Source organism: Centroberyx affinis, unplaced genomic scaffold (assembly GCF_046629955.1).
Source record: "Centroberyx affinis isolate AG114_WGS23_722 - 3 ecotype Tasmania unplaced genomic scaffold, CSIRO-AGI_Caff_v1 ptg002969l_1, whole genome shotgun sequence".
Classification (NCBI taxonomy): domain Eukaryota; kingdom Metazoa; phylum Chordata; class Actinopteri; order Beryciformes; family Berycidae; genus Centroberyx; species Centroberyx affinis.
The window spans coordinates 8882-70258 of NW_027281078.1; the positions used below are offsets into that span (position 1 = coordinate 8882).

At 43.9% G+C, this 61377-nt stretch overlaps 1 protein-coding gene across 1 annotated transcript; it reads left to right on the forward strand.

The window, feature by feature from the left end:
- Positions 1-1836: 1836 nt before the first annotated feature.
- LOC139658802 (thyroid hormone receptor alpha-like) lies at positions 1837-60263 on the forward strand. Its single transcript, XM_071536972.1, is given in 10 exon segments — positions 1837-2056; positions 31818-32046; positions 46313-46356; positions 46359-46373; positions 49456-49577; positions 51701-51848; positions 52929-53134; positions 55890-56036; positions 58682-58940; positions 60013-60263. Coding segments are annotated over 9 exon segments (1248 nt in total). The 5' UTR covers positions 1837-2056; positions 31818-31990.
- Positions 60264-61377: the final 1114 nt, after the last annotated feature.

A 61377-nucleotide genomic window follows, 5' to 3' on the forward strand; every position in this document is an offset into this window, starting at 1 on the left:
GCACGACTCCAGACAGTACTTGGCTAAACCTCTATACACCTATTGCATCACTGCCGTACCCATAATTCCAGTAAAGAGCAGCCTTCCTAGTGGTGCTATTATGCGAATGTGTTCAGCTAAACTACAAAAGTTAATGAAGATAAAAACAGCTCCCTCATGAGGCCAAACACGAGAAATTGAAGGATTTAGTTACTCTGTATTCTTTTTCTTTCTTTGTGTTTTTCATCCCGGCTTATTTTAGTGTGCATGATGCAGTGAGCGTACGATGTGTCATCTAATGGACTGAAGGATCATGACGTTGCTAATGGACTGATGAAGGACATGATGTTTCTGCCCCATGTTTTTGTCCGATCTTGCTTAAAACCATGTGGTGATATCGCAGTGCTGGGATATAATGTTCTTACCGGTCTTTGTGCCTTGTCTTTTCCATAGGTGGACCCACTGAAGAGCCCCACCTGTGCCCGTGAAGAGGCAGAGGCACATTGTACCTGAACACTGGGAGAGTTCCAGCAACGTTTTTTTTTTCCACATAGAAGTAGAAGATAGAAGAATATAGAGGAGAAGAAGATAGGTCCACCGTCCTCTTTTTCTTTGTCCTTTTTTTTTTTTTTTTTTTTTTTCCCCCGTTACATTTGGTCTCCAATCACCCGATCTTGGGAGAGCTTATTCTGCTCTCTACCTCCAGGAGAAACAGACAGAAAAGGAAAAAAAAAACAGCAATTTATCTCGTTATCTGCCTCTTACCCTCCCCTCTTTTTCATTTCCCGGCTCGACATTTCTCCGTTTTACCTCAGGGATCGTTCTCCCACTGCCTACCTCCTCCGCCGTGCGGCCGACCCAGTGACTGGAACGCAGCAAAAGCAACACACACCTGTAACCTCTCGCCGCCATGACAACCTGTATTGCCTCTCGACCTCTCCTCACTGCAGCCGTGGCGACCAGCAATGACCTTTGACCTCATACCTACTGCCAGCTCAGGCCCGTTCACTGCCTATGTTATATAGATCCAATAAACCACGCCTGTAGCCCGGTCGACAGGTTAGCCATTACTGGGACGACAATAGTTATAAACCAGGCAGGCGGCTACATACACTAGCCCCGCCTTTTCCGTAATATACCTGGCAGGCAACAATATACCTCAGCACACAAAGCTTCTTGAGACTCAGTTAGCGACAGAAGAGAACATCATTCACTAGCCTGGTGCTTCAACCTACCTGGGAGGCAACACTGTTCACTAGCCTGGTGCTTCAACCTGCCTGGCAGGCAACACCGTTCACCAGCCTGGTGCTTCAATCTGCCTGGCAAGCAACACTGTTCACTAAGCCTGGTGCTTCAATCTACCTGGCAGGCAACACCGTTCACTAGCCTGGTGCTTCAATCTACCTGGCAAGCAACACCGTTCACTAGCCTGGTGCTTCAATCTGCCTGGCAAGCAACACTGTTCACTAGCCTGGTGCTTCACTCTACCTGGCAAGCAACACTGTTCACTAGCCTGGTGCTTCAATCTGCCTTGCAGGCAACTCAGTTCAGCATCTTCCATTTGCCTTAGCGGCAGCAATACAGCAGCGGGTTCCAGAGAAGCATCCAGAGAACCAAGAAGAGACTCAGGAGTACCACCTGGCACGCAAGATCATACGATAGCCTGGCTCTTTAATCTGCTCGGCAAGTAACATCATACACTAGCACTTCCATCTGCCTCAGAGGCAGTAGCATAAATCAGCAATTGCCCAAGAGGCATTCAAAAGACTCAAGAGAAGTGCTGCCTAGCAGGCAACATTGTTCACTTGCCTTGGGCTTCCATTCACCCCAAGAAGCCTCCAGAGAAGTAAAGGTAACCACGGGGCAGGGGAGGTTTCTGGGAGCCTCATAAGTTTCCCTTACCCGGAGGCAGCCAGAAGTACAAAGAACAGCTTCCTGTCAGATATAACATAAAGAATGGTTGTTGTACACCTTGTCAAATAAGAACAGATAACACTGGGAAGAAACAGACTGTGTGACTACGAAAGGAAAAGGAGGGAAGAGAAGCGGAAAGAACAGTGAACAGAAGAATACAGTGGTGAGTTCCTTTTTCATTTCTTTCCTCCTTGTATGTTTTTTCCCCTCTCTTCTTGTTTTCCTTTCCTCTTTCCTCTTTATGAAGGGTAACAGACTGTGGCTCTGTCTCAAACGGCTAAAATGCCACCTAATCAGGCAGCCTTGGAGGCAGGGAGGCATCAAATCATGTCTCAATCGAATATTTACAAAAAATGCTGCCTGCTGAGGTGCCTCCAACTGGGCAGGTTTTGAAGGCAGCATAGATCGAGATATCCCACAGTCCTGTGCGTCAGCTCCACTGCGCCGACAGAAAAAAAACAAATGGCGAGCAACAGCCTGGAGTTCATGTACAAATGTAAGTTTTAACCTCAGATTTTTTTTCTACCGAGAAATAGACAGTTTAGTCACTGAATATCTTACCATTCTCTTTTGATGTATAATGCTTATTTAAGAAATTTGTTCCGACTTTCAGATTCACTGAAAACAGACTTTTTGAGGGTTAGCCTATCCGTTATGTTAGCTTACTAAGCAGACCATTGAATTATAGCCTAAAAGCCCGTAAATTATAGCCTAAACTGTTATTTATTTAAAATGCAATGTTTGATCTTATGTTTGAAGCAGGCAAAAAAATATTGCAGCCCAAGCAATGAAATGGTTATGAAAAGCAAACCTAGTAGTTGCTGAAGGTTTGTCATTTGAATTGCATGTTAAATATTTAATTGTAGTTCTTGGGTATTACTTAAGTTTGTAAATGTTCTGTAATACTTTACACTATTGTGGTTGTTATAGTATTAACATTAGCTATTTTGTTAAATCTATATAACTGAATACTATCACAAAAAAAAAATATAAGCAGTTATTCCAAATGACCAACAGGTGGCAGTATAACCGCTGCAGTTGCCGGGGTTATGCCGAATTCTGCATCCCCACCTCGCAACTTTATTTCTCTATGAACCAAATGGTTTTATCAGCATATATTTTTGTGCCATTTTGGCTCGACAGTGGGAATATCAGGTCAATAATGACCCAAGCTGAAATAACAGGGGATGCATTACTTGGCAGCCACAATCAGTTCTGGGAATAATGCATTCAGCCCTTAACACTCAGTAAGGACACTTCAAATCAAACTGTGATAGGAATAATGGTGTTATCCGCACATGCTTTATTTGATCAAGTTTGCCAGAGTTTGGCATTTTTCTGCATTTAAAAACACCAACGAGTTCGCCCTCAGAAATATTGACAGATACATTTCAGACCAATCGTATCAAGGACATGCTACTTCTACTGAGTCTAATAAAACATTGATGACTCTAAACGTTCATCAGCTATAGACGTCAGATCATTTCTCATGATTGATGAACACCCGCAAAGAAGATTATAGCATTTTTAAACGGTACGTTGCCGTAGAAATCAGGTGGGGATGCAATTCTCTTGGTGATGTCATGACGTTGCGACGCATTGATGCCTTGGAAGTCCGTCTTAATCCAGATACCCGTACAGGTACCTTCATACAAAAACACTGCCTCCAAAGGACACTGCCTCACTAGACAGCAAGGCAGCAGGCAGCTGCCTTCCGTTTGAGACACAGCCTGTGATGTCTTGGCTCCACATGCTAAGGCGTACTTGCAGTGTAGTGGGGTTAAATCTGATGCACAAGTTTGTTGCTTGTCATCAGATTTCTCCCATCTTCTATGTCTCTGGACTGCCACTGTATACTAATGAGTAAAAGCTAGAGATGGGACGATATATATGGAGCCTCAATATATGGGAATACAAAAATGTGACAATACGTATTGTGGGACCCATCACAATCTCACAAACTCTCCATCCAAATGATATTATTTGCATTACATTACATTCTAGCAAGCCAGTGCCATTGCTAGAAAGATCTGTGGCTCAGAAATAAACAGAATTCTGCACAGTCATACAGCACGTTGTCACTGAACTTTTATTGATTACGTCGTATCGTGGTTGTACCAAATCGTGAACCCCATATCGCGTATCGAATTGTATCCTGAGACAAGCATATCGTCCCATCCCTAATAAAAGCTGAATTACCAGCCTTGGGTTTGTAGTTTGGAGGTGCGTAAGTAAGCGTGCAAGGGTCCATGATATGTGAATTTATAGGTGAGTATTTATGATTTTCACCATTCAGTTGGTGCATGTTCGTGATCATCATGGTCTGGTATGACTACTGACTCCAAAGACAAACCTACCAGAGCATATGAGAATATCAGTAGACTGAGGAGATCCATCTTCATATACCTGTGTAAAGTTCAGACCTAGTTTGTGTCCCTAACTAGCTTTCCTCAAGTTGTCATATGAAAACCTCGTAACTTGGAATTTGGTGATTCTCATGTTACAACTTCAGTGAAAGGATCGCGAGGTCCTCTATAGATTTTGAAAATTCCACGACCCTCCAGCTTATGCGAACCTTTCAAAACCCATTGGATGAACTCAAAAATACATGGTCATCTAGCAAAAGTTTTCTTAAATTACATTTGTGAGATACAAGGTTTTCAACCGACGGGGACGGAATCTTGCCCCTTGCGCTCTTCGACCTCGGGGGCACCACTGAAAAGATACTCTGTAACAAGGAGGAGAAATATTAGAACTGAACATGGCCTAGTTTTTCAAAATTATTTTTAGCTTTACAATCTTTGTTCATTGACTTTAAATGGGGAATAGATCTACTTAGTCCTAAGAAGATTTTTGAGAAACCCGTTCCAGAGATACCGCACAGCAGTGCCGTTCCACATTAGCTCTGTTCCTCATTGAAATGCACTGATATAATACATGTCTCTATTAATATGCATCGAGCGCATGGCCACACGCTGTTCCCTTTTTTGACAAAGTGAGGAGACAAGGGAGAAGAGAAACTGGGGGGGGGGGGGGGGGGGGGGGGGGGAGGAAAAGTAGATGAAGGAATGGCAAGATGAGAGAGTGAAAGAAGCAGGGAGGGCGGGAGGTAGAGAAGGGACAGAGAATGATTGGAGAGAGAGATAGAGAGAGAGAGAGAGAAAGTTGGATTCTGCAAAACGTCCAAGCCTCACCTCAGAAACCCCCGTCTGTCCCCTCCCTCCTCCCCCCCCCCCCTCCATCCCTCCTTTCTAATCTTTTCTCTCCACATATTCTTCTCCCGAGTGAGTCACACATGTATCTCCCACAATTGCTAGTCTGCTCACATCATAGCGCTATGGCTCGTCCCCGCCTTCTGCTTCGTGTTGCTACGGCAACGTACAGCCTTCCCCCACCACCTGTGGCTCGGATACCGGGTGATGTATAGAACGCACAGCCTGGATCCACCAATCAGATCATCGCCTCGCACATGTGTGTGTGTGTGCGTGTGTGCGTGTCTGTAGCTAAGCGGCCCATTCGCCCAGCCATGTTTAGAAACAGCACAAACTATTCTGACCAATCAAAGGGCTTGGGATAGTGTGTGTATGTGTGTGTGTGGTCAGGTATACGGCTAAGTTGCCCAATTGCTCTGCTGCCGCATTAAAGGGCATGCCAGGTCGAATGCTAGCCGAATGTGATGTCATTATCTGGTACTGTGTGTGTGTGTGTGTGTGTGTGCATGTGTGTGTGTTTGTGGGTGTGTGTGCACGAGTGTGTATATTCAGGTACTGTACATGAAATTGGAACATTGGATGAGTCATCTGTGGGCTCTGGGACTATTGCCGCAATCATGGTGTGTGTGTGTGTGTGTGTGCGCATACGTGTTGGTGTGTGTTTATGTCACTGAGTGCATGCGGAGTTCAGTGAGGATAGCTCCACCAGACAAGTAACTGTGATGTAAACCAGAGATGGGACTCTCTCTTTATATTATATTATTGTATACAGGAGAATGTTGTTTACCCAAACCCTTCAGGAATGGAGGTCACTGTGGAAGATGAAAAACATTCAAATTTACAATGTTTTTTTTTTTTTTTTTTTTTTTTTAGATCTATGAAACATGCGAGCCCACAACTTTCTGTTTAGATTCAGTTGAAATCTTTTCAAGTCTGAAGTCTGTTTTCATCTTAGGTTTAGGTTAGTTTAGTCTGGTTTAGTTTGCTGTCTTCAAGTTTAGTTAGAGTGTGTGTGTGTGTGTGTGTGTGTGTGTGCACAGGTATGTCAAAAATTTAAACACAGAACGGTTTGTCTGTGTCCTATTCCACATCTTCGTGGCAGTTAATTGACACGGAATGCATGCATCTTCAAATTTAAAGGCACCTTTGAATTTCTTGATCTAGACAGTGGAAGCAAACTAAACTGACCTATAGACTTGAAGTGAACATTTTTTTTGATTATGGACAGTCTAACATTTTTGAACATGAACATGACTCTTTCTTGTTTCAGTGACTGAGAAAACAACTTTGTGAATAGTGTGCTATGGAGCTTTTCCTGGGATATGGGTGCATTTCTGTTTCACAACCATTAGCACTAAAACTCATTTTAGGTGTAAAAAGCTGAGAACCATTTTATGGATTAACAAAATCCGTCTCTAATTTGCTGTCAGTGGAGGAGTTCCTGATAGCATGGCACTCAAGTTTCCATTGTCTAGTCTGGGAAACGATTCACATTGATAGATATTGCTGTAACTATCCAAGATCATACGAGTATATAATGCAGATTCTGTTTGAGGCTGGATTTTTGCCATTCAGTACATCAGCACGACGACAGCTGACCCTCACATGATCGAAGGAAGCTTCAAGTTGCCTCCAGACGTTGAGCCGGGATGAGTTGGAGTTTTGCCATTGTAATGCTGATGGATGGGAAACATGGGAGAAGCTGATCCCTACTGTATACTGTGCCTTCGCCACAAAAGCAAACTGCAGTATGTTTTTGTGTTATGGTTTTGGCACACAGTTTGACTCATTCGTTCAGCACCACAACTGCTCAGCATTCCAATGGAAAGCCGATGCGCTGTGATATCGCACCATAGACTTACTAGGAGGGCTCTTACATAGGTCTAGAAAGTCTGGAAAAGTATGGAAAATGTGATAATTTACATTAAGTTTTAAGAGTTTTGGAGTGGGAACAAAACCGTGCTTTATATGTAGTTGTAGACACACTGTCATTTCATATATTGTGACATTCCTTGTTTAAGTTTTAAGTTATTAGAGAGTGATATAGCCTTGCTGACACATATTACGCTACTGCTATCGGCATGCATTATATTGAACACAGCCCAAAATGTTTCGGTGGAATTAAGAAAATCAAGAATTCTAAAATACTAAAAAACTCTACTTGTTAACGCTCAAGGGCAACTTCACCACAAAGCATAATAATCTTTATTTCCACGACAACATAATCAGTGTTCTCCCCCCCCCCCCCCCCCCAGGCGATCCATCAACAACATTCCGGATCGATAAATGCAGCCGTGAAAATGACTGGCAAGGAAAGAAATTAATGTTAACAATGCATCCCATCGTATGGATTTAGTAAATGTTGCAGTCGACTACAACTTGATCAATGAGGCTTAGCCGCGCCGGAGTCCCAGCAGACTCCAGCTAGCCTCTGCTGGAAATCAATAGGCCCACGAAGTTCATGATATGAACTTGACCTCAATGCAGAGATATTCTAATGCAGCAGGTGGTTCTGGACAAGCAATCATATTATTATTTTAGGATATTAACGGACCGATGCCCGAATTGACGGGATGTAGTAATTGATGGGTGTCACTTGATGCTTGTATGGCGCCCTGCAGGAGGCAGATTTGAAGCATCAGCAGCACTCAAACCTGATTTACCGCACCATAATGGATAATGTTACTGTATCATTTTCTTTCCCATGGCTTGTTCTCTTGTCTGATTTATTTAGAGATCAGCTCGAATCGTTTACATGTTTTCCCCCATACATCTGTGGGCTGCGAGCTAAATGACCCGCTGAATTTGCAGTTCCTGTAGCCTACTTCTCGACAACAACACCCTTGTTAAAAACATGAATGATATTTTGTCTCAAAATAGGTCAGTTTTCACAGTGGGTCCAGAATCCTCATGAAAAAGACTTTTTGCCCTGTTGTTGCTGGGAAATTAAAGCAGGGTGGTTTAATCAATGCTTCTAGTGCGGGTTAGATCATTGAAAACAGTTGTTGTGTTTGATGCTTCCAGTGTGTCTCTGCCATAAACACGTAGCTGTGGTTAATGAAAAAAAAAAAAATCTAACCACAGTACTCGTGTCTGCCATCATATTAGCCCACACATCCTGTCTGGCTCAGTAGTGAGGCCATGACACCAGCTCTGCCAGGGTTAAAAGTGTATGCACTCATATGCCATTGTATGCACTCACTGTAAGCTGCTTTGGATAAAAGCATCCACCAAATGTATGCAGGATAATCCCCACCAAAACAAACAAACAAACATATAAACACAATGACTATTTCAACAGATTGTTGCAATACAGTACAGCTGGTTTTAATGTGTTGGGGAAACATAGGTGATGGAAAGAGAGCATCCTAGCAAGTACTGTTTCTTTTGCTTTTAGCTATCCAGCTAGAAGGCTAGCAACAACCAAGCAAACTCAAACCAATAATTCTGTAGCTGGATGAATGGCTTTTTGGCTAATGTTAACTACTAATAGGGATAAATTTGAAGAAACAAGATGGTGTACATAACAAAACACTACACAAAAGACCATCCTAATTTTGTGCATTATCAAATGACTACCCCCTCACAGTACTACAACAACTAGACAAACAACCATTTACATAAGCCCAGAGCTCAATCTGCACATGTTGCTCCAGAGCAGTGCAGTTCACAGTGAGAGTATTCCTGTCCCTCTGGACACAATACCGATCAATAAGTCCATAAAGAGCTCCACGTTAATTGACAAGAGCTGAACTGATGAGGGCTTGTCAATATTGATGATATACTGTAGGTCAAATATGTGACTAGCAGCTGGAAATTGTACAGATGATCAAACTGCAAAGATGGATAGATGGAGACTTTATTAATCCCACACAATTTTCACTTTACAGTGTCATTGGACTGTGCGTTTAAAGGTGTAACATCACTTTTTTTCTGTACAGTTTTAACACATGGAAGAATACTTTTCTGGAAATGAGCTATATATGTATAAAGATAAAGGCTCCAGTATGTGCAGAACTCAGCTGCTAGGGTTCTTACCCGCACCAAGCCCTGGCAGCACATCACCCCCACCCTCATCCTCCTTCACATCCATGCCCTCGCCCCCCAGTACCTATCTGACCTCCTCCACCCCTATACCCCGTCCCGGAATCTGCGGTCCTCAGACATGGGTCTGCTCTCCACCCCCCACACCAGCCTGTGATTTTTTTTGGGGACAGAGCTTTCAGTGTGGCAGCCCCCACCCTCTGGAACTCTCTCCCGGCAGAGATCCGCAATGCCCCATCTTTGGACACTTAAAAAAATCCTGAAAACCCACTTGTTAACCAAGGCCTATGGCCTCTAGTTAACTCTCTCATCCCCGGCAATTATTGCTATTATTTTCTCTGTTCTTGTTTTATTTCTTTTGTCTGCCTCACTGTGTAAAGCGTCCTTGAAAGGCGCTATATAAATCTAAGTTATTATTATTATCATTATTAAAGAGATACTGTGTCAGTGCAAAAAGCAATAAAAATATATAACTGACAAAGTACTAACGAGATATTTGGAGATTCCCTGATGTATTGGTTTTATACAGACACTGCTCAGCCCCTACTGACTGGCTAAGGCTATAAAGGGTACATGGAGAGAGAGTTGGGTCATGTGTACATTGCTAAGCAGTTCTCAACAGCCTCCCAGTCGACTAACTAACAGCTGAAGTGCTGCTTAGCGCAACTCGACGGAATGAACCGCTGATTGAAGGTGGCCCTGATGGCACGCCATGAAGAGAGCGGAGGCCCTCGCCCATAATCGCATATGATTTCACGAACATCCTTTTGTCGAACACCACCTCTAAGGGCAGAGTAACCACTGGTCACGGAATTTCCCGGAATATCTTGGCGTTTTGAGAGGCGCATTCCAGACAAGGAAAGGCAGGGAATTTGATAAAGTCTTTGGGGACGTCAGGGAAAATCGGGGAATTTTACAAAGGAGTCACTTTTACAGGAATATATCACAATGTTTTTTCCAACATTTGATGGTTTTCAGCTGTTTTTCTCCACAGCAAAACCCAACTGTAGTGGAATCCAGATTGTCCACCCCTTTTTAGAACTTTTTCTCAGCTGTAAAACAACATTAACAAACCGGGAAGGTACAAAATGTCTAGGTCATGGAAGCGCTCTGACTTGGCTATGGGAAGTTCTGGGAAAGTCATGGAATATTACCCAAGGGCACGGTGCGAACCATGAGTAAAGGCTCAGCCCAATACCAGAGCATGACTGTCTCATTAACTTGTTTCACCCCCTCTGTTGATGTTTTCCCCCCAGCACACAACAGTCTGAGGCATCGTCTCATATACATGCAGAGACGTTCGGCGCAAACGTCCAAAGGAATTGATCCAAAACGTGCCCGAGGGACATCTTTTTTTAACTTTGTCAGTAAGAGACCCATAAGAGGATTTTATATTCACCACGGGACCCATAGCCCGTGAAACCATATTGCGGCTTTCATTCGGTGACCTATTTTGGGTCCCAATCCATAGTTTATGAACCAGGAACTAGCCTGGTTACTGTCTGTCCTCATTTTATAGCATCGGGCGGCAGAAAAAGTGATGTTGATTTAAAGAGAGCGGTGTGTTTGTAAAATTGGCCAGGTTCACGGGGGGGATTCGCGTTGAAGCAACTCTCAGCGAGTCGTAATTTGTGGGAACTTCTTGGCCTCTATCATCTCCTTGGACTAACAGATGGTTAGATATATCACTCAGGAACTCAAAACAAGCCATTTTTGACTTCATGGAGTCTTAGAGAGACGGCGGCGTTTTTTGTGCGCGCAGGAAAATTGTCAGCCAAGTTCAGGGCGAGTGAAGGGAAAAAAAAAAAAATCCCTCCTTCCTCTCTCTCCCTGACTCTCATTTCTTCGCTTTGCATAGCATTTCTCATCTGACGTGATCATTCTACGCTCACACTACAACCCATAGTGCCAAAATGACAGCTGAGCTGACGTCCATAGCTGCTACCTATAGCTTTCTGATATCAGGTCAAATGGTTTCCAAAGCTCTTTTATTGTGATTTTTTTTACCGTGCCATGGGTATTCCACCCTTGCACTCCTATTACACTCCTATGCCGAACCTAGAATTGAAGCGTATTCTACTTTTGGACTCACTCAAGTTTCTCTGGATAAGCCTAAAATTTGTAGTAGTTCTAGTAGTTTTTTCCCCCCCCACTGAATATGGCAGCAAAGTTCAGTGAGGGCATTGGTGGCCATTTGTGGCATCGGACTCCACCCGCAGTGTCCCTGGAAGGCCAAGCAGTGTTATTTTCCATACATTCAGCCATTTATATAATTCATGCTTTGGAAGTGAGCCTGAACCGGGTCCTGCTGTACACAAGGAGGGCATTCGAGGCCAAGGAATGTGTTGTTGACCTTTTCCTGCCCTGCTTTCTGTCTCCCATCTGTCAACCGGTGATGCCCGGTAGAACGAACCAACACAGCGCAAACTAAACGGGGCACATCTGCGCACACACACACACACACACACACACGCTTCTCCTGGTTAAACACTCAAAACACACGCACACAGACAGATACACGGTCACATGCACACACACCTGGATGCACTCGTCACGACAGCAACATCCTCGCGCTGACCTTCAGAAATCAATGTGGCAACACGTTTTCTCCCGCCTTTTCTCGCCACCTCTCTCCCTCCCCTCCCTGTCTTTGCCATCCTCCTCTCTCTCTCTCTCTCCCATTCCTTTCTCTTTCCTCTTGTTTCCTCCCTCCGCTCTCTCTATTTCCGTCTCTCTCATTCTCACCTTTCTCTTGTTTCCTCCTTCTACACTGTCTCCTTTTCTTGCCCTCGGTCTTCATTGCCCGTGTCTTCCTTCTCTTTCCCATACTCTCGTCTTTCTCCTTCTCTCCCGTACTCTTTTTCTCATCCCTCAGCGTCTGCTTCATCCTCACTTTTCCTCTCTTGTCTGTCTCCTTCAGCCATTCTTTCTCTCGTTCTGTCTGTCTACCATCCTCTCCTATCCTCCCTGCCTTTGGCCTGCCTGCTGGCGCGTTGAGAGAAACTTGGATGGACATCCAGTCCTTGGCAGGCTCCTTTCCAGCATGTCAGCATGATATGAGGCCATACTGTCCAGCTCTTCTCCTATAGAGACACTGATATAAATACATCAAGCCTATCAGACAGCTGCAGTACACAGCCAGGACAGCCTTTTCCCTCCTGGCTTCAGATTGTGTTTTCTGTGGCCAAACTCCATAATGAGCGCAGGAGAATGTGAGATGGTTCAGGGAGTTCCTTCACTGTCAACCTCAGGCTTTTTGTTACTGGAACCTCAATTGTTTAATCTAAACGGGCATTAACCTTGTTTTCCTTAAAGCTTTTTGGCCATAAGCTCTTTGATAAACGACTGCGGTGTGACGATAAGGTTTTGCTTCTGTTTACTTAGTATTTGGTGCACTACGGTGCTTTTGAGGTGACGCAAAGCTAGCTCATACCGTCCACTAAACGTGTCCAGTGTGCCTAAGCATTAGCCTACACCGTATAGTGAACTAACTAAATAGTGGGTATAGAGAGATTAAATTGAACGAGAGCCACAGGTCATTTTATTCCTATAAATTAAAGATGTTTTGGAGATTTACAGCAAGGATATTCATAGACGTGATGGGGATATGCAAACGAGAAGCGATCTTTCCTCCCTCAACAGCTAGCTAGCTGTCTATATGTTTATCTAGCTAGCTAGCAAGCTAGCTTATTTATTAGTTTAATAGTTACCTCCGCCAAGGAGGTTATGTTTTTGGTGCCGTTTGTTTGTTTGTCTGTTTGTTTGTCTGTTAGCAGGATTACAGAAAAACTACTGGCCTGATTTTCATGAAACTTCGTGGAAAGGTGTAGCATGGGCCAAGGAAGAACCCATTAAATTTTGGAGCGGATCCGGATCTGACTCACGAACAAGCAATAATAGCACGAACCTTGGCGGAGGTCTGCGTTCTCCGAGTGCCCTTCTAGTTTAGTTAATAGTTTATCTAGCTAGCTAAAACAGTAACACAGCAAATTAACAGCTAGCTAGCTGTTAATTTGCTGTGTTATTGTTTTATGATTGAAATGGTGATACCTGGGCTAGGTAGGCTATATTTTTGGTATATTTGCTATGTATCTATCTGCCTCCCTGTCTATCTGTCTATCTCTCGGTCTATCAGTCCATCTCTGTGTTGATTAATGTGTCTTTTGAGACGCCCCTATGTCCCCATCCAGCTATTTAGGGTTGAATATCGGATCTGTCTGGAACGTTCTCCAGTCTGCTGATTCCTGCAGCGTCACGTGTCGCTCCGTCGCTCATCTGGTGTCCTGATGTATGTCACATATGTCTCCCAAAGCCTCCAGCCTGCTGCTCTCAATCAAAGCAATTTATAGGCATATAAAGCCGTACGTGCGGCAACACTCGCACACATGCACAGCACGCGCACCAGTGGCCGCTCGCACATACCGTACCACACACAGCTCGTGCACACACATATACTGATACACACATAAAGACACAAACGCGTACACACAAATTTACACACCTATACACACCCTCACAAACCACTTTACATGCGCTCTTGTCCCATATATTCATATTCCATCGGCAAAGGGCAGGGAACAGACTTTAATGTCACCTGCAGTTTACCTCCAGCACATATTTCACACATAATGCACTGTGTAGTCATCCATCTCAATATCCAAAGGGCAACTTTATGGTAAAATATAGCCCCTGACTCATCTATCAAATAACACACTCAATTGTGAATAATTCTTAGCTGTTGTTTTAACCTTCTTGGAGTACAGATGGACGGTTTGCCTTATCAGAGTCACAGCAGCGCTATTGAATGTCAGTTCAGCATGTTTCTGAATGACAAACTTAACCTGACAATATCTGAGTAATCCTAACGCAGAAACCCCACCCATCTGGTACGCCTAGAGCTGTAAACCAAATGCTTAGAATTACTGCAAATCCCCGGCCAGATCTGATCTGCATGCCATTAAGTTACAAGTTGAGTTTAACCTGCATGGTATGATGAAGCTATTTAGATATGTTCTTGTTTGTCACCATGCTACATGGTATGTGGGACATTATGTCCTCATGGTGGCATATGTCTGTATGTAGACACATTCCTGTGAACGCAGTAACTCAAGAACAACATGTGATAGATACTTCATACTCACACCACAGGTTCCCTGTATACAGTGGATGATCTGATTAGATTTTGGCACACCTTGCTGCATAAATTTGCATATTAATGAGGAAACACTGATTTTCTATAAACTACTATAACTCCTTAATGCTTACAGATACAGAGTTCATATTAATACCGCCCATGTCTTATGTGAAGACAAGTATGTTGACATAGAAATATTTGCTAATTCATGTATTAATTGGCCTAATTAATGACCTCATGGTCATCATCATGGTGGTTATGGCAGGGTTAACATTTGGCCCTCCACAAATTCTTTTTGGTCTTCCAAAGGAATCCACTGTGATTTAAAAATAAATAAATAAAAATAGGCCATTTGATCTATTTTGATGCAATTTAATAGTCATTTTGAGGTGCGTTGGCTTACAAGGCACATTTACAAACACTATAATGACATAAGAAAAACTAAAATATTCTTACCTTTTATGGGGTGTTTCTTTGAAACGGCGCTTTTTTCTGTTGTTTTTTCCAGCAAAACTTTTTTTTTACATGCACTCATTGACACAAATTGAGACAAAAAATAGAGCTACGCAGTACGACATGGGTGGTATTAATATGAACTCTGTATCTGTAAGCATTACGGAGTTATAGTAGTTTAAAGAAAATCAGTGTTTCCTCATTAATATGCAAATTTATGCAGCAAGGTGCGCCAAAATCTAATCAGATCATCTACTGTATGCAGGGAACCTGCGGTGTGAGTATGAAGTATCTATCACATGTTGTTCTTGAGTTACTGTGTTCACAGTCTTCTACTGTTTTACACAGAGCAGCTCTACTGGAGCGGTTTGGAGTTAAGTGCTTTCTTCCTGGGCTTGTTGAGGAAGAGGAGGCTGTTAACCCATTCACTTTCCCCACCCAGATTTTCACACTTGGCCTAGTGATTTGCACCAGTTTGAATCACCCATACTTCAACTGTTGTTTCTCCATATTAGAAAGTTTTGCCACTCCTGGTTTAGACTGTGAAAAAAAAGCCTATAAAGGATCATTCTGGGGTGTTTGTTTTTTTTATGTTTATGCTAATCGTCTAGGTTGCCTCTCTCCTTTCCATTCTTCCTGCTGGTGTCTGCACACAGTCAGCATAGTTGGAGATATCAGCGCTTGTTTTCTACCTTCAGAAGTAGCAATTTGTTGCCAGTCATTCTTGTACAGCATCAGAACTAACTTGGTCAAACTTTCTGTTTTCTCCTCATTTCATTGTGCTGAGTCGAGTGTTTTCATATCAGCGCCGCGTTACGTAAGGCTCTGCTTCCTGCCAGTCACCTGACACCCACAGGAAGAAATGGAAGTCTGCCAGGATTTAATCCCTCACAAACATGGCGCCTTACGAACATTAATGTCATCCATCTCTTTTTATTTAGGGCGTCTTTGTTACCCAGGACAGCAGTTCATTTCAAGCTAGGTTTAACACTGTAATGTTTATATTTTAAAAACGACAATAAACAAGTAAATGTTAAAAAAATGTAATTACTTATGACAAGCGTTGCAGAATGCTTGGGGGAAATGTCAACTAGACATAGACAAAATTAAACGGGCTCACATTCGAAATGACATCGGTGTTCTCCTTTAACCAGCATCCTGTCCTGCCATGGCTGCACACTTTGATTTTAGAAAGGTGTTCCATTAAGGAAAAAAGGCCCTATAAAAGACCAGACACTGTCCCGACTTTGAAGCTTTGCGCACACGCCACCGTACGGGATTATGCTCATAGTAAAAGGGATAAGAGAGGGCCTGCGCCACACACACACACACACACACACACACACACACACACGCCCACCTCTAGGTAAAGCCGAAGTGCACAGAGCGAGCCTTGTGCCTGAACTGGCATCCGCCCCAGTATACGGTTAGCAGAGTTGGGGAAAGTTGCGTTTAAACGTGTATTTAATTACAGATTGCTGCTTCTCTGATAACGCAATTGAAGAAAATGAAAAGATTCATTGAGCTAATAAAACTCAGTAATGTAATACAATCACGTTTAGGTACTTTGGGGATTAATTAATCTTGAAAATGCAGTTTCGCAGGGCCACCAGATCAAAAGCACCAGGGCCGCTTTATTTATCAAGTACAGTGAACGTGCATTATGGGAGTTTTGACCAGTCCCTCTCACCCTCTGTTATATGTATATGTATATATATATATATGGGGTATATGTTATATGGCATATCTCTGGAACAACTGGGGATGAAAGAAAGACAGTAAAAAGGAATGGAAGCTGGACATAAAGAGAGAAAGACGGGAGTGTTTGCATCTTTTATAGAGTGCTGATGAGATGTGACAGCGGTTTTACTACCCATAACCCCCTATTGGCAAGTATGTATGCATGTGCGTGCGCTCCACGTGTGTGTGTGTGTGTGTGTGTGTGTGTGTGTCTTTTGGCTGGGGGGTCTGGAAGGAGGCCCCCCCTCCACCCCACCCCATCGAGCCTGTCATCTTCCCTCATCGTCCACCCCACTTTAATCTTTTCCTCACCGTCTTTTCACTCCTCCTTCTCCACGTTCACCTCTTCATTTGCGATTCCCTCTCATGTTACCACCTCCTCCTCCTCCTCCTCCTCCTTTCCGCGCTCTCGGCTCCCTCGTCTGCTTATCTGCTCTCCTTCTTCTTCCCCCCCCGCTCCTCCGCTCGTCCCTCCGTAGTGTGTACCTCCTTTGATTCGCGAGTGTTATTTGAGTATTGCGTCAGGTGAACCTTGATATCGCTCGGGAGACGCGCCGGGTGTAGCTGTTCAGTTCTAAGATGAGACGAGGTGATGAGATGAAAGTTTCCGGTGGGAAATTGGGTAATTGAAGCAGCAAAAGAACAAGATATAGATAAGAATACAACAAATATAACCTATTGGAGATAATACAGCAGAGAGAACGTATATATCGAAGACAATACAACAAATAAAGTATTGAAGATAAAGCTACATCGTTACACCGAAGAAAGCTCCTATCAGCTCCAAAGAATTCCCGCCACGTTGGCTATTGACAGATTTACGGGCTAACAGATGTTCGCAGTTTACGATCTCTCTCTCGAATTCGCAGCTCGCCGCGAGACCATATATGCAGGATGTGCAAATGCGGAGTGAGATTAAATAGAAATGACTTACAGTAGTCGGGGGTCTGATCCAGCTTTAGTGTCAAGTTTAAGAGGAGAAAAATGGAGATCCAGATCGTAAATTATCCGCCGCAAATGATAAGCGAAATACTCTAGATGAAGAAGAAGAAGAAGTACATTTCATCAGAGGAAGAATGTCCGACCCACAAGTGCCAAAAAAGGTGCTGTTGAATGTGTTGTCACGTGAAAACCTTGTAACTCCAGTTTTGGTGTTTTTCCACTTCAATTGAATGGTTCTCTACGGCAGTGATTCTCAACCTTTTTCATATCAAGGACCCCAAATTTAGTCCACATTTGGGCCACGGACCCCCATTTGATGAGATTTTGTCTCTCAGACCCAAATATGAGAATATTTTTATTGTTAGATATGATTTTGTCCAGAATCCCATGACTATCTGTATTGTAGGTAGAGAGATAACAGAGAAACTATGATCAAAACAGTCATTCTTCTACATTCTCTGATTGTGTTAACGTCTTGTAAATGAAATAATGCTGAAGTTTAACAATTTATCAGTTTGCTGGGGGACCCCCGGGAACACCCTCAAGGACCTCTGGTGGTCCCCGGACCCCACGTTGAGAACCACTGCTCTATGGGTTGAGAATTCTGACCTCTCGGGCTTCTGACACCCTTTCAAACACCCATTGGATAAACTCAAAAATGGATGATGAGTCAAGTTAAAACCAAGGCTGCTCTTCTTAGTTCTTGAAAAGTTGAAGCAGCGAATGATATGTCTTCTGTCTATAGAATCCTAGCAAGCATTTCATGGACGGAAACAATGCAGGAGGTGGCCAAGTTCAACGTAAACCCAAACGAGCACAACAAATCTTTATAATAAGATATTAAGGCACAGTAACAATTTGTAATAAAACAGCTTTGGAAACTGTTTTGTATCGAAAGATAAGTAGGTGTTTTTGAACTAAAAAGCTCACCTATAGACGTGCGCGAGTTCAAGTCGGGGACAACGGGAGGAAGATTTTGAAACTCAAGCGAGCGCAAGAGAAAAAGAGAGTGATTAAAGGAGGGAAGGCTGTGTATCACATACAGAGGAAAAGATCCAAAAAGCGAGGCGCAGATAAACAGAATCGGGGAAAAGAGAGAAGGCGTGGGTAGAGAAGAGAGAATATAGGCTAACACACAAACAAAGAAACGCCAAACATGAGGATTTTTCATAACAGGGGGGGGGGGGGTAGGCATGCGCTTCCAGTACCTGTTGCAGCTTCAAAAATGGCTTAAACCGATAATATCAAATATTAGATTATAGGGGGGGGGGCGGGGGGAGCCGAGGGGGGGAGAGATTAAAACGAGGCAGGGCTGCAATCACATATGAGGAAAGGATTAGGAGGAAGACAGAGGAAGGCAGGTCAGCCGGGTCGACAGCCCCGCTACAGCCAGTGTGTCCCTCGACAGTTTATCAGGCTCCCGTAAGCGTATTTATATGTATCTGCAAGCAGCAAAATGCCTCAAATGTAAATATGAAAAGGCAAAAGGAGATAACTGGCAGGGAAGCAGTAGGGGGGGAATGTACTGTAACACGTACTGGAACAACAGCGGGAAGGTTTTGTATCATGGAGGCAGGCGTTGGAACCGTTTCAGGCTTTATTACATTTGTTACAGTAGATGTTGTAGTTTGAAAATGGCTCTCAATCTTGTAGCTACAGTATGAAACACTGGCTTTGTTTACATAGTGATTTATTAGATTTAAGCCATTTTTTTTCCACCCTGATTTTTCTTTTCTTTTTTGTTTTACAGTACAGCTAAGCATCAATTAAGAAACGTTGGATTGAATTTGTAATATTTGCATTTGTAATATTTAACACTGGAGTAAAGCAGACCTAGTTTAAAGGTGCTATGTGCAGCATTTCAACCTTTTATAAATCACAGCCACATTCATGTTGAGACATTACTATAATTACCTTAAACAAATGAGACCATCACTGAGAAGACTCAGTCAGCCTCTACCAACCTCTAACGCTGCATTTTACACCGTGTGACACCGGGTCGGATTTCTGCTGGATTGCTTTACAGCACAAAGGGAGATTGTTTTACGGCACAAAAGAGGATGAGGGGAGCTGAAGCTTCTCACACTGGCAACAGGTTTTATGGGAAATGTAGCCTTCATTTTGGAGAAACGCCAGCACTGACAATAGCACTCATTTGTTTATGGTAATTGTTCCCATCTACAAGTCAATACCCTCATGTTAAAATGAAATAAAACGATGCCGTTACATCCCATAATATCACGGTTTACGCGACCCCCTTCCGTAGCCGCGGCCCCGTATTTGTTTGTTTTCGCTCGAGCTGCAAGACTAGGCATCGAGTTCTCATTGTTCCTACATTTTTCCAGCCGCGGGGGCAATTATGCAGCTGCATGGGGGCCGCCGCTTCTGCTTCTGCTCCTGCTTCTGCTTCTGCTGAATGAATAATATCAACAGTGGACAGAGACATGAACAGAGACGCGAGGGGGGAGCGGAGTCATTCTCACACACGGACGGACAGACGGGCGGGGGAGGGAGGGGAAGGGAGGCGAAAGGAAGGTCAACCGTGGCAGACTCGCATTCTTGCCAACCCTCACACTGGCTGAGATTGATAATGAGAGACAGAGAGCGAGAGAGAGGGAGAGAGAAAGAGAAATGATGGAGGTACAGAGGTGTGAGAGAGAGAGAGAGAGAGGTGGAGGAGTGCAAGAATAGATATCCAGACAGAGGGGAGAGAAAGCTATAGAGCTTTGATTTCTGAAGGTCAGTGTTTGCTTTTATGTTGTTCGAGTGTGTGTGTGTGTGTGTGTGTGTGTGTCAAAGATAGCAAGATGTAGAGAGGGGGCAGCTTGTATGTTGTCTATTCAAGAAGGTTTGTTTGATGGATAGAGCGAGGATGAAAAAGGAACGAGTAGAAGATAAAACGGAAAGGATAACGTAATCTGTAAACTCTATTGTGTGTGTGTGTGTCTTAGTGGTTGTATGTGTGAATGTGTCTCTCTGTTCCTTTACCTAAGCTTACCTCCCTCTGTCCACAGCACAGTCATAAATGCGTGCATTAGAGTGGGGCCTTGTACTTTGCTCAAAGATCATGTTAGGGCTTTGCCTGCCGATTTTAAACCTCCGCTTAACCACTTCTTCTTACCACCAAACAGGAAAAGTGAGACATGCAACATGTGTTTTGCAGCATTTCAATACACATGGCTTCTGGAAGGGATTTCATGAAACCGCCCTACCCTTGCCTTAGGCATCAGTGGGAATAAATCGGTCTTTGCATGTAAAGCAGAATCAAAATCACTTAATTTCTAGGGGTGCAACTAATGTTTTTTTTATTGTTTTCTATCAAATCTTACAAAAAAACCCACTTTTTTTCAGTGTTTCAGTGTTAAAAAATGGCCACAAAAATATAAAATTAGATTTTTGCTGCAATGCACATACTGTGTAATGTAAATGAGAGCCCAAAGAAGAAGAAGAAGTATTACACTTTTCAAAAATGTGGAAAAAATAATTAAAAACAAATAGACATATATCTTGAATCAGTTGAACTGTACTTAGTAATCCCACTACACAAATATGCCGTTGTGCTTCAGAGACATTGTGCCAAGACAAGTTTCATTTAGGAAAAAAAATAGGAACTTGAGAGAAGTGGATGAACATGAACACATCGTTATACGTTCATTGCGCTGTGTAGACTAAGCTACCATTGTCATTTTTTTTTTTTGAAGATGTCCAAGTACATTAAATGTGCCAAATTCTGTCTTGGTGGCATTGGTGCGGGGAAGTAAACAATTTCACAGGACATACTGACACACAACGCATTCCCACAACCCCGCGTTAAACCCAACTTAGCCTCTTTAGAAAACTGGGGAAACACCCACAACATCAACGGACGGAGCGAGACGCAGGGTCAGTGACTCTCCAATAATTCTTTGCGTTCTTTTTAATCTGCGTAGATTACCAGATGGGTGAGGTTTACTCCATCGGGACGGCTCAGATTTGTGACCCGATGCAGCAGGGCGGCGAGACCGTCATGTAACTGAAAGGTCACGGAGTCCGAGAACGTATGTCCATCAACAGCCGTGTGTGCTAAAGCAAGACGCTGAACCCAGACCTGCTCACACATAAGAGTGTCAGCTAAGGAATCCTGAAATGAACCAGGAAGTATCTAAACAATGACAGACATGAAATCTTTCTTTTTAGGTTTTTGATAAAGACAGAGCCTACAGTGTTACATTCCGTCTTTCCGAGTCGTGTTTACCACTTTGTTCTACTGTTATTCCATGTTATTTCCGACATGACTTGTTGTCAGGATGAAATGAGGGGAATCTTTCGATAGATTTTAAGGCAATAAAAAGATAACATACACTTTTTTTTTTTTTTTTTTTTTTAGGTCAAAGGCAGTTTTTTTCTCAGATTTCTGCCTTTATATCTTGGAATTCAAACTTTTTTTTTCTCTTGCAAAACAAACGAAAATTCTGAGATACTAAATCAGAATTCTGAGGGGAAAAAAGGCAGAATCCTAAGGAAAAAAAGTCAGAATTGTGAGGAAAAAGTCAGAATTGTGAGGAAAAAGTCAGAATTGTGAGGAAAAAGTCAGAATTGTGTGAACAGAACATCTCATATGTACGTCGCTTTGGATAAAAGTGTCTACCAAATGGGAAATTGTAAATTGTAAAAGTCAGAATTGTGAGATATAAAGTCAGAATTGTGAGAAAAAAAGTTAGAATTGTGCGAACAAAAGTCAGAATTCTGAGATATAAAGTCAGAATTGAGTTGTTTTTTATTTTATTGAGTGGCGGGAATGGGCTTCCATACTAAAGAATGTAACATAACTAACAACTTATCTTAGATCAGTTAGATCAGTAACTGTAATGTGATTTATGAAGTACTGTAGTTACTGATTACTGAATGTTTTTTTACATGTAGGAAGCCAATTTATTCGCTTCAACCCAGCTGATGAAAGCACACCTGATTCACATTTTATTTTTTGCGACATTTCAAAAGTTTGCACAAAAACACACACACCAGACTGATGGACAGAAAGATACAGTAAGAAACAATCAGAGAAACATTTGCCACACGTCTGGATAGAACAGAGGGGAGGGGGAAAAGTTACAGAGTTACAGTTTGAGAGAGAGAGAGAGAGAGACAGAGAGAGAGAAAATGGATGTTGTTATGCAAAAGAGGGAAAAGAAACAAATTTATTGCGCCGAAGAGATAAACAGCTAGACAGCTGTCCGCTATCTCAGCGGTGCCGCCAAGCTCCCTCAGCACACACACACACTCTCTCTCACACACACACACACACACACACTCTCTCTCACACACACACACACACACACACAAATGAAGACACAAATGCACACACAAAGAAGTCTTATTCAAATGCACTTGCGCATGTTTGCTCATAAATGCTCACACAAACGTGCACCTGCAGACACCATCACACACACACACACACACACACACACACACACACACACAAATGCAGAACCTCATGCATGCTTACTCATTAATGCATACAGGATTGTTTGCAGGCACACACCCACAGACACAGACACACAGACATGCTCACACAATTGGGTGAAGTGCACTCATACATGCATACTTGCTAAAAAATGCACATGCGAGCACCCACCCATCCCCACACACACGCACACACACACACACACACACACACACACACACGGCTTGGTAATTACAGTAGCTGGCAGAGAAATGACAGCCATACATAGTCAATGAGAGCAGGGAAAACAATGAACACAGGGACGAAATGAATAGAGCCGAGCAGGAGATTGCTGTAAATAAAAGAATGAAAGTGGAGCGAGGGAGGAGTGGAGGAGGAGATGATGCCGCTGGCACCGAGCGAGACGGTGATTGGGAAGAATGAGGGCGAAAATGAAGACGCAGCGGAGTGAGGAAGAGGAGAAGAGAGCTGAAAAAGACACGGCGGGGGGGGGGGGGGGGGGGAGGCGAAGGCACGGATTTGGAATTAACAGTTCCAAAACACTTTAGCATTTCTGAGAGGTTTTGAGATGCTGGGTGTTAAAGTTTGCACATGCTCTATAGGAAGAGACATTTAGAACTCAGCGTTTAGCGGGAGGAGATGAAAGGAAAGAAAGGAGTGTGTGAGAGGTGTGAAGGGAGCAGAGGTGGGGACGGGAGTCACAGTTTTAATTGCTTGACTTGATGCATGAAGAGCAGACTTGAGACTTGACTTGACTTGGGTTCTGGTGACTTGGGACTTGACTCTGACTTGTACTCTGGTGACTTGAAAAGGTTTCTAAAGTCTTGACTTGAGATCTTGTGTTTGTGTAAATGACTCAGATTGAAAGTGATGAGATTTGTTCCAGCAGACGACTGAATTTAAATTCAGTTTTCTGAATTTGTATGGAACGATTGAATTTTATTGAAGTTGAAACTGATTCTAGAAATCAAACTCATGATGCTCTTACCAAGTTTTTATCCTATTAAAACCATATTGCATTGAAAAGTCCTAGATATTTAGTTTTCTTTAAGATATTAAATTGATACTGGACTCTTGATTTGTTCTGACTTGACTTGCTGTTCTACATTTAGACTTGGGACTTGACTTGAGACTTGTGCCTCAAGACTTGAGACTGACTTGGGACTGGAGCAAAATGGACTTGGTCACACCTCTGGAAATGAGAGACAAGGGTCAAATACCTTCTGTAAATTGTTCTGAGTATTTGTTTTGTCCTGCGTGGAGTACCAGGTAGGTGGGGTTTGCTATATCGGGACAGTTCAGTGTCAGATTTTCAATCATAGAAAAGTATTCTCAATTGACCTTCACTTTTCTGTGATCTTCTGTCTACACTTTCTGGTACATTCAGTTACTACTGACCAGCTGCTGAGATTTCTGGCTTTCAAAACTCACTTTAGTAGCTTCAGCTACTTTTTCTACGTAAATCTAGTCAGTAATCTATACTCACCAGCCACTACATCAGGTACACCTGCTCATTAATGCAAATGATGTTTTGTTTGTTCCCCCAAACAGCGACTCATGTGGCAGCAACTCGGTATATAAAGCATGCAGACATGGTGAAGTGGTTTCATTTTTTGTTAGAACAAACATTAGAATGGGTAAGATGCGTGATCGAAGTCTCAACATGGGGGACCACCAGGGGTCCTTTAGTGAGTACCAGGGGGTCCTCAGCAAATTGAAGTGTTAAACTTCACCATTATTTCATTAAACAGGAAGTTAACACAATTAGAGAATGTAGAAGAATGACTGTTTTGATCATATTTTCACTGTTATCTCTCTACCTACAATACAGATAGTCATGGAATTCTGGACAAAATCGTATCTGACAATAAAACTATTCTCAGATTTAGGTTTGAGAGACAAAATCTCATGGCCTCTGGGTCCATGGCCCAAATGTGTACTAAATTCGGGGTCCTTGATATGAAAAAGGTTGAGAATCACTACTAAGTGACTTTGACCGTGGGCTGATTGTTGGTTCAGCAGCTCAGAAACAGCAGCTGCCCTCCTGGGATTTTCACACTACAGTCTCTAGAGTTTACAGAGAACGGCGCGATGAACAAAAAAACATCCAGCAAGCGAAAACGGCTTGTTAATAAGCGAGGTCAGAGGAGAATGGGCAGAAAGACCACAAACGCTCAAATATCAGCTCAGCGGTGTGCAGAAGGGCATCTCAGAACACCGCACCCAGGTAGGCTAAAACAACCCATGCAGAGTATCCGTAGGTACTGCTTGACCCAGGTCTGCTTAATGACATATTGCGACTCCTTAATGGTCATTAACTCTTCAACTCCGATAAAATCATCTTAGCCCCGGAATGGCCTAATGGGCTTTAACCTGGCTTGGCCCGCTAAGTCCGGGTTTTAGCCTGGTGTGGCCTCCTAGTCTGTCTGACTTTAGCTTCATTTATCATGCAGCAACTGATGAAGTCACAGCTGACACACATAGAGAGGCAAAACCAGATGCACATCTCATGTCATCAAGTCATCATATACTGGGTCATTTACAGGCCAACCCGTGTTAAACAAGCAGGCACTCATGTAAGCTGCCCAAATGTCACACGATACATCACTTACACACTTCTAAACACATTTGGAGACATGCGTGATATTCTATTACGCTAACCACCAGTTAACAGCTCATTTCCAGTCTATTTTCCTTTGTGGAAGACAGAGGCAAAAGGGAAAACCTCTTTTCTGAGCAATGAAGTTGTCTGCAGTCGTGATGAGTTCTCCCCTAGGAACCGTATTATTTTTTCCAGGCAAATTGACCAAGAACGCAGTCTTATTTACGGCAACCCCCCCCCCCCCCCCCCCCGGGAAACTCACATTCACAGCGAGTCGTGAAAATTGTGCGAAATGAGGAAAAAAAAATGTTCAGCCCTCATTATTTTTTACCTTGCCTTTTAGGCCAGTTAGCTACACTTATGCTTTTTTTTTTTTTTTTTTTTTTTTTCCTGTCCACGCTAACCGTTTTTTTTTCTGCTGATTCCGCTCTGCCCCGTCGGTGACTCCGCCGAGAGAGAGAGAGAGAGAGAGAGAGAGAGAGAGAGAGAGAGAGAGAGAGGGAGGAAGAGAGAGAGTGAGGACAGAGCGAGACGGAAAGAGCGAGAGGAGGAGGAAACAGAGATAGGGAAAGAGATGGAGAGAGAGAGAGGGGGAAAGAGGGAGACAGTCATCTTTGATCACACTGTGCTGCTTCTCTCCATTTAATCAGCTTGGACGCCATCCAAGGTCTCCCTCTTCTTCTGAGGCAGACTGGAGGTGTGCGCGTGTGTGTGTGTGTGCGTGTGTGCGTGTGTGTGTGTGTGCGGGTACCATTGTACTTGTATATGAGTCAATGTGTGTGTGTGTGTGTACAGTTGCATAAGTGTACATCTGTGCATTTAGATAATGAGAGAGGCAGGGACAGACATTGCGTGCGTAGAAATGCACATATATATTTTTTTCCATGGCTTTGAATGTGTGTGTGTGCATATCAAAGCCTGTGAGGTGTGTGTGTGTGTGTGTGTGTGTGTGTGTGTGTTGTGACAGTTAAACAGACAGCAAGTTTGTGTGAGCGAGTGTTTTGTAACACTGATATATAATCTCTTAATTGCCAAATTGTTTTTCCAGACAGATCGGTATGTACAGTATTATGTGCATTGATCGTTCTATAGCCTCTGTCTCTGGGCCACACCTAGTGCGTGTGTGTGTGTGTGTGTGTGTGTGTGTGCGTGTGTGTTTGTGTGGCGGTGTCAAAGAGCACGTCGGTTCATTTTCAATTCAATCTTCCCTCCACTTTGACTTCCTTCCCCCCCCCCCTCCCCTGAAAATCCTTCTCCATTTCACGGTTCTTCCAGCATCCCCCCCCCCTCCCCTTGCCGCTCACAGAATTCCTGGAATATCTTGGAATTTCCCAGACTGGGCAACCCGGGGAATTTGAGGATTTCTCTAGGGAACTCTGAGAATATTAGGGAATTTTTACAAACGGGCCACTTTGCAGGAATGTGACCAGAATGTGATTTTTTTTTAACTGGTTTCATACGTTCATTGCATTCAGCTGGTGCTTTTCAGCTGTTTTTTTTCAGGCCTAAGTGAAGTTCTATAATCTATAAAGACAATTTTGACGATGAGAGCTTCCACTTGTGTGTGTTTGTGCAACTATTTGAATCGTCACTTGTTACTGAAGCACGTCATTGAGCACAAGGTCCCGTCTGATCCGTCACACTCACGCCATCTACTGTCAGAACCGGAGAAGTGGAGCTTATCAAGCCAGATTTACCTTTTTTATAGGTAGTCTGAAAAAGTCTTAGAACAAATTATCTAAATCTAAGGCCGTAAAATGAATTCAAATGTGTTGAATACAGTTATTAGAGGTCTTTCAAAACAGTCCAGTTGCAGAACATGCTTTTTCTTCTTCTTTTTTCTTCATATAGCCTATGCTTTACTAAACAAAATTGGACTCCATCTCCCTTAACAATGAAATTCCTGCTGTCTGTTTTCTTATAAAAAAAAAAAAAAAAAAAAGTATTACATTTTGCTTTAGAATGAGGCGTAGCAACGAAGTCATTTCACACAATCCCATCCAGAATTCTGAATAATCGGCTGGTAAATAATTTAATCAAAAGGCAGCTGCTGCCAGACCTTGGTCACACTGTATTTGCATATTATTTTTAGCTTTCGCTTTAACCTACTTGAAGCACCAGATGGGTCGGGTTTTTGCCAGAGTGGAAGGTTTAGACTATTTAAAAGTAAATTTAATGTACTTTTTTTATGATTGACAAGTTACCTGACGTTATGGTAATATGTCGTGGCATGGTAAACCCTCCTATCCGGCGCATTATGTGCAAATATGATTATTGAGCCAGGTCGGTCTATCATTTCACCCAATTATGTTCACTCTAAACGGTAGCAGTGTGACTAATTGGTTGGCAAATACTGTCATTTCAATTCTAACAATGGCAGAGATGACTGGTCAAGGTGCAGTGTTCAGAATGCTGCTGCTCTCTAACATTTTACCTTGAACACACATCAGTGTTATGTTATTTATCTATATATTTTTTTTGTTATTCTGGTTCCAAGTCAAAACTTATGCTGCCAGACTGCAACATTTATCAGAAATAGATTTTTTTTTTCTATAAGAGATCATTGCAGTTTTCTTCAAGTCCTTCATACTTATCTTTTGATTTGTTCTCATTACAGAGTGGAATATTTATAATGTTATTTAAACGTCTCACATTACAGAAAACAGGTTTTGCCTCATCGCGGTGTGGATTTAGCCGTCTGAAGTGTTACTAGTGTGCTAAAATATGTGGAGAAACCAGTCAGAATTGGCTCTAGTACTGATGGAGTAGTGGGGGAGAGTCACAGAATAGATGCAGAATGTTGAATGTTTGATTGTGTGTGTAAAAACTGAGCTTTTCTCTCCCAGTGTATTTGAGCAAGGCACTTTAGTTTCTGTTAGTTTCTTGCATTACATGACAGTTACCACCTTCGCATGCACGTACGCCCTCATGTATATTCGGTGCACCAGCCATACTGAAATAACAACCATATTATCATACCCAGTGGCCATTTCGTGTTGCTCCCAGTCAGCATGTAAATAGCAGATGGTGTGAGCGAAAGCCTCCTCTCGCTATACGTTGCCCAGGAACCAGGGGGTCAGCTCAGGTCGCTTTCATATGCAGACCACCGGTGTTGCGGTGACTCTGGTGCCCTCATCTGGCGCCTTGTGCACTTCACATGGTAATGAGCACTCAGCAGCGGTGGGGCCAGAAAAACGTGATATAGTGTTGTGGAGCAGTGGTTCTCAACGTGGGGTCCGGGGACCACCAGGGGTCCTTGAGGGGGTTCCAGGGGGTCCCCAGCAAACTGATGAATTGTTAAACTTCAGCGTTATTTCATTTACAAGAAGTGAACAGAGAAGTAGAGAATGTAGAAGAATGACTGTTTTGATCATAGTTTCACTGTTATCTCTCTACCTACAATACAGATAGTCATGGGATTCTTGACAAAATCATATCTAACATTAAATATATTCTCAGATTTGGGTCTGAGAGACAAAATCTCATCAAATGTGGGTCGGTGGCCCTAATGTGGACTAAATTAGGGGTCCTTGATATGAAAAAGGTTGAGAATCACTGCTGTAGAGTACTGCTTGGTTGAAAATATGATAGTTTTCTTTGACTCATCTGCTAAGTAAACACACTAGATTAATTTAATCCAGTGTGTTGGGTTGATTACTTCACCCAAATGCTGGTTCATATTGACTAGGACAGTGATTCTCAACCTTTTTCATATCAAGGACCCCTAGTAGAACAATAGATCAATTTGTTGAACCCCCTCAAGGACCCCTGGTGGTCCCCGGACCCCACGTTGAGAACCACTGGACTTAGAATGCTGGGTCAAAAAAAAAAAAATGCAGAAGACAAGTAATCTTAAAAATAGGTTAATTCAACTCTCACATCCATACATACACAAGCATAAATTTGCAAAGAAGTCCGTTTAATTTATACGACCCCGCATAATTCATCGAACACAGCTGTGCCTAAAAGCATTGTGTTAAAAAAAATCAACACAGTGGGGAAGGAAGTGGAAGAGAAGCATTTAGCGGCATGTTATGTGGTTAGTGGTCACTGTCACGTGAAACCTTGTATCTCCAAGATGTCACCTTTTCAGGAACTAAGAAAAACAGCCTTGTGTTTTTTAGCTTGATGACAATGTATTTTTGACATAATCCAATGGGAATTTTGTCCACCCATATAGGAGCGTGTAATCCTTCAACTGAAGTGAAGACGTGAAAATCCCCAAAGTTGGGAGTTTCACGATTTTCACACAGCAACAGTGTTATTCCAATTAACTTGACTCCAGGAACTGCAGCTTCCATCCTATCGCCTTCAGCCACAATTGTTACCCCCAGATGGGTTTTATGGACTTTTATAGCACAGTAGGCACCCTTCCGAGTTGTCTGGTGCAAGTTTAGTGTTTGAGTGTTACCAGCCTTTCTTAAGTGAACATGAAAACGTGCCAGTTTGTCCCGTCCCCCCGCTCTGCCCGAGGTTCACACGCCAGCGCCCCCTGTTTTCTGCACCACTTCCCACAAACTGAGCCAGCGGCAGGGTTGAAGTAACCCAGCGGCTGGGAAGGGAGTGTGTGTGTGTGTCGGGAGGAGGAGGAGGAGGGGGGACTATCTGTCTGCGTTGAAGGGCTGACCCAGACACAAACCCAGTGGCTTGAGTCGCACAAAACTCCCCAACATAATGGAACTACCCCCAAAACCTTAAGGCCCCAACAGGCTTAACAAAAGAATTTGAGGTAGATAAAATAGCTACGGTGTGGTTTGTGCACCAGGAAACTTCTTAAAAGCATAATATGGAATATGGAGTTTCTTTAGACAAATCCACACTGTCAAGAAGTGTCAAGGGAGTCGGCTGGCTCATTAAATAAACAAGTGCTTTTTGATTTCCCTTTTTTGGAAGTATATAAATTCCTCGGCTATTTCTGGTAGTGAGTTGTCAGGTAACTTGTGTGTGTTTTAGAAAGAATTCAATAGCGAGAGAAGCTATTTTTAACACACACACACATGAAAACAAAAGGAATTTCATCATGTCGAACGTTGAAGGTACGTCTGACCCCTTGACCCGCCTCACCCCCTTAATTCCCCCTCGGACCACAGACTTTCACAGAGCCTGGTCTATTCTGTGTTTTCGTTCGCAATCCCTTTACCACAACAGTCCCTGCGCTTAACAGGAGAAACAGGCTACAGCCAGACTTAATGTACTATAAGCTACTTACAGGACCTCTGAGGGGGATTTAGGTAAATTGCGCTGCTGAATTTTCATGTGTGCTTTTTCAACTTGGCAGCGCCGTTTGCCCCCTTGGGACAAAAGCTCACTTGAACCCTGCAAGTCTACAGTACAGGATAGTGTCTACAGGTAGTACATTTTATAAAGAGTAAATATGAAATGAGGATATGTAGGATAGGTGATATGTTTACAGAAAATAAGAAGCTGTCATCAACACCTCTTAAATCAACAATATCATAAAAGAGATCCTGCCAAAAGTCTCTTTAAAAAAAAAAAACAACAAGGCGCCATAAATGTTTGTGAAATACCAGACGGAACAGAGCGACAGTTGTTTTGTTTTTTTAAAGCAATCCTCTTAAGCTGTTTATGTCTTTTAATGGATCAATAAAGTAAAACGTGAAACCGCAATAAAAGCCAGGCTTTTGAGTGACAAAAGGATGAAAGCGGAACCGCGATGATTGGCGTTCGGAGGTGTCGGAAAAGTTTGGGAGCCGCGCAGAGACGTTTGGGAAAAGTATGAAAGAATATTGTTGTTGTACACATATGATATCAGTTCGTATCTTGTGATTCTGTGTTGTTGTTGTGAAGGATTGTCTTCCTTTATCTCCAAAATTGAAGCTTTTCAGGCTTGATGAAAAACTGTCTTGTTTTCTTTTGCCTGAAGAATATATATATATATATTTTGGAGTTTATCCAATGGGTTTTGAAAGGGTTTCATAAACTGAAGGGAAGCAGAATTCTTCCAATCTATAGAAAATCCTTCCACTGAAGTTAAAATCAAAATTTTGGAGTTAACGCAGTTTTCATATGACAACAGCATTAGAGTATGTCCTAGTTTAAAAACATGCCCAGCCATTATGTCAGCACACACTGTACTGAACAGTGTAGTGTCTTCAAATCCAATTTAGAAAGTAAAGTATGGAGAAACTATGGAATTCTGAATGGAAAATGTGTATATTTATGTGGCACAGCCTATTTTCAGTGCTGCGACCCATTTTTAGGAAAAAAAGCCCAGGAGGAAAACCAGAGGGTCTAATACATTATGTAATATGTTATATAATAGTATGAATTTTCAATCTAGTGTAACATTTAACCGCACGATTGTTAATCGTCTGCCTCTCTCTGCCCCTCCAGCTTTCCCCAGCTTCCACCGATGTCCCGCCCGCCATGTTCCTCCCAGCCAATCACTGTCCCGACCGAAAGATGGCCATCGACTGACGGGGCTGCCGGCGAATGCTGAGCAGACTGGCGAGGTCGTGGCCCGCCTCACTGTCCTGTGATTGGCTGCTGGATGGGACTGAGGCTGAATGGAGCCAATGTCCAACGAGCAGGACACCAACTCATCAGAGGGAGATGAGAAACGGTGAGAGAGAGAGAGAGAGAGAGAGAGAGAGAGAGAGAGTGTGTGTGTGTGTGGGGATGTGATGACATGTGCGTGCGCCTGTGGGTGGGTGTGTGTGTGTGTGTGAGTGTTTGTGTGTGTGCACGCATGTGTGTTTCCATCTTTGATGTAAACATGAAAGGAAAGCAGGGATTAACAGCGGATTTGACAGAATTGACAGATGAAAGGGTGGCTGCAGGCATGGATGGATGGATGGATGGATTGACGGATGGATGGATGGATGAATGAATGCACTCATGGATGGATGGTGGATGGAGGGATGTATGGAGGGCCGTCTGGACGGGCCGATAGAGGGAGGGATGCGGAGGAATGGCTGGTTACTGTATTTTTTTGGGGGAAAGGCGAAACGCTTGGTTACGCTGCCATCTGTGTTCTCTCCGTTCCTCTGGTGCATGAGCTCACGTGCACACACACACACACACACACACACACACACACACACACACATACCCCTTCATTAAATTCCCAAAGGCCGGGTTCAGCAGACACACGAATGAACACAAACACTGAGCAAGGCAATCCCATTTTCTCCGTCCTAGATGTTGGAGAGAGAGATTGTGTGTGTGTGTGTACATGAATGTGTGTATGTGTGTGTGTACTTCTGCATATTCCTTTGACTGTGTTGGTTTTGAAGTACCATCAACACACACTGTATATGGAGATCATAATATACACACCTCTGCAGCAGCACCTTCCTCTTCCTCCACTACCAGTACACCACTGGATGTTAGTGAATCAGACTTCATCGTTCCCAAACGAATGAATGCTCTTCCAAAATGATTTCTAGCGCAAAATCAAAACAAATTGTGCTAGGACAGTAGGTGATTTACAACACTTTTAGAGACCAGATCCTGTATATCATAGCAAAAATGGAAAAATTGGCGGAATCCAAGAGCAAAGTATCAAAATTCTGTAATCCAAAGATGATATAGGCAAGTTGAAATATGCTGTGTGTCAAATTTGGTGGCGATTTAATGCAACTTTGTAGGAGAAATTTGAATCAAATGTAGTCTGTCACACTTTGGGGTCCATCCCAAATATGTATCTGAAGTTTGGGTTAGCGTTCTGTACACCATGGCCAAACAGTTTGGAGTTTCAAAACTCTGGGTCATAGCCAAAATCTTGGAAGTCCATATATTCTGTACGCAAAATTTTGTCGAGATTGGATTAACTTTGCGGGAGAAACGGCGGAAAAATTTGGTATCGCGTCTAATTCAAAATGGCAGAAAACTGTCACGACTGAAATGAAACCCAATACAGTGCAATACATACGAGTTATTGGCCAAAATGTAAAGTTGCTTTTTATAGCGCCACCGTCTGACCAATCAGTGTAAGTTTTCTTGCCTGAGCAGTGGGGGAGATCTGAAACCTAGTCACTAAATTTGCTTGCTGTAGGATTTACGGTCTTTTGAGGTACAGATGGGCCGAAAAAGAAGTACTAGAAGAAGAACCCTAACAAAAACAACAATAATAGTAGGCTGCGTATACTCACAGCTACAGCATGGTGCAGCAGGAGAAACAATGGCGTATGAGAGGGATGTGAGAGTGCCTTTGTTTGTCTTGTTTTTAATTGGTAAGCCAACCCTTGATCCAAGTTATTGCTCTGAATATCTGTTCCAACTTGGCCAGAGCTCTGGATGAAAGCAAGCAGTTTGGTCTGTGTAAACAAGTTGTTGTTCTTGTGTGTGTGTGTGTGTGTGTGTGTGTGTGTGTATCTGTGTGTTGAATTCCATTTTTCAGTATTATGTTTATTCCTGCTATGTTTGTGTGATTGTATTGTATTTGTGTCTGGTGCTGTGTTGTCTTTGGTTTATTACATGTGATGGATATGAATGAGTGTGTGTGTGTGTGTTTGCATGTGCATACGTTCGAGTGTGTGTCCATGCGGGTGTGTGTATATCTGCCTGCGAGCATGTGTGTATGTGTACAGTATGCTCGTGTGTGTGTGTGTGTGTATGTGTGTGCATGAAGGTGTGTGCATCTGTCTTCCCGTCAGCAAGGATGTGTGTCTGTGTGTGTTTGCATGTATGGGTATGTGTGTGCGTGCATGTGTGTGTGTGTGTGTGTGTGTGTGTGTGTGTGTGGATTAGTGAAGTGGAGAGAGATGGATTAGAAGTAGTGAGGGCAGATGGAGCCTCAGAAAGCAGAGGACAGCTCAGGACACATCAATATGTGACGCCAACAGGGGATTGTCGCTGTGTGTGTGTGTGTGTGTGCGTGCAAGTGCGCATGCATCCATGCGTGTGTGTGTGTGTGTATATATCACAGGATGTCATTGAGCATGCACGTGTTCTTGTGAGCGCTGCCTCATGCCCTGACCCCTCCCTCCTGTGTTTTCTGAGTCACCGAGTGCTCGAAATACACACACACACACACACATGCACACATGCACACAGATGCACATTCAGACACGGATGCAAAAATTCACCTAGCCTGGGGCTGTATTTGCAATGCTGAAATAGAACTTTGTGTGTGTGTGTGTGTGTGTGTGTGCACATGCATACGTGTGTGTTGGAGAATTAACTGCAGCGTGAAGCCACTAAATATTCCAGGAGATATTTGGCTTTCAGCATGGCAATTTAATTAGCAACTTAATGGAGGGATTCTTCCTGTGTGTGTGTGTGTGTGTGTGTGTGTGTGTTATGTGTGCCTATGGTTCTATCTAAAGCTTATCAGTTGTGAGTATCATTAGCCATTGCTATTGGAATTCAATTGCTGGCCCCCTGTCTATTTTCTAGCTTTTCTAGCTAGAAGTCCACCTGTTAACACCAAAGTGCTGTGGTAGCAAAGTGTGGGTGTAGCCAAGGGAATCGCTAACCAAAATAGTGAATTCCTGCACTGACTTACTTCCTGGTACGTGAATGCACAGCGCACCAGGAGCTCCAATAGGACGATGCTTGTTTGTTCTCGCAGGGTTCCAGGCCAATCAACCTGATTAGCCAAATTCAATGTAATTCGATGTTCATAATCAAGGAGCTAATTATCTGTGAAGCGTTCTCTTTCCTGTGTGTGTACATCAGACCCGGGTGGAACACGTGGAACTCTAAGCAGGCCGTTCACACTGCGAGGAGGCTTGGTTGATGTGGTGTATTCTGACAGACTGTGGGTGGTGCGACAGGCTCTAAGTGCATCTATTGTATGTAGCGGACATTTTCCGCTGTTTTGGTGTCGCCTTTCATAGCGTTACATCGTTTTGATGAGTTAACATAACTAAGTAACTCCTTTTACCTCAGAGCTTACAATCGACTCCTATGATGAATCCAGCTGTTCTCCAAGCATTTGTTTTGAGATATTTATTCCTGTAACCTTTCAAATAAAAGCTGTAGAGAACTGGGAAGCTTTAAATGGCTGTAATAAATTCTCTTCCATTTTGCACTTGCCAGCCAGAGCTATTGTTCATGAAACAAAATCACATCAGCAGGCAAAAAAGTACACAGAAAAAGTATTTCTGCATTTCTGTTAGACAACTTGACAATATCGGAATTATCCCGATGCGGTAAACCCCATCCATCTGGCGCTCCAAGCAAATGCTAATGTTTATTTACAAGTTATTATGTGGCCCAGGCCTGGCGTACTCCACATTGAAGTCAACTTTTCAGACAGTGCACTCGTATTGGATTTCAGAGCCAAAACACACGTCATTCTCCTGGGTGTTTTTGGGCACTGATGGTGGCTGCATGTAACCTTGCTGCTTAGCAATCAAACCTATAATCACAATAAAGAACACTTACGGGGGGGTATTATCCCCATATAACCCTATAATCAAAGTATAAGTATCACATTATCCCTCTTTGCTTTTTTTCATACATTCCCCTCCAGTGTAATAGCAGTCCAATTTAAATATATGTATTTCCGCACCAATTAGTGATGGCACATAAGCATTTTCCCTCTTGCAAATGTGTATATGTGCATTGATTAAGAAAGCGATGACACTAACAGAAACAGCGAGGCTCTATAGGTAGACAGATAGATAAACCGGCTGTACTCCTCCTCCACAGGCCTCCTTTCCCCTCTCCTCCCTCTCTCCTCCGAGCCGTGTCCTCGGATAACCCCAGCTGTAGTTGTGCGCTGAGTTCATTAGCAGAAGCAACAACAGGAGCTACTGTATTCGTTCATAAGCCTCTTGGCCACTTGACCTGCCAAAGTGTGTGTCACGGACAAGTAAGGAAAGGGGGATTTCATTCCACGCAAGACCTTAATGAATCCATTATGAGGTGGAAAATGTTGCCTGATATTTTATTTTGCCATGTTTCAAGAAAGAGGGATGATTGTGTCCTCTCAAATGTCGCTATTTGAATATTATAATATTGAATCTGCCGTTTTTAATTTCATTCTTTAATTGCTTTATATATTTTACATCATTGCTTTATTGAACAAATAGAACAAAGGATTTCTGTTTTGCTTTGCTCTTCTGGTTTCCCTGTAAAGCACTCTATACACCAAAACAACAATATAATAGAACGTAATGTGATGTTCTTTACAAATGAAGTCTATGGTTATTATTTATCTTGTTACCACTGGAAATGAAACACAATTCAATAATCAATAATCAAATCACAGTGTGTCACTGTCAATGCGCAACCACATGACCGCACTGCGCAGCACCCATCTGTGCGCGCCCGTGCACGCACACACACACACACACACACACACACACAAGCACATCCAATTTAACCCCTGGCTACATGTGACCAGACAGCAGGATGTGATGGTTTCAGGCAGGGTTTCTCCCCATAGAGATGTCGGTGCCAAGATAATTTTAGCATGACAATTACTTTTAGTTCAAGTAAATGACGTTAAAAACCAAATGACTGAGTTACAAAATTTTTAATTCTTTAACAGAGAACAGCCAGTCCATTTCCCTCAGTACTTTTATGCTTGTCAGAAGGTCAGACGTCTACACGTGCTGATGTTGCTGATGTTGCTGATGTTGCTGATGTTGCTGATGTTGCTGATGTTGCTGATGTCACCTGTTGACTGTAGGATTTTCAGTAGGTCCTTGTTGAAATGTGCATTTCTGAAACGCCTGTGCTAGTAGCCATTTTCTTTGTTGTTTTTGTTTTTCGGTGGTGATTTCACACAAAAGTGAAATAAAACATGGATCTGCAGCGGGATCACGTTTGGGTTATGTTTACAAAAAAAATTTTTTTGCTGTATAAACATATTTAGCCACTGGACGGTATTGTGTTCAATGCCAAAAGATGTGAAAGTATTGGCGGCAATGAGAGAAATTGAGATACTATTCATAGACCCATTGGCAGCTAAGATAACGCAACTCCTCAGCAGGTCTGTTTGAAGTATCTGACAGCAGATCTGACCTAAGTTCAATTACTATGTTTCAGCTGGCCTAAACGTTGTGGGGAAGTTCCCCCTGCTGAGTATTGTGTGTTGTTAAGCGATCTGAAGTGTATTGTCTCCCTGTCAGTCTGATAGTCAGCTGAGGTGAATTTATACCAATGTACTAAGAGCTTCAGCTGTGGGCAGGTTTCTTAAGTGATTGCCAATGATGTGGTCTAAATCAATGTTGTTTACTGCCAACCTAATTGTAGGCTAAAGGACATTTGTGTTTACTTCAAAAGGGTTATGCTTTCTGAATAGTACATTTGTCTGTTTGTTTTTTTCATACTTGCCTTGACCAAGGAGGTTATGTTTTTGCCAATGTTTGTGTATTAGCAGGATATCTCGAAAACGTGTGAATGGATTTCCATGAAATGTGGCGGACCATTTGGCCTTGGGCCAAGGAAAAATTCAATTATTTTTAAGCCATAACTGTTAAAATAATGGAGATAGAGACTTGATTCAAAATGAATCCTGTGGGTGTATTGGCAGGGTCAAGAAATCAGTTTTAATGAAACTTTAAGTAATAGGATTGACGTATTAAACCAACACCACCATGTTGTTTCTTGGACTCCATTGTAAGTGGGCTTGCCAAGTGTATGTTTGCAGTAATGGTAGTTTTTGTTAGTTGGTTATTATTGGTATTGTTATGTTTTCTTTTGCCAAGACCTTCAGCTTTCATGCAGCTAGCGCTAAGGTAGTTTTCACTAGTTCTTTGTTGAAAGTTGTACGGCTGACAGGGACGCAGAAGAGACACAGGAGAAGTTTCTGGCAGGATTGGGGCCCAGGGCATCTGGGGTACATGTGGTTCCAGAGGCAGTAGTCGTAACCACTACACCATCCTATGACACAGCGCTCTGAAAACGGATGCTGTACACATGACAGCGATGTTTTGGATAACTCCACTTCGTTGCCCTGCAGGCTGTCCTGTGCTGTACTTCGCTCTGCTTCCTGCTAACAAAGTTCTGCCTGTAGAGCTGTGCTTCCCACCATGTGGCCTGGGCCCTCGGGCGGGGGGGGGGGGGGGGGGGGGGGTAATAAAGATCTCACAATAACCACATGGTCTCGTATACTTTGGGACAAAAGAGTTGATAAAAAAGGTTGACTGAGGTCTCCCGACAAAATGAGACAGTGGTTGAATTTATGATTTGAGTATTTTGAGTGTTTGTTGTGGTTGGAATGGGTTGGGGTTAGTGTGTGTGCGTGTGTTTGTGTGCCCAACCACCTGCTTCCTTAATGAAATCAACTGACAAGGGAATCCAGATGAAAGCTACTCTATCACCCCTTTTAAAACCATTGAAGTCTAACCAACTTTTTTTTTTTGCGTGAGCTTAGTCATAGTAATAAAACTGTCAGTGCTTTGGCTGAGGCCTGACAAAAGGATGACATTGTCAGTAAAAAGGAAGAGACGAGAGGAGGAAAAGGGTGGGTAAGAGGAGGAAAAAGAGGAGAGGGAGAGGAGGCAACGAACGAAATATCCACCCTTTGAAAAAAGTGTCACTTTCTCTGAAAAAAATGATTGCTTGCATGTCTGTAAAACTCAGGCTCAAGTTATTCTTGAGTCCTTAAAAAAAGGAAGATACAGCAATGGTCTGCTAACTAGGGCCTGACCAATATACAATTTTTATATACCCTAATACCAATAAATGGGTGTATATCGCCCAATATGAATTCATATATATACATTTACAAGTATTTCCCCCAGACTATGAGAAATGGATGTTTCCTTCAAGTATTCACCATTTTTGTCAGGAAAATGTCAAATCAATTGAAGGCAAAATTATTTCAGTTCAACTCAACTTATGATTCTCAAAACAATTGTATGTATAGGTCTTGTAGACCTGTAACCTACTAGGCTTCAGTAGTGCCAGTCCAAGAGAGGCAGGTAATGAAGGAAGCATTTAGGGAGCTCCGTTTATCATCGTAAATGTTTCCCACAGTGCTAAATACCCGCTCACTGGGGACTGAAGGTGGTGGGAAAAGGCATTTCCTTGCCTGCATTGACAAGTGCTTAAAGCGGTCACTGTTGTGGCTCCACCACTCCAGGGGGTTGCCAGTCTTCCTGTCAATTACAGGCTGCCTCAAGTATCGCTCCATTTCTTCTTGGATTCCTTCAGGCACTGCTGGCTGGGACTGTGAAGACGGCATGTTGTCGTCGAAGCTGTCCAGCAGACTGCGGGCCTGTTCCTCCATGCTTTGTCAGCACTGTCATCATAGTGATAGTGTGGCAGTCGCCTATGCGCCGTGTACTTCTTCCTCAAGCTAGGCTCGTGCTTTGTTTTCATCTGTCGGGGTGATCTTTAAGTCAAGAAGACATGCGAGAACCACCTCTTTTCTTTCTTTGATTTTAGACAATCTCTTCTCTTCTCCAGCATTGTTTCCTCATGGGCTGGATTCCCCTACTGTTGGGTCCTTTTAGCTCAGGCAGACGGGTCAGCACTCCCGCTGAGGGTACGATGCATGAGAGAGAAGGATCTACTCCGCTCATCTGCAGACTGATCTCTCCCAGCGGGCCCAAGGTGTCGACTAGGTTTGAGGTTATGTCCTACTGATGGGATTTAAGGGGACACCAAGCTCTTCCTGGTGGTTGCAAGTGACTGACAGAGTGGTGGAACTGTGTGGCACACCCCTTAGTTTTGCAACCAAGTCGTCCACCACCCTCCGTGACTCTTAATCTGGAGAAGGTGTGCGTTGCAGCTCAAGTCAGGCATATTCATTAAGCCGCGGCCAGACTGATCCGTCAGAAAATGGACAGAATTACTAACGGATAGATTTCTGTCCGTTGGGGTGTTTTGATCCGTCCAGAAAAAGTTCAACTGGGTTGAGCTTTCTGTCCATCAAAACGGATGGAAATCTGACGGAGACGGACGCGTCATCAGCGTTGCCCGGACAACGGACATCTCTCATTGAAAATGAAATTGAAATGAACGGAGACGGACAGACACAACAGATCAGTGTGGCCTCGGCCTTAACCTCATGCCCTTAATCATGTTGGCACCACTGTCTCAAAGAACCAAAAGCACACGCTCAGTCTCAATTGCCCTCTTCTCCAATATAGTACATCTGTTTCACGTACTCACTAGTGTGGGACTCGACCATGGCCTTGACATTCAAGACAATTTGAACTCTCGTCCAATTTTTGTCAATAAAGTCAGCGGTTAAGCTCCTAAGTGTCTCAGTAGATCCTGACCAGCAGTCTTGAAGAGCTTGAACCTTTGCTGCTTTGGACATCAGCCCTCTAAACCCTTTATTCTCTACCGCATTATAGGGGAGGATATCGGTGGCATCATCTCCATGGTGAGCTTGCTCATTTCTTCTGGTTTCGGATCATTGCAGGATCACTAAGCTGTCTTGTCAATAAACTGTTATAGGCTGGGCCGTTCTTTAGCCTGTGCTGTGGCCTCTTCATATTGTTCCTCATGTTTTTCCAATTGTGCCCACAAATTGGTGGTATACTGTAGCATTAGTTGATCATTGCCTCACACATGTTGCACTTAATCTCACCTAAGACTTTGGCAAAATAATCCCACATTTCAGCAGCTCAGAAACCAAATCATATCAACAATTATCAGCTAAAGGGATGACTAAACCAAATTGTACCAGCAAACATTTATACCAAGATCTGAGTACAAAGTATACCTGCTCACTCTGGCTACCGTCCCTGTACTATCATATAATATATGACTCCTGTGTTAATCATAAGATAGATTTCAGTATTTCATATGACTTTGTCAGAAGGTATATTTTCATATTCTAGCCTTTTCAGCCAGAGTGATCATACTACAAGCCTGCTACAAATAATTCATATCAACATGCTAACAAATCAAAACGTCAAAGTAAGAAAGACTTGACAGCAGTCTTAATTGGAGGAGAAATGCATGAAGGGAGACTTGGAGATGGCGGATGCCGCTGCATGTCTCAGAGTTTGCTAGAGCCAAGATGGGGAGAGGCTAGGCGGACACAATTGCCATTCATTTAGCCACGCTGCTGACGGGTCTATGAATCAATCATGTTAATTTAATATCCAAAAGTAACTGTGGCCTTTTCAATTCCTGGTCGAGATTACACGTGCGGCCAAAATGGATCAGAATCCAGTCTAATCTAATAGATGAGACACCGAGCATCTCTGTATCCTCATAAGACTTCACTCAGCTGTACAAGGGGAACTGCGTCAGCCTGCTGTTATGTAATCGAGTTAGCATTAAAGCCTAAGTGAGTTTGGATGTGGAGAGGCGAAATTTGTTTCTTGTCCTCTCCTGGGAGACAAATGGAAGGGGCAAAAGTTCTTTTCAAAGAGGAAAAATGGAAGAAAGGGAGAGGGGGGAAGAGGGCGTAGAGAGAGAGACAGGAGTGGAAATAACAATCTCAGGAGGGACGGAGGGTGACAGAGATGGAGTAGAACGAGGGAGAGCCAGACAAAAACAAAGAGACAAGAGAGAAGCAGCCGGGCAGTCGGGGGCTTTGATGTAAAAAAAAAAAAAAAAGGAGGGGCGCGGAAAGTGAGAGAGAGAGAGTGGGCGGGGCCGCGCAAGGTAGACAAGAGTCGGGGGGGGGGGGGGGGGGGGGGGGGAACGTCCCGCGATGACGGAGACCGTGTCACTGGGGGGGGGGGGGGATTACACATGACAACACAGACGGAGAAAGGTAGAGAGAGAGAGCAAGAGAGGAAGAGAAAGTGAAAGCCGGAAAGGGGGAGGGCCGGCATGTGGAACGAGAGCAACAGGAAGAGAGAGAGGGAGGGAGGGAGGGAGGGAGATAAACAGTGAAGCCATTCCTCAGAGCGGCCAGTCCGAGGCGGAGAGCTGCTATCGCCTCGCACAGCTCTGCAGCACCTTCCACTCTTCTTCTACTCTTCCTCCTCCTCGCGGTACTCGACAGCTCACCGGAGGGTCTCGCTGCACCGGGGAGCCACCGGCTGGGGGTTTATAGAGGATTATAGATCGGGCCAGCCGCACGCGCAGACCGGCACAGTCCGCTCTCGAAGAACTGGAACTCGCCGCTCGATCGGGCCCGGCAGAGGGGGGGGGGGGGCAGGCAGGCGACACCGTGTGTTTGCACCCAAAACAAGACTTAATGAGACTTTTGTGTATAGACTAAACAAGGAAAGGGGATCTACTACACTTCTACTGCGCTTCTATTGAAATTACTGCCAAGGGGGAGACATCATGCATATCTTGCAGCCGTACTGCATCAACAGGTCGGTGTGTGTGTGTGTGTGTGTGTGTGTGTGTCTCGGTGTGTTTGAGAGTGTGCGTGCATGTATGTGTGTGTTTGCAAGTGGGTGTGTACCGCTGCCGGCATCCATGTCGCCTGCCACATGTTTACGACCGATAACGCTAAAGCAATTCTGAATTCCAAAATGTGTGTGTGTGTGTGTGTGTTTTGCATGCAGTTAGAAAACAGCTGGCTGCCATTTGAAGCGGCTCAGGTTTTCAGCATCCTTCGCAATATTCATAAATATCCCCCCACTGTTTTGAAACAAATGACATGAGCTTAATTATCCGCAGACTGCATTTCCGGTGATAATCGCATTTCTCCGAATCGCCCAGTCATTCACATGATTCTTGAAACACTCTTTATGAACTAATATGCCGGCGACATGCTTTTAATTGCGTTTATTGGCGTGGAAATCACCCCCAAATTCGAACTCGGTGTAGCCACTTCACTGAGGTTTCTGCTCATTGTGCCTTTTGGGGGGGGTGGGGGGTGGAGTGTGTGTGTGTGTGTGTGTGACATCAGTCGTTCACGCCCATTACTGATTCCATAGCCCTCGTTAAGTGAAGAACGACCCTCTTGTTGAAGCTCTCACCCCCCCCCCCCCAGCACATTATCTCTCAGCTGACACAGGTACAAGACCGGCTCCTGTGTCTGGAAGAGCTGCTTTCAAAGGATCATTTGTTGCAATTGCAATACCGCATATTTCTGGTGTTCTGGATTCGGGAAACACAGCACCTTAGTGTATTTATAGTGCTTCTTAGGGCACTGGGTGCATGTCTGTTATGACTCGTGAGAGTCATTTCAGATGCGAGATTTGGATTTGGATCTTTGAGGTGGAAACGGCGATCGACCTTTCCGCTAATCGCTCCTAGTGAAAATCTGACCAAATCCCTCGATGAGCCTGATAGGTAAACATTGGAGGTCGGGATGGGACGATATATCGAAAATTCAATATATCGCGATACAAAAAAGTGACAAAAAGTGAAAAAGTGGGGCAGAAAAAATGAATCGCGATATTATCTCCATTTTATTCTGCTGTAGAAATCACAAATAAGATGACTTGCCAATTCTATTATTTTCGCATTTTTAAATAGTTGTTTACATTCTAGCAAGCCAGTGCCATTGCTAGAGAGGTTTGTGGCTCAGAAATCAGTGTCACTGAACTTTTATGTATTACATCGTATCATGGTTTGGTCGAATCGAGAGAGTTTATGAGCATGCGAAACATACCGAAACTCAATATATGCACCTTTCTATTTGGGAAATAGTGTCTCCCCACCTTTAATGCGGATATGTCTTTATGATAGTTGATAGTTTCCCACCATGTCACTGGTAAGGCCATGTGCGCCACAATAAAACGAATCGGTTCGCTCGACCGTGAAGAGCAGCGAGAACTGAGAGAGACCTCACAGGGTTTTGGTTTGTTTTTGTTTTGTTTTTTTCGGGTGGAGGAGGAGAGCGGGCTTGACAGCCAGAGAGAAAGAGGAGGGAGGGAGGGAGGAGAGAGAGAGGTGGAGCTGGTGTGGTGCTTTTCTGTTACCTAATACTGCTGATGGAAGTGAAGAGAGAGGGAGAGGAGAGAGAGAGAGAGAGGAGGTCAGGCAGAGATTTGGGGAAAACCGGGAGACATGATGGAGGAGAGGGAAGATGGGTGGGGGGGGGGGGGGGGAGTGTGGTAATCCAAATCTGCCGGCAGGAGCAGATGCAGACTATCCTGCGAGAGTGAGAAAAGAGGAAGGATAGAGAATTATAGAAAGAGATAGGCGGAGGGAAAGCGATTGAAGGAATTATCTGTATCCTTGAGTGAGTGTGTGTGTGTGTGTGTGTGTATACTATATGTATGTATGTGAGTGTGTGTGAAAAGAGACGGTGTTTGTGCATGCACACAAGCCACTCGAGTAGGCATGATTCATTGAGCTTTTGAGTAATCGAAAGAGACTCTTAAGACATCGGTTACGCTACGGTCTGAATTATCTATATTTTCAAAGTGGGTTGTGTGAATGAAAGCGGAAAAAAAAAAAAGAGGGGCATTCAGGCATGAAGAGAAAATGGATTGAGAATGACAGTGGCAGAGAAAGAAGAGATCATATGGAGGGGGAAAATTGAAAGAGACTGAAACACCCTCCCCGGCGTAGCTGTTTTGGAGACTATTAATCTTCAGACAAGTGGACTTCAACTGCTCACACACACACACACACACACACACACACCCCACCAGCAGTGCAGACACCCTTTGCCCCCAAAGTCCATTCGTCTCCCGCAGAGGACGCCGACCACGGTTTCCTAATTTCCTCATTTGTCAGGTGGAACAGTTGGCTGCAGCTGAAAGATGAGTGGGGTGATAGTGGGATGCAAGGAAGCACAGTCGGGAAGTAAATGGATAAAAGGAATTGAATTGACTACACCAATTAGTTGCAGTGTGATAGCAAAAAAGTTGTTGGAGAGTGAACTAAAGTTTAAGTGGGGAGTTCTGTTATTGTGACTTGTATTAATTACTGTACAAAGATCCTTGGTGATTTGAATCCCATGCAAATCTACCAAGTCTGTAATTTGTAAAGCAAAACTTTTGGCACAAATTACCCTCCGTACTTGCTGAAGAGAGACGTCCCCTGATAATACTCAAATTCTCAATCTTTCTCCTGTCATGAAAGATGGAGGCAACAGTGGAGTCGATAGAGGAAGGTCTTTGATGCATTTTCGGCACAAACTTAAAGGAATAGTTCACCCAAAAATGAAAATTCTGTCATCATCTACTCACCCCTCATGCCAAATGAAACACAGGTGAAATTAGTTAGTCCATAGAACACACAGGGGGTTGCAGCACAACTTGGTAGCAGCCTTCTCCAAAACAACTGAAGTCAATGGGGACCTGTTCTTTAGAGGTCCAAAACAAAAACAGCCAAACAATCACACTGTGAATAGAAAGACCTATACACCATTATTTGTTGCAAATCAACCAGCTGTAGTTCAGATTTGCACTAAATGATGGTGTAAATATACTGTAGGTCTTTTTGGAACTCTGAAGAACTGGTCCCCACTGACTTCAGTTGTTTTGGAGAAGGCTGCTATGGAGTTGTGCTGCAGCCTCCCTGTGTGTTATATGAACAAACTTCACCTGGGTTTCAACTGCATGAGGGGGAGGAGATGATGACTTTGGGTGAACTATTCTTTAAAGTTTTGCTTTGCTAAATCAGAAAGTGACCCAATGCAATTGTACCCGGGGCACTGCTGATTTCAGCGGATTTCATTATCCAGTGCGGATGTGTATACTTCTTTAATTGCATAAGGTCCACTCATAGTACTGGTGCCATGGGGAAAAAAAAGGGCGGGCTAAAAAGATGAATGTATCTGGCAGACGAACAAAGACTTTTATTTTTTAATCACGGGTCTCTATGTGGCCTCCTTTCGTAAAATGAAAACAATTCAACCAGCAAGATGGATGTGGTCTAAGATGTAATCTGTTGTGTTGTTGTTGTTCTGATAGCTGAGGAATTGATTATTAGTTACTATTATCCTTCATGATCTTTCATAATCCACTACCTCTGAATGGTCAGTAGCAGGGAAGATTATGACTGTTTCCATTACACTGTAATCACTCTATTTTCTCTATTTCTCCCTCTGTCTCTGTCTATCTCTCTCTCTCTCCCCCCCCCCCCACCCCTCCCTCCCTCAGGTGGCCAGATGGGCCGAAGAGGAAGAGGAAGAACAGCCAGTGTTCGTGAAGAGTATGTCTGGTAAGAATTTGCCGTCTCGGCCTTCGCCTCTCTCCTTTTGTCAACACCAACATACCATCCCAACGCAATTCGAAACAGGTTGCTTTTAAGGGCGCCCAGTCTTTTGATGTGCTAAAGGCTTTAGCCGGTCTACAATGAAGCCTGTCGCTCTGTAGCTGGCTCCCCTGGGCTTTAAATAGCATCGCAGGTACCACTACTACAATCATCTCTCTCCATAATCTTTTTATATTTTGTAGGTACCCATGCATTGAAATCCCTTTTAAAAGCCCGAACAGCAGGGGTTTTTGAGTGCAGCATTCATGGCAATAGACTCTCAAGGGGAAAGCACTGTAATGCAGAACATTACACATAACCAAAAACACCAGTCTAAATTGCTCCAGTGTGGATTTACAGTTTCAAAATACATTTAGGACTCTTTTGGAGCCAACAGTTGTATTGCAAAAAAGCTCCCATGCTCAATTCAAGATGAAAAATGTCTCCTGTCCAATTAAATTAAGGGAAAGAAAGCCAGCAGTGGGGGCGAACTTCGCATCACAAGTAGCGCTGTACTCAGAATTGATTCTTATGTGGGTCTCGAAAGCGGAACAGATGGCTCATGTAAAACGCCAATAGCAACTGGCCCAGGAGAATGGATGGCTTCAGTTTTAGCTGTAGAACAAAGCAGGACATATCGGTACGGAGTTGCCTTGGTGCTGTTTTTGGTTTTGTCCGGCCAAAAATGGCTGTATCTTTGAAAATCCATGATCACAATTTGGTTGTTTCTATTTGAAGTCGGGGTTAGGGCGGCTCAAATCACCTCAAGATGTTTGCTGTTTTCCATTTGCGCTTCCTGACACATCTTGAGTCCGAATGCACCAAACCCTCGCTGGAAAAAACTTACATTAACTTAGTAGGTCTGTACTGATAGATCCCTAAGACGAGCACTTTACCCCTCTTCTTTGAAATCCATTTTTTTTTTTTTTTTTTTTAGCTGAAAATTATAACAAGGTCTGGCTCGGCAAGTAGGCCAGGAACTAACAACCGTGCCGCCTCCAAGAGCGCGGCCAGTTGTTCTGAGTTGAATCCAGTGGAGAGGGAAAGCAGGCGATGACAGCGGACAGGAGCAAACGGCTTTCAGATGTCTGGCTCGGCACCGCGGCTCTACTTCTTCTTCATTTTTTTTTCTGTGGCCACAGTAGTATGAGAAATCCACTTAATAAATGCCCTCCCCTGGAGTGCGCTCAGTTCTGCCTGCTTTGCAGAAGCCTCTAAGCCTGCGTGTGTGAGTTCGCGAGTATCTGTGAGTGGGTTGGTGGCTCATGGGCGTACAGTATGTGTGTGTGTGTGTGTGTGTGTGTGCAGGTGGTGGGGGGTGTGCAGGCATGTCCGTGTATGTGTATGTATACATGGATTTGTGTGCTCATGTGTGCGTGCAAGCATGTCCATGTACTTTGAAAACTCTTAGGTGGGCATCCTAAGCGTTTATTAGGTGAGGGAAAGCGAATGTCTTAGAATGTTGAGATGACTGTCAGTCCTAGTGGGGCAGCATCACGGCTTAGACTTTAGTTATAAAATGAAAGAAAGAGAAAAAAGAAGATCAGAAAGAAGAGACTAAAGTGTTACATAAAAAACAAGAGGCTCAAAACATCTCAAACATCTCACCTCAAAGAGGCAAACAAAAGAAACGGTCATGATAGGGCTGGGCGATAATTCAATATTATCGTTTATCGTCTTTCAGTGGATTTGTATCGTGATGATATTCAATATTATCGTTTATTGTCTTTTAGTGGAGTCGTATTGTGATGATATTGTGATATCGTGATACACAATTCAATATTATTGTTTATTGTCTTTCAGTGGACTCGTATCATGATATTCAATGTTATCGTTTATCGTCTTTCAGTGGAGTCGTATCGTATCGTGATGATATTCAATATTACTGTTTATTGTCTTTCAGTGGACTCGTATCATGATGATATTCAATATTATCGTTTATCGTCTTTCAGTGGAGTCGTATCGTGATGATATTGTGATATCGTGATAAACAATTCAATATTATCGTTTCTCATCTTTCAGTGGAATCGTATCATGATGATATTGTGATACACAATTCGATATTATCGTTTCTCATCTTTCAGTGGAATCGTATTGTGATGATATTCAATATTATTGTTTATCGTCTTTCAGTGGAGTCGTATCATGATGATATTGTGATATCGTGATAAACAATTCGATATTATCATTTATCGTCTTTCAGTGGAATTTTAGCGTTGTGATATCGTGACACACAATTCTGTTATATGATTTGAGGATAACAACCAGATTTTCTTTAAAAACCTTTTTTGGTTTGACATCACACCGATATACCATATTGATAATTGATTTCAACCATATCGCCCAGCCCTAAGTCAAGATGACCAACAAAAATGTCGCAACTGAATCGAATAACAAAACAAAGCGCACCAAGGCAGAAACGACTCACATGAATAACAAGAAAAGAAACTACATTTCCCTTGTTTGACATGACTGTTGGCGGACATGAAGTCTAGTTATGTGAATATGACTGTAAATCCTCATATGCGGGCATGATGCCGTGTATGCAGACATGAGTAGACTGCCGGTCCTGTGTGTGTTCCATCCTGTGTCATTGTCTGTTGGGGCTCAATGCACAGGAGCTTCACTGAGGCACCTGTGATAACACTTCGCCCCCTCCTCCTCCTCCTCCTCCTTCACCTCCTCCTCCCTCTGCTCCCCCCTCTTTCATTTCATCGCCTGCTCCATCCCTTCCTCCTGCACTTCATCTCCTCCTCTCTCCTCATCCTCCTCCTCTGCTCTTCCGGTCCTCCCTCCTCCTCCTCCTCCTCCTCCTCCTCCTCCTCCTCCACTGCTCCCCGCCTCTCCCCCCCGTCCGCCTCCCGTTCTCCCTCTTCGTCCAAACGTCCCTTTTCTCGCGCCTTCCTCGTCTTCCTTCTCGAAATCCTCCCCCCTCACCTGTCGTCCTCACTTCCTCCCCCCTCCGCCTGTACTTCCCGTTTGACCCTCTTCCTCCTCCTCCTCATTCCACCCTGTCCTCCTTCCTCAACCTCCTCCTCCTCTCCTATAGCTCTTAGCGTCTCTGTTCCAGGGTACATCCCCAGCTACCTGGAGAAGGATGAGCCGTGCGTGGTGTGCGGGGACAAGGCGACGGGGTACCACTACCGCTGCATCACCTGCGAGGGCTGCAAGGTACAGTCGGACACCTCCCACACATTAATATGGGCTTGACACCACAGAACCAAGAGGTGGAGGCGTGACCTGACCAGATGTGACATGGGATGGGATGATTTGATATATGATATGATATGACGTGGCATGATCTGACGTCATGTGACCTAGCATGACGTGGCTTGGAGTAGTGTGACGTGGCATAAACCTGACCTGGCGTGACCTGCCGTGACATGACAAGACGATGGGGGCTAATTTCTTACTCGACAACAAAAGGCTTGGCAAGTGTTTTTTTCAAGGCTTCAGATTCATCAGGGTGGAGATGCACATATGAATATCAAGCGCTGGTTAGAGCAGGAGTAATTACAAACAATACGTTGACAAACCTGTAGGGGAAATGTCTTGTTTGCTCTAATGCGCTTGTTGTAGCTCTGAAGAACCATCCAACATGTGAAAGCAATGGGATGGTTATGACGGAATATGTTCTGTAGGTCAGGACTCAAAATGATGGATCATTTTATGACAAGATTATTCTTAATATTTGAATTTTGATATACTTCTGATTATTTCTGTCTGATTTCTATCTGTTTTCAAAACAGAGCATTGAACACCGACCAACATTTCCTTTCCAATATGGATATAAACCGTGTTGGAATGAATTATTGCCGTTGTTTCCACAGTTGATGTGCGGTGGCTTTAACTCACCAGCCTTTTGCGCAGAAACATGACGTCACAACATCAACCCCAACATAGAATTAATCAAGCGCTGCCCAGGTTATATCAATCGGACATGTGTTCAACAGCTGCACTATTTGTTGTATTGGCCCGGCTCACTCAGTTTTTCCTGATCCAATTAACCAGTTAAAAGCTACAACGGCTCCCTTGTATTCAACAGAATGGAATGTGTTGGCTTGTCATGTTTCGACCTTTATTTAACCAGGTAACCCAATTACAGCAAAATACCGCAATTATTAAGTTGCGTTGTTTTGCTCATCGTTAAAATGTCCTACCTCTGATGTGTAATTCAGAGATGCGTTGCAATTCCCATTCACTTGTAAATTACATCAGCCCGAGCTGAGTTTTTTATTAATAGAAATTGCTCGCCTGCTCGTTTCGGGCAATTACGTTACTAACTGGCAGCGAGTTCTCAGATAAGTGGTTTTAGAATCAGTGCACTCATCAGGATTATAGTGACCGCTTCAATTGATAGCTGTAACCTGATTTTAAATGTTGCGTGTATAAACACACACACACACACACACACACACACACCGCCCCCCTCTTCCACTCAGGACATGAAACACATTTGATGCAACTCTTTGACTCTTTGTTGCGTACTGTAAAGTGTCATCCAGGAATTAAGCCAAAATAAGAAACACAACAGTATATTCCTTTTTTTAAAATAATTTCACATGTACTGTACCGTATAGCGGTGACCTGGCAGAAGGCCTCTTGCTGGGCAGGTGTTGGCAGCTACTGAACAGAGGCCTATTATCCAGCGATTAGAGTCCTGTAGAGCAGCCGGTCCACGGCCTCTAAGAATGGCTCGAGTTGTTCCAGGTAGTGCTGTAGTCCTGTTCCCAGTAGAGCTAAACACCCTGTTCACACTGGAAATGTGACAAATCGCACCGCATTTACACAGGAATAGAATGACTCAAGCAACATGGCATAACAATATTCGGCACCAATCTCTTACATTCCCTCTGGCCAGCCAAGTCTTTAAAAGACACTACTGTAAGGTGATTTGTACGAAAGCATCCCCTGAATTTCATATATAGAAGTTGCACAATGTTTCATACTAAACCATTTTTTGGCACGCGGGTCGCAGCCACCAGCCTGCCATGTGATGCGACCCGTTTAATAGACTCGTTTGACGCTAATTAAAACGCAAGAACATTTCATTGGTGGATTTAATTTTGTGGCTATGCAGCTCCATGTTTTCATTGAAACGCTGAATGCTCTCTCTGTTTCTCCCGCTCTTTCCCTTCCACCTTCCTCCTGCCCCTGTCTCTCTCTTTTACCGTCTTTCTTGTGCTATTCCTGTCCTTCTCCCTCTCTCTCTCTCTCTCTCTCTCTCTCTCTCTCTCTCTCTCTCTCTCTCTCTCTCTCTCTCTCTCTCTCTCTCTCTCTCTCTCTCTCTCCAGGGTTTCTTCCGCAGGACCATCCAGAAGAACCTCCACCCGTCCTACTCCTGTAAATACGAAGGCTGCTGCATCATCGACAAGATCACCCGCAACCAGTGCCAGCTCTGCCGCTTCAAGAAGTGCATCTCCGTGGGCATGGCCATGGACTGTGAGTCGCTACAGCAAAATAATGAGAAGGAGCAGTCAAAGGAATCCAACACCCATGCGGTTAAAACACGATGATAGCCGAACAAATGCGCACATCGCTTTTGTGTTAACACGGTTGAGGTTTCTGTTGTATTCACAGCTGTAAACCCAGATTTCCTGTCTGTGTTATTCTTGTGTGAGCAACAAGTCCATGCAAGAGCGCCGCCTCTTAGTTAACGAGACGACCGATGGACTTTTCATTACAGTTGCTCACACACACACACACACACATCAGCGTTCCTTCTCTAATTTTACATCGGGGAATAGTATTAATTTCGCTCTCCATCTGTTCCCGTGGATAAAGGAAATGATTTCCTCGAGGATATTTTGACGAAAACACAAACATCTGGACGGCCGCGCTCGGGCTAAACTGCGGTGTTATTTTTAATTTCACCTTTTCTCTAGCAGCGGCGGTGCTACGGCGGAGCCTCGCCGATGATTAAACACAGAGGAAGCTTCGGACGTGCCTAATGAACCACACACACGCACATAGAAACGTCCTCCCCCCATTCCAGCCAATAGAGGCTTTGCTGTTGCGTCACAAGTCCACTGGAGAATCCGCTATACACAAATAATAGCTAAATTAGGGCTGGATGATAATTCAATATTATCGTTTATCGTCTCAGTGGGATTATATTGTGATGATATGGTGATTTTGGGATATCGAGACGCACAATTCTGCTGTCTGAACTGATGAGAACAAGCTAATTTTATTTAGAAACTCAGACAAAATGAAATGGTAGGAATATTATGTGAAGATTTCAGTTTAGTTTAACATCACACCAAACATTACCATTCGGTTCAATATGATGAACATTCATTTGATTATTTAACGTGATTTCGCTTATGTGAGCCATATCGTCATATATATCGATATCGAAAAAAAACCCCATATGTTTATCGTGATATTGATTTCAACCATATCGCCCAGCCCTAGGCTAAATATATAACAACAGAACAAGAAAAAGACAGATATCTGACAACGGTTGCTATGGCGTGGGTGTAAGTCTCATCCTCCCCCTCCCCTCCCCTCCCCTCCCAGTGGTGCTGGACGACTCGAAGCGCGTGGCGAAGCGCCGCCTGATCGAGGAGAACCGCGAGAAGCGGAAGAAGGAGGAGATGGTGAAGACGCTGCAGACGCGGCCGGAGCCCAGCAGCACCGAGTGGGAGCTGATCAAGATGGTGACGGAGGCCCACCGGCACACCAACGCCCAGGGCTCCAGCTGGAAGCAGAAGCGCAAGTTCCTGGTGAGGGGGGCCTCTATAGATGGATTTACTCTTATCTATAGAATATCAATCTATATTCTGTATTTAGCAGTGGTCTGTAAAGGAATAGTTCGCCCAAAAATGAAAATTCTGTCATCATCTCCTCACCCTCATGCCAAATGAAACACAGGTGAAATGTGTTAGTCCATATAACACACAGGGAGGTTGCCAGCACAACTTGGTTGGCAGCCTTCTCCAAAACAACTGAAGTCATGTTCTTTAGAGTTCCAGAATTTTAATTTTTGGGTGAACTATTCCTTTAACCGTTAATGTCGAGACAGACATCTGAAAGTGAGACGCTACACTCTTCTATATCAGGCCGAACACAAACACAACAAGGAAGTGGCAATGAAATGTTCCATCGCTGTCATTCAGTTCATGGGCGGAAACAGCTACACAAAGTTTTCTGTCCATTCAATAACTGTCCACCAACATTCTCCAAGTTCTTTGTTTTTCTATTTTGAAACAAGTCGCCAAATAATCTGACATCCCATCACCTTGCCACTGTGAAATACGTTTTGAAAGCACTTGGTTGCCATAGAAACTGGTTCAATGCCACTTGCGACAGTTAACTTGATTCTTTGTGAAGGTTTACATGACACACTGGAAACAGAAAGTTAGGGTGGAAGAACTGCAGTTGAAGTCAGATGGGGCTTCATAAGGTCTGACTTATTATATGTTGCCAGGCTGTTCTTATGTAGACTACAGTTTTCACAGTAACAGAATCACTTCCATATAGTAAGTTGGCCCCAATAGAAATTCAAATAGGTTTGACATTGTTGATATAACAGTAGCCAAAACCAGGCTACTTTTAGGGTTTTCAGCATGTAAGACCTTATCAGAGTAGTGAAGATACCACTAACTGGTTGTAATCCCACTTTGATATTCATGAATTCATTCCCAACTCCAGCATTCGTACAGCAGGTCATTCTTTCACTTTAAAGGAATAGTTCACCCAAAACTGAAAATTGTGTCATCATCTCCTCCCCCTCATGCCAGTTGAAACACAGGTGAAGTTTGTCCATATAACACACAGGGAGGCTGCCAGCACAACTCCATAGCAGCCTTCTCCAAAACAACTGAAGTCAGTGGGGACCAGTTCTTCAGAGTTCCAAACCTACAGTATATTTACACCATCATTTAGTGCAAATCTGAACGACAGCTGATTGGTTTGCAACAAATAATGGTGTATAGGTCTTTCTATTCACAGTGTGATTGTTTGGCTGTTTTTGTTTTGGAACTCTAAAGAACAGGTCCCCATTGACTTCAGTTGTTTTGGAGAAGGCTGCTACCAAGTTGTGCTGGCAACCTCCCTGTGTGTTATATGGACTAACAAATTTCACCTGTGTTCCATTTGGGCATAAGGGTGAGGAGATGGTGACAGAATTTTCATTTTTGGGTGAACTATTCCTTTAAGTAACTCTTCATTCCATGCATCTCCATACCACTCTATAGCAGTATTTCCAGCTCAAAAGAAGCTCTCTTGAAAGCCCAGTTACCTTGACACAAAGGTCAGATGACAGGCGACCGTCACATGCAGGCAAAGACAGACAGAGGTCGAGTGAGCGGGCATCGGGATTACATTTGGCAGCCAATGACGCGGCAGTAGAGCCCGTCAAAAGGTTGCCGGCGGGCCCAATCACAGCCCAGATCCTCTCTGTCGTTACAGCAACTCCAGCGCTGCGCTTTTGATCGGCCGTGATCCTGTTGAAGCCGAACTTTGCAATGTTGCATCATAGGAAAAAGTCTTTTATTGTGAAATTCAGCTCAGAAAAACATTTAAATTGCATTCAATATGCCAAAGACAGAAAAAAACAAGGATTACAACACAGCTACTTTAAAAAAAAAAATCATAGGAAAAGAAACAAAAGCCACTCTGTTTGCTAGTGCATCATTTTTTCAGAGCAAAAGTTTCCTAAGCTCATGGAAAAATAAGACACATTTCACAAGCCAGTTTTCTTAAAGTATCATAATCAATAAGCGTGTTACATAACATGCTACAAACAAGTCGTTTTTCATTTCTTCCGATTTTTTTCTTTTTTTTTACGTCTTTGTCTTTAGCTTAATATCCTACTGACAACGCCCTCACTTTTCCCTCCGGTGATGACTAAAAAAGTGTCTCTTTCTATCTGCTGCTCTGCCTCAAGATGTTTCCTGCCTGTTAGGGTTTTATAGGTTCCCATTGTGTCAAAGCAGGATGGAGGTCAGCTGCTCAGCGGCGGATGGAAACCCCGTTCACAACATTTTCCCAGTTAGACAACCTCTTAACTTCTCCGTGAGTCTCCGACGTGAGAGAGTCAACAAGTCATCTCTGATTAACTTTACATTACCCTATTCCAGCTCATGTGATGCCCAAACACAGAGAAGAATTTTAACTCTAAATTACTCAACTCCCCTGTGTGCTATCTCTGTCTTTTTATAGATCAGTGGGTTTTAAATTGGTTGCAGGCCCGTTTCTGGTGGGTGTTTTGCAATCTTTTACTGAGCATAGCCTCCAGTACGAGACTTATGTGCAGTATGCTCAGTTCCCAAGTTAAAAACTGTGCATACACACCACCGAGCAACCCGAGGAACCAGTCAAACCAGTTCATTTTTTTTTTCCCTAAACACAGAAAACAGCCAGCGTTACCATGGGGAAAACTTCCACCCAACACAACGCCATCAGTGGAGCTTCCAGCATGCATCTGTCCCTCTAGATGGTTAACTTTACTCTTTTTTTTTTTTTTTTTGTTTCCAGCCAGAGGATATCGGCCAGGGCCCGCTGGCGCCCACCCCCGACGGAGACAAGGTGGACCTGGAGGCCTTCAGCGAGTTCACCAAGATCGTCACGCCCGCCATCACCCGCGTCGTCGACTTCGCCAAGAAGCTGCCCATGTTCTCAGAGGTGGGTTCAGCGGGAGGTGTGTGTGTGTGTGTGTGTGTGTGTGTGTGAACTATTAAAAAAACAGGCTGCTGGGAAGTGTAAAAAATGTGGTTAATAGACCTTACACAAGGCACACAATGTGATTTCTGTGCACATTCATTTAGATCAAAGCCTTGTTAACCTTAAATAACATAAATGGATTATTTCATTGTACGTATATGTGACTTTCCAAAGTGATCCTCTCTCGTGCTTTTGTGCAATTAAGTGTGTGTGAGAGAGAGAGTGTCCCCATACTTCACATACTTCATATTAGGGCTGGGCGATAATTCAATATTATCGTTTATCGTCTTTCAGTGGAATCATATGGTGATGATATGAAGATATTTTGATATCAAGACACACATTTCTGCTGTCTAAATTGATGATGACAAGCAAATTTTACTTAAAAACTCTCATAAAATGAGGTATGGTAGGAATATTATTTGAATATTTCTGTTTTGTTTGACATCACACCTAACATCACCATTCGGTTCAATGAGATGAATATTCATTTGATTATTTAACGTGATTTTGCATACATGAACCATATCGTGATATATATTGATATCGAGAAAAATCCTTATGATTATCACAATATTGATTTCAACCATATCGCCCAGCCCTACTTCATATACTTCATATACTAACCCTAACCCTAACCCTAACCCTAACCCTACACATGGACGCTTTCATCCCAAGCGCCTTACAGCATCATTAGCGCTCACATTTTTCATATGCCGTATTATTTTTGCCATACTCGATACCAAGTGCGGGCAAAGTTTTCACACACTGGGTATAGGCTGAATCACTTTTGGCGATAGAGCATAGCAAAACGGACATTACTTTATATAGAAATATTGCCAATTAGCGGTGTCGGCGTCATGCTCAGACACCTCAGAGAACAATCTTCATTTTCAAAACCGAAAAAAAACCCAGTCGGCCGCGTCCTCGTTAATCCCCGGCTCGTCCGACGAGTCGCCGTTAGCTCGTTAACCCAAACCCAGATCCGCTGATTGGCTGCTTCCTCAATACGGCGGGCGTTTGTCACGCCGCAATTACACTAAATAATAATCATCTCCTTCCCCCGTGATGCTCTCTCTTTCCCTCCCTCTCTCTCTGTCTCTCTGTTTCTCTCCCTCCCGTCTGTGGATGACGGATGACTCACCACTCACTGATGCCGCTCTGCACTCTACAGTAAATGAGCGGAAGCAATCTGTGTGTGTGTGTGTGTGTGTGTGCATGTGTCTGAGTGCAGTTTTCATGCATATTGTAGTGCAGTCTACAGTTACATAAACCACGGCGAGGGATTTGTTGCAAGTACAAAATGATAACCCTTTCACTCCGAGGCAGCACTCAGAGATAACAATGCCGGAAGATATGATACTGCTCTGATGCATTTCATACGTCTTCCTGTCTTCAATTTTGCTTTTTTTTTTTTCCTTTGCTTTTTTGCAATAGTTGACAGCTGCGATCGTGAAAATATTAAACGGCCCTGGGATCAAGCCACACTCAGGGCATTACAGTGGAACTACACGGGCATCAATGGGGAAATAATCGGACCGGTTGGAGATTTGAAGCTTTTCTAGGACACTTGTCATTTATCTCAGTCCGTCAAGGCTCAAGGCTCAGGTTTACATTATCAGCTAGCACCCGTGGTTCTCAACCCAAGTCCTGGGTACCCAGAGTACTGCTGGTTTTCCTATCCTCCCAGGCAGTTAACTGCAGCTAATTGCATTCACTTTGAATCCCAGGTGTAAATCAGTCCCCGATTAGATGGCTGGAATAAAAAACAGTTCTTGGGGGCGCCCTGGTGGCTCACCGAGTAGGGCGCGTACCATTTGGCTCAGGCCTTCCCGCAGCGACCTGGGTTCGAATCCGACCCGTGGTCCTTTGCTGCATGTCCTCCCCCCGCTCTCTCTCCCATTCCTTCCTGTCTCTCTCTCACTAGATCTCTCAAATAAAGCATAAAATGCCAAAAATAAATCTTTAAAAAAACAAACAAAAAAAAAACAGTTCTTGTGCATTCTTGTACCCTTCATGACGCATTTAACACAATATCAAACAACTCAAAGCACGACTCCGAAACAAAAGAATGCGAGGACGGAGGACAGATAAAGACCCTGGGATCTCACAGCCCGTCTCAAACCGTAAGGATGCCTCTCTGTGCTCGGGAAGATCGTTCTCCCCAAGGACAAAAGTGTCGACTTGGCATTCTCGGATTTCACCCGGGGTCGAGAACCACTGGCTTACACCAATGAAGTCACCTGGTGTAATCCGCAGTTTGAGTGAAAACCGCATACTCTCGGCCAGTCCATATTCGCCAATATACTGTAATGATCTCGATATTGTACTCCAATCTTAACACGGTGTGTATGGATGCCTTTAAATATGTGTATCCCACACTGCTGGGTTACTACTCGTCAACACTGCATATGAAGGGGTTTGTTCCAAAAAAAAAAAAAATTGTGCTACCTGGAATTCATTGGTTCATTCATCAATTTCACAAACACAGATGATTCTATCCTCCAAAAATAAACTACTTTTGCTCAGTAACGCGTTGCAGTTGCGGTCAGCTTATTACTCAATATTCATGCACGCATATTATTCACCGATCCGCTTCCCCCCAGCTGCCTTGCGAGGACCAGATCATCCTGCTGAAGGGCTGCTGCATGGAGATCATGTCGCTGCGGGCCGCCGTGCGCTACGACCCGGAGAGCGAGACGCTGACGCTGAGCGGCGAGATGGCGGTGAAGCGCGAGCAGCTGAAGAACGGCGGCCTGGGCGTGGTGTCGGACGCCATCTTCGACCTGGGCAAGAGCCTGGCGCAGTTCAACCTGGACGACTCGGAGGTGGCCCTGATGCAGGCCGTGCTGCTCATGAGCTCAGGTGAGGAGGACCGATATATGTGTATCAGTTTTATTATTTCTTTCTTTCATTTCTTACCGTCAACAAATCCTATGAAAATAACAAAATCAGCAATGAGTTTGTTTTGCTGACAAGTCTCGTCCATGTAGCCGATGCCCAATGAAGCCATGTCCCAGCAGCCATAGAACTCCATTGTATTAAAAAAACTATTAAAAATCATCATCACGATGCACCGGGCCGGCCGACTTTTTCCTCAAACAACTTAATAAGCCAACCGTAAACACGTTTTCCATCTCAGGAAAGTAGTTCCGTAGCACCGAAAATAGTCCCCGGCGTAATGAAGAATTTGTTCCCATTTGAATTTGATTTGATAATAACTACAACAGCCTGACTTTTCATGGTAACAGTTAGCGATTTTTAAAATGTAAACTATGTCTAAGGTTTTTAGCTTACAATTGGAGCCAATGACTTCTGGTTTGAAGGCTACAAAACGGAACGTGGGAAGTCGGAAAGTAACAAGAGTAGAGCAAACGCATTGTTGATTTTGTTATTTTCATAGGATTTGTTGACGGTAAGAAACGCATTAAACAAAACACCAGCCTTATTCTTTAAGGCAGTGGTTCGCAACGTGGGGTCCGGGGACCACCAGGGGTCCTTGAGGGGGTCCCCCAGCAAATTGAATGAATTGTTAAACTTCACCATTATTTCATTTACAAGAAGTTAACACTAGTAGAGAATGTAGAAGAATGACTGTTTTGATCATAGTTTCTCTGTTATCTCTCTACCTACAATACAGATAATCATGGAATTCTGAACAAAGTCATATCTGACAATAAAAAATACTCACAGATTCGGGTCCGAGAGACAAAATCTCATCGAACGGGGGGGGGGGGGTCCTACCGTGGCTCTAACGTGGACTAAATTAGGGGCCGAGCTCATAGCCCCCCCCCCCCCCCGCCCTATGCGCTTCGATAATAGACCCGAGCGGAAGGACCGTGTAAACGTAACGGTAAATCTCTCTCTCTCTCTCTCTCTCCCCCTCCCACCCCACCCCACCCCCTACCCCACCCACCCTACCCCTCTCAACCCCAAGACCGCTCGGGCCTGAGCAGCGTGGAGAAGATCGAGCAGTGCCAGGAGACCTTCCTGCTGGCGTTCGAGCACTACATCAACTACCGCAAGCACAACATTCCCCACTTCTGGCCCAAGCTGCTGATGAAGGTGACGGACCTGCGCATGATCGGCGCCTGCCACGCCAGCCGCTTCCTGCACATGAAGGTGGAGTGTCCCAACGAGCTCTTCCCGCCGCTCTTCCTGGAGGTCTTCGAGGAGCAGGAAGTGTGACTTTTTGAAAGAGAGAAAGACAGAACACTCCCTCTCCCCCCCCCCCCCCCCTAAAAGAACCCTCGGGAAGGAGAAAGCAGTGAAAGAAAAAACAGGATTTTTTTTTCCGGGGAGGGGGAGGGAACGACATCCTGTACGCTTTGTTTTTGTTTTTTTTTTTGTTTTTTTTTTTGGTCCGACCAACAACCACCTGCCACCAGCACCGACTCTCTCTCTCTCTCACACACACACACACACACACACACACACACACACACACTGGTGATCCCGTGTGTGTGTGTGTCCCCTCCTTGCCTAGTAGGAGGGGGAGGGCGGCATCCAGAGAGTCGTGAAACATTCATAGATTTCCACCGCGCAGCTGCCATGGTTATATACTTATATGCAAACACACACGAAAGAAACGAAACCCCCCCCCCCCATAAACGCAAGGTTTGCTCGCATCATCCCGGGCCTCCGAATTCTTCCTCCCCCCCTGCCCAGAGGAGGAGGGGGGCCGGACAGACAGCTGTACTCTCTCTCTCTCTCTCTCTCTCTCTCTCTCTCTCTCTCTCTCTCTCTCTCTCTCCCCCTCAGACATAACGCAACCAATCGAGCGGCTCGGTTATGTGTCTGTGCCCCCCCCCCTTCCGCCCACCCATCCCCCTACACACCCGCCACTCCATCCTCCATTCCACCCGCAGTCGTGTGGACGTAATCTGACAAAAACGGTGTGGCGGCTCCCACTTTGTTTCCCCCCCACCCCCCCCCCTCCTTTTCTTCAATGGACTCCTCCGTCCACATACTGACCTCACACACACATACACATATGTCCCTCAGTTAGCCATGTACCTCTTTAGCAGTGTTGGGGGGGGGGGAAGTCATTAGTTACTTCATTACCTACCTTAAAAAAAGAACTATTTACGTTACAGAGTGACAAAAATGAACCGGATATTTAAGAAAGAAAATTAGTATTCTTAGTGTGTTACCCCCCCCCCCCCCCCTCAACACTGCTCTCTACAGCCATAGAGTTACACACACACACCATTCTACCTGCATACATGCATACCTCTGTCAACACCTCTGTACAATTACCACACATATACTATGCTTACACACTCATACGTACCTGTGTGTG